This window comes from Lolium perenne, chromosome 4 (assembly GCF_019359855.2).
Source record: "Lolium perenne isolate Kyuss_39 chromosome 4, Kyuss_2.0, whole genome shotgun sequence".
Taxonomy (NCBI): domain Eukaryota; kingdom Viridiplantae; phylum Streptophyta; class Magnoliopsida; order Poales; family Poaceae; genus Lolium; species Lolium perenne.
Window position 1 is genome coordinate 182,406,395 of NC_067247.2, and position 72,089 is coordinate 182,478,483.

At 47.6% G+C, this 72,089-nt stretch overlaps 1 protein-coding gene across 3 annotated transcripts; it reads left to right on the plus strand.

Moving 5' to 3' along the window:
- The first annotated feature begins 40,272 nt into the window (after nucleotides 1-40,272).
- LOC127294500 (magnesium/proton exchanger 1) lies at nucleotides 40,273-44,518 on the plus strand. 3 transcript variants are annotated; one of them, XM_051324332.2, is made up of 9 exons: nucleotides 40,273-40,431; nucleotides 41,096-41,483; nucleotides 41,561-41,736; nucleotides 41,813-41,931; nucleotides 42,039-42,187; nucleotides 42,552-42,676; nucleotides 43,192-43,408; nucleotides 43,503-43,632; nucleotides 43,905-44,518. In XM_051324332.2, exons 2-9 carry the CDS (start codon nucleotides 41,138-41,140, stop codon nucleotides 44,200-44,202), a joined length of 1,560 nt encoding a protein of 519 aa, XP_051180292.1. In that variant the 5' UTR covers nucleotides 40,273-40,431; nucleotides 41,096-41,137; the 3' UTR covers nucleotides 44,203-44,518. The 3 variants fall into 3 exon arrangements, with proteins under 3 accessions (XP_051180292.1, XP_051180291.1, XP_051180293.1); XM_051324331.2 differs by having other exon boundaries at nucleotides 40,275-40,431; nucleotides 41,099-41,483; XM_051324333.2 differs by having other exon boundaries at nucleotides 40,275-40,431; nucleotides 41,099-41,483; nucleotides 42,552-42,670.
- The last annotated feature ends 27,571 nt before the right edge of the window (nucleotides 44,519-72,089 follow it).

Below are 72,089 nucleotides of genomic sequence, written 5' to 3' on the forward strand. Positions count from 1 at the left end.
GGGTAAGATGGGGCTACTAGGTTTTGTACTTAGGCATAGAGAGGAGATTTTTAACTAAGTCATAAGTAGAGTTAGATGGTTATTAGGACTTGGTGAAAATTCACAATTGGTTCTTCGAGATGGATTTTAGGATGGGATTAATTATTGCTGAAATAAACATGTCCAGAATTATTATAGAATTAAACTAGGATGGAAATACTCTAATCCTCAATTCTAAATTTGGATATTCACAAAATTGTTCAAATTAATTTGGTAGTGGCACTACTGGACATAGAACATCAATATGATCCATTTACAAAAGGAATCACTTGATTTGCATTTATAGAACTTGGATTAGGTAAAAAAAATACTCAAATTTATATATTCAGATTTGAATATTTTAAAATTATCTAAATTTCATATTTTATTGGTACAATGTGTTCTTCTCATTTTTATTAATTCAAGGGTATTTTCTTTGCTACGTTTGGACGTGTATATTTTTTCTATGATTATTAGATGATTAAGTATTTTTCGGGACGATAATAATGATGTCCAAAAAAATTGTCAGAAAAAGTTACTCGGATGGAGAAATTTTTCACACGTAAGTTGTAGAGAATTTAATTACGAAATGAATAATAAGAAGAATTATCTAAAACGGAGATATAAATTTATAGTTATGAAATTTCAAAGTTTTAGCATTAAGTAAAATAATCCAACGAACCGTACATATACGTTCCATGTTTGGACTGACTTGTACCAGTTCATAACTGTGAGTGCATAATCATGATTCGATAAAGGAAAAGAACAAGAGGAGATGCTCACGACGGATGGCTGTTTTGGTCGCGTGAAAACACGTGTGATCCGTGTCGTCGATGCGGAGGCCTCTGGGCTTGCGGAGGTCGTGCAGGGCAGAAGCTGAAGACCATGGCGGTGTTGGCCAGATTGATTCCGTCACCGCACGGCGTCGGGATATGGCTATAGCGGTCTTGATGTCGGTTCCTCATCGCAGGTTAGCAGGTGAACTCCCGCTTTGCCGAATCATCGGTTCAGAAATGGGCGGGTGTATAAGAGCATCTCCACTTGGCTTTCCCACACGGGCCATGGTCAAATTGATTCCGTCACCGCGCGACGTTGGGGGACGCCGACGGCAAAATGGAAAATGAAGATTTGCCGGCGTCAAGCCATGTACCCCATAGGTACCCCAATACAATTTCATATATAATTTAAATTTAAGTAACAAATAAATTGTGATAATTTATTATAACTTAAACAAATGTTGTACATAATTTAATAAGTTCAACATAGTACACAAATAATTTAGGTTCATCAAATCACACAAATTTAAACGTTTAAATCACAATGGCAAAGAAATTAACAAACTAGACATCGTCTTTGAGAATCTAGAAATGCTCCACCAGATTATCTTGCAGTTGGGGGATGAGTGTTGGAGTCTCGGACTTCTTGACGCTTGGCGAGAAAAACAGCAAATGCGGGAGGCATAGTGTGATCAACATCTGCAAGAGGATCCATCCGTTCATAAGCGAAGCAGGAAAATATTTGTGATTTTTTGGGTTTGGTCGCCGACAGGTCTGGCCTGCGGAGTTTTCTCGCCACACCGGCGCCCCCGCTAGCCCCGCTGTAGATTGGGTTCGGCCTGGGGACGCCGGATGGAGAGTTGGGCCGTGCTGGCGGAAAAACAAATTTAGGGGTCGTGGTTGGGCGTCCATTTTCGCGTCGGCGTCCCCCAATTGGCTATTAGGGGGCCTTTAGAGAGGACGAGTGGAGATGCTCTAAAGGGATAACTCAAAACGAGAAGAGCCGAGGTCTAGTTTACCACGATAGTCATTAGAATTTGCGGCATCTGGCGAATGGATGGAGTGGCAGAGGAGCGACAATTAGAGACGGTGTGACGCAGGAATATGTCCTAAAGGTAGACGATGATTAGGAAAGCACATTAGTATAAGAAATCGATCTAAATGGTATCATACACTACGTACCGTCGAGGTGAGCTCCGATGATGTCGTGGCCAAGAGCGACAATACAGAGCACCACCATGTCCTGGACGTAGGCCTTAACGAGTGGAGTCTTCTGGTAGAAGGAGTCATCGAGATGATCACCGAGGGTGACGGCATCTAGCGATTAACTTGAATTTTGTGGCTTATTTTGGCATGGTTTGTATGTTCTGTACAAAGAATATCGGTACGAGAATTGTGAGGCAAAATGGAAGAGAAGACGAAGGGGCACGCGGTGCTCTCATCGGTTTGTATTTGATCATATGCACTAAGGACAGGGATCGGAAAAGGAATGCCATCCGGCGGCATTTAGTTCACCGCGCCGGTTTAGGCGATTGACATATTCAATTTAAAAACAAATTCTCTGAATGGAACCTTGATTAAGTGGGGAATATATTTGTGTGGAAGCCGCGGGTAAATTCTCGCTAGATTTAGGGGAAAACTGGAAGAAAGGTTGACTGCCATGAGCGTGTTTATGCTCGAGCTCCTTCTTTTGTAGTAGTATATTTTTGTTTTTGAGAATGACCTCCTTCCAGCTAGCCCTGGATCTGGCGAGGCGATTGCTTGCCTCATAGCTGAGGAGGCTTCTACCGGCAAAATCAAAAAGGTGAAAAAGGCTCTTAGGCGCATAGGCAAGAAGGGTGGCGCCATTGGTAAGGCGCCTGCGACTGCTTAACACAGCTGCGTGGTCCTAGGGTAGTCGTCAGTCTGCGGTTGCTTAGCTAGAGTGGGGTTGTCGCTTCGTGAGTTGCTGGTCTTAGGTGTTGTCCTTTGTGGTTGTGTTGCCTCATGTTGTTGGTGTTTGTTGTATGGTTTTCGCCCGGTTTCTTCCATTAATAAACCGGGCACTTCCTTCTTAATAAATGGTTGGGGCAAAGCTTTTGCCCCATAGTTCAAAAAAAAAAAAGAATGACCTCCTTCTGTACGTGAACGAACCAGGAAGAAGACTGTTCATGTGGGCTTTGGTCGCCGGGAGTAGATGGGCAAAGGAAGAAATGCGGCCCACCGAAAATGGAAGGGGCAAAAAATAGGGAGAGATGTAGGCCACGGTGGGTTGATACGGGTGGACTGCTTAATGCCATGACTTCTTCGTTGGGTGAAGCTATATTTACTGCCAAGAGTTACAACACTGAGTTCATGAATTCATATTCATGTTATAAGATTGCTCTAAAAGCCCTGCGTCTCTCGGCTTTCTAGGCAGTGGTTAGTTCAAGTTCCATGTATTTTCATCGAATGAGTTCACCATCACTAACAAGGATTTCAAGGGTTGAAAGTATTTATAGTGATTTCTAATATGGACATCAATGGTGGTTTCAAAGAAGTGTTGAAGTGGTCCCTTATTTCTATTTGCGGTAAATGTCGCTTTCCGATAGGGGGAGCACTCTGGAAGACAAACCAGTAACCGCACACCGTCTAGCATCGTCCAAAAGACAAAGCCGGGTTGCTACACATACCAACGCAAAGTTCACATGATATGTACTTCTTGAGGGTAAGTACAATAAATTCTAGTTAGCTGGCTACAAGGATTAAAATAATATATTTGTGACTAGTTGGAGGAGAGAAAGTGTAAGTGGGCTCTATTGCAAGAGCTAGCTCTAGCACGTGCTCCTAGGCAAGTTGTGTCAACGAAAGGTGGGTCATCCATTAAGAAAGTAGTGCATTCTTATACCCAACTATTGTACTTGTTGGCTACAAGTTGGCTATAGATGACATGACATCTTGCTTATAGCCAACAACCGGCTACGCTATTGGAGTTGCTCTGATGAGGCAGTTGTATTTGTAAATTTCTTGGATCACAAGTTATCCTATTCTAGTAAAAATCTTCTTGGATGCTCCTTCTCTACTGTCCCCATACTGGTTTATAGGGGTATTACATATTTCGAAAAAAAAGCTACTATTAATTTGGTCAATTGGTTATTGGTCGGAGAGGAGTCTCGACCATGTCTACATAGTTCACGAACCGTAGGGTGACACACTTAAGGTTTGATGTCATTTTAAGTAGATATGGAACATGGAATGGAGTTTGAATATTTTTTCGGAGTCTCGGATGGGATCTAGGACATCACGAGGAGGTTCGGAATGGTCCGGAGAATAAGATTCATATATAGGAAGTCACTTTCCAAGTTTGGAAATGATCCGGTGCATTTATGGAAGGCGCTAGAATGTTCTAGAACTTAAGGTAAGAAATCACCCTGGAAGGTGGAGTCCACCAACCCTAACCAGCCAACCAAGTGGGAGGGTGGAGTCCATGGTGGACTCCACCACCCTTGGCCGGCCAACAAGGGGGGAAGGGGAGAGTCCCTGTCCCTCTAGGTTCGTACATAAGGCAGTTTTTGAATTGGGGTCTTATTCGAAGACTTTGGGCAAACCCTTGGGGTTCCACCTATATAATGAGGAGGAGAGGGAGGGGCAGCCCATGACTTGGCCGCACCACCTAAAGGGGACCCCTGGCCGGCGCCCCTACCCCCTCTCTCCAAACCCTAGCCTCTCCCACGGTGCTTACGGCGAAGCCCTGCCGGAGATCTCCACCACCACCGACACCATGCCGTCATGCTATCGGGATTCCGAGGAGGATCTACTACTTCCGCTGCCCGCTGGAACGGGGAGAAGGACGTCGTCATCAACACCGAACGTGTGACCGAGTACGGAGGTGCTGCCCGACTGTGGCACCGTCAAGATCTTCTACGCGCTTTTGAAAGCGGCAAGTGATCGACTACAGCAACAACCAGATCTAACCTCGTAGGCTTTGGAAATCTTCGAGGGTTAGTCTCATGATCTTCTCGTTGCTACCATCTTCTAGATTGCATCTTGGCTTGTTATTCGTTCTCGCGGTAGGATCTTTTTTGTTTTCTATGCTATGAATCCCAACAATGGTATCAGAGCCGTGTCTATGCATAGATTGGTTGCACGAGTAGAACACAATGGTTTTGTGGCCGTTGATACTTTTGTCATCTTTAGTTCGTGTACTTTGCATCTTGCGGGATGGCGGGATGAAGCGGCCCGGGCTAACTTTACATGACCGCGTTCATGAGACTTGCTCCACGCTCGACATGCAACTTGTATTGCATAAGTGGCTTTGCGGGTGTCCGTCTCTCTCACCATAGTTAAGATTCAATTTACTCTTTCTATTGACAACACTAGTATCACCGTTGTGGTTCATGTTCGTAGGTAGATTGGATCTTACTCGAAAACCCTAAACCACGTAAAATATGTAAACCAAATTAGTAGCGTCTAACTTGTTTTTGCAGGGTTTGGTGATGTGATATGGCCATTGTCAACACCCGGATTTTTAAGTCCGAATGCCTATTATGTCATACATCGCAATCCCAGGAATATTGTTGTTGCGAGGCATAATAGTTAAGTATCACAGTCATCATTCATTACAAACCATAAGTCTCACAAATTGGAATCACATGATCCATATTACACGAATAGTTGATCTATTGATCAACGAACAAACACAAGTTCATAGTTCAACATAGCGGAAGCGTAAGATACAAGGACTCTCTAGTCCACAGGCCAACGCTTGACGTCGGAAGGCGCTTAGTTGTCGTAGGCGTCCTGCTGATCATCTCCTTGGTCATCTTCATACTCTGGCCATTTGAATAGCCAGGGACAAAGCCGTGAGTACATTGAGTACTCGCAAACTAATACTAATGTAAGTGCTAGACATTCTAGTATGGTTTGCTAAGCTCTAGTTTTATTTGCATAAAGCTAGTTTTAGTTCACAAAGTTGAGAAAAGCTTATTCACGTGCTAACTAACTCAAGTGGGAACATTAGTGTCATTCCCACCATTCAAGTGGTGATTTCAATTCAATCCACCATAAGTCATTTCACCATCACCTTTCAACATCATTTTCAAAGATATGACATCGGAAACTGTATGGCCTTTCCAACCGTCCGTAACCGTGGACGCGGCTATTCGAATAGGTTTACACTCTGCAGAGGTTGCACACTTGTGCCACAACATTTGATTTCATCCGTCGGGATTTCCCCGAATCATCGTAACACGAAGACGCGGATCATCAACCATAACCTTTCACTTACAAATCCTAGTATGAGCACCTCTCCCCATGAGCTTGGCCTCCCGGTGAAGACAGACAGTCAGCACTGGAGCGCACAGGGCTTGGGCCGGACATTCACCTCATTTCGGATCATATCGTATCGTTTCTTTTGTGGTAGAGGCAGCTTTCGGCATAACCCCGATGACGCTTGTTTAGAGGGAACCCATACTAAGACGCATAAACTTCCAGTTAAGCCCTACCCATAATCAGGTATTGTGGGGGTACTTGATAATTGGAAAGGTATCGCATTCAAACCAACATCATGTTTTATCAAAAATCACCATCTTCTCTTGGTCATATTCACCTTCAAAAAATTCTTCAATGGAATGCATCTTCATTCCAAGGTTTTAAAAAAATCCTTTCAAAATTCACATTGTTCCCATCTAGAGTAGTCAAGTTTTAATTCATTAGCACTAGCTCTAATTCATGAGGGGTGCTAACTTGCTTTGCTTGGAGAAGGCTAACTCCCTACTCTAGTAATCAACTTGAACTTTGACCAAAGTTAACTATAAAAGTAACTCATTTAGAAAACAAGTAAAAACTTGTAAAGTAAAAACTTGGGATGGGTTCATATAAGAAAAGGTAAGAACATGGTGCCTTGCCCCAAGGGCTTTGCACTTTGCAAGAATAATAGCTTGCATTGGTAGTAGCTTGCCTTGGTAGTTCTCAAACTGTTCCTCCTCTTCCTCCTGGTAGCAACCTTCTTCTTCGGCGTACTCTCCGGTGCTACCGTCTAAATTTGAATACGAGTATTATGACTCACTAATTCAATGGCTATTCCACACATCACAAATAAACACACAAACTACTCTATGCACACAAAATAAATAAACTAGGGTGCATGGGTTGTGGGTTTTAAATAGAATTTGTAATCCATAAGTAAATGATAGTTTCCATAGGGTTCTTGAGAAATAATTTCCTCTCATTGAAATCTTCTTAAGATTTAATTTCTCCAACAATCATGGATGAACTCATATTGACCTAAGTCAAATGTTCATCATCATCATTTGGGAAAATGAGTTAAATGAGGTGGATCACCTCATACCATTTAAATAACACTACCTTTGATTTAAATCTCAAGTAATTCATATAAGAGAGTTTGGGACCAGGGGTCCAAACATCCCATGAATCCATGTGAGACAAATTTAAATGAAGTGTAAGACTTCACACAATTAACTTTAATAGTTTTGGACAATATCAACTAGTTAAACTAGTCAAAATATCCATTCATTAAACCATGGCATGATCATGCAAAGTGACCACACCATTTTATTGCCTAAACAATTAGTGTAAGTCAAAAGTGAGCTATTAGAGTTGGAACTAACTTAATATCTATTTTGGTTGATTTTTAAGAATTATTTGAATAGGGAATAGTCCCTGCCTTGTTATTTTTGTCACATTAATTCTACAAAGAAATTGACCATGAGGCCAGTGGCATGTTGTAGAGAATTTCAGTGGCTTTCTAACAATATAAAATTCACTAAATTTGGTTTAGCCAATTTGAAATGGTTGAATTTCAAAGTGGAGGCAGTATTCAAATTCATTTGAATTAATTAAACTAGGTTTGAAATAAAAGGGCCGGCGGGAAAAGCTATTGGGCCAAACGATTTGAAAACGGCCCGAGCCAGCCCACCACGGTCCACGGACGCGCGGGCTGCCTGACAGAGTGGGGTCCGCCTGTCAGCGGCTTATCTCACCCGAATCGGTACGTTTTAATGTGGGGCGTAGGATTAGAAGGGGATCGGACGGCGCTGGTGCGTCGTCTTCTCCGGCGAGAGGCAGGGAGGTTGGCGGCGAGGGTAGGGGGTCGGAGAGCTCACCGCGGCTCCAGCAAGGTATGGCAGTGTGCGCGAGGTAGATGTGGACGACGGCGAAGCAGCTGGTAGCAGTTGCGGAGCTCGAGGCGGCCTGGATCAATGGCGATTTCTCCAGGGCTTCCGCGGCTCCGATCTTGCAATTGGCCTTGCTCCGGCGACGATCGAGGTGGCTAACGGTGCTAGGCGAAGTGGTGAAGGGTGGGGAGTGAGGTGGTGTGCTCAGTTGCTTCCAGGGAACGCTCTATTTATAGGATTGAGCAAGGGGTGCGGGGCAGGGTGGTGGTCGACGTGCTCGCGGCGTCTCCGGCGAGCTAGCGAGCTAGGCGAGGTGGCGGCAGTGCTCTGTGTGTCCAGGCGAGTCTAACGGCAGCGACAGCTTGGTCGGGGGAGGCTCGGTTGGGTCGCGTTGCTTCCACGACGGTCGCGGCGTTCACGGGATATGGTCGTCGTCTCCGGCGCCGGCGGTCACGGGTCTGGGCTGGGTGCGTGTCTGGCGGCGTCGCGGTGTCACTGCGGTGCTCAACGCGTTGCAAGCGGGGCCAGGGCGTGCTCGAAGTAGTGGCGCGGCGCGTGTCCAGGGCGCGCGCTTGTGCGACGTCCACGGCATGGCGTCGCCGTGCCGGGCGCATGCGTTCCGGCCAGTGTCGAGCTTCTCCTCGACCGTGGCTTGCCCTAGCATGCTTGGTAGGATGCGGTGGCGTTGTTTGGCAAGGTGGGCAGGGGTGGCGATGAAGGAGAGAGGAGGTGGGGCGGCATGGTGGTGCCATGGCCGGCATGCCATGCACATGTGAGCTACCCTCCTCCTTAGCTCCACTATGTGTCCTTGATGGTTAGAGGGAACCAGGGGACCAAATGGGCTAGGTTTGATGTAGATTAGATGTGTAGATCACTATAGCAAATAGTGTCTAAATAGTGCCATAATTTGCAATTTGCAAAATTCTCCAAATTTGACTTAATTCAAAAAGTGAAAGTTTTTGAAATGTGAGTGTTGAGATAAGTTGTAAATGACCAGAGGTGATTGGAGGTGGTGGTGGAAAAATTTGAATTCAAGAATTGCAAAAATTGACAAGTGTGAGATTGTTCCACTTGTTAAAATGTTGCAACTTTGGATGAGCATAGCTATTGATCAAAGATGAATTTGGCAGGGTGATCTTCATCAAAGTTGTTCACCTTGATGTTGACTTTGAAATGGTGCAAAGAGTTAGCAAGAATTGGTTTGGGAAAATTGAATTGCAGGGGCTCAAAGTGGTGATCAGACTAAATTTGGCAGATTTGGCCATTATCCTATGTGAGTGGGAATTGTGTTTGAATTTCATTTGAAAAGTGAAACCTTGATTCCAAAAGTTGTAATAAGTGTTTAAAAACATTATCCAACTAATGGTGAAGACCAAATAGGTCTAGGGTCAAGATTTATAAAAATGCCATAGAGCATATGTGAGGGTTTTTAGGGTTTTGCAATTTATGGAATTTCTTCCTCTTTGATTTATTTGGTTGGTGATCTTCACATGATCACTCTAGGGTTTTTAGAGCATAGCAAATACAAGTAAAAGCAATCATCATGGCATATCACTCAAATGCACAAGTCCTATGCATGGTACTATATGCAAAAAGAAAAGTTTTTGTTGGTTTGAAATTTTGGTTTCTAACTTTCTTTTTATTGAAATTTGGGGTGTTACAAACCCTTCCCCCTTACAAAAGATCTCGTCCTGAGATCGAAAAGAAAGTTAGGTACTAAAGAGATCTGGGTACTCCTTCTTCATGAAGTCTTCACGTTCCCATGTGGCTTCATCCTCGGTATGATTGCTCCATTGGATCTTCAGAAACTTGATGCTTCGGGTGCGGGTGGTTCGGTAAGCTTCTTCCAATATGCGAATCGGCACTTCGCGGTAAGTCAGATCCTTGTTGATATCCACCGATCTGTGATCGATGTTCTTGAACACTTCGGTCTTCTCCGGGACTTCGAGGCATTTCCGGAGGAGTGAGATGTGAAACACGTCGTGCACAGCCGACATTTCTTCAGGCAACTCCAGTTGATAAGATACTTCACCTCGGCGGCTAAGGACTTGGAAAGGTCCAACATAGCGAGGTGCAAGCTTTCCTTTCAGCTGAAACCTTTGCATCCCTTTCAAGGGGGATACTTTGAGATAGACGAAGTCTCCGATCTCAAAGGTCATCTCCCGACGTCTCTTGTCGGCGTAGCTCTTCTGTCTGGATTGCGCAGTCTTGAGGTACTCGCGGATCTTGTGGACTTTCTCTTCGGCTTCACGAAGGACGTCTGGGCCGAAAACTTGGCTTTCTCCGACTTCTGACCAGTTCAGGGGGGTACGGCACTTCCTTCCGTACAAGGCTTCAAAGGGGGCCATCTGTAGGCTGGCTTGGTAACTATTGTTGTAAGAGAATTCTGCGTAAGGTAGGCAGTCTTCCCACTTGGATCCGTATTCCAGTACGCATGCTCTAAGCATGTCTTCTAGTATCTGGTTTACTCTCTCAGTCTGTCCGTCGGTCTGAGGGTGATAGGCGGTGCTGAAATTTAGGCGAGTGCCTAGTCCTTCATGCACTTTCTGCCAGAACCTTGAGGTGAACTGTGATCCTCTATCTGACACTATCGATTTGGGGGTTCCGTGTAGAGCGACTATTCTGGAGATGTAAAGTTCAGCTAACTTGGGGCCTTGATAGGTGGTTTTGACGGCGATGAAATGGGCGACTTTGGTCAATCTATCGACCACTACCCATATTGAATCATTGCCTTTGCGGGATTTGGGCAGTCCGGTGATAAAGTCCATTCCTACGGAGTCCCATTTCCATTCTGGAATCTGGAGGGGTTGCAACAGTCCGGCGGGTCGTTGATGTTCTGCCTTGACTCTCTGACAGATGTCACACTTAGCGATATAGCTACCGATCTCTCTCTTCATTCCGTGCCACCAAAATTGTTCTTTCAGGTCCTGGTACATCTTGGTACCTCCGGGGTGGATTGAATAAAGGGTGTCATGGGCTTCTTGCAAGATGACTTGTTTCAAGTCAGAGTCCGATGGTACGCAGAGACGTTCTTTGTACCAAAGCACTCCGGCTTCGTCTACGGTGAATCCGGGGGCTTTTCCTGCGGCTATCTGTTTCTTGATTCCGTCAATGCTAGCGTTGTCCTTCTGGGCTTCCTTGATCTGACCAACCAAGGTGGGTTGCAGTTCTATGCTGGCTAGGAATCCTTCACTCACAAGTTCAAGTCTAAACTGTTCAAACTCTTGGTGCAAACTGGGCTGTTCGGTTGCGAGCATGGAGTTCAACTGGCACGGCAGTCGACTCAAAGCATCCGCTACCACATTGGCCTTGCCGGGGTGGTAGTGAATCTCCATGTCGTAATCCTTGATCAATTCGATCCATCGGAGTTGTCTCATGTTCAACTCCTTCTGGGTGAAAATATATTTGAGGCTTTTGTGGTCGGAGTAGATCTCGCATCGATTACCCATGAGGTAATGACGCCAAACTTTCAGGGCTAAGACCACGGCTGCAAGTTCGAGGTCATGGGTTGGGTAATTCTGTTCATGTTGCTTGAGCTGTCTCGAAAGGTAGGATACAACCTTGCCTTCTTGCATAAGCACGCATCCAAGTCCAGTCTTGGAGGCGTCGCAATATACGTCAATGGGCTTTGCGATATCTGGCATGATCAGGATGGGGGCTGTTGTCAGTCTACTCTTGAGCTGTTGAAAGCTCTCTTCGCATTTGTCGGTCCACTCAAACTTTCTGTCCTTTTTCAGCAGTTGGGTCATTGGTCGAGCGATGCTCGAAAATCCTTCTACAAATCTGCGGTAATATCCGGCTAATCCAAGAAAAGCGCGGACCTCGGTTTGTGTGGTTGGGGCTTTCCATTCCATAACAGTTTTGATCTTGGCGGGATCTACGGCAATTCCTCCTGCAGACAAGATGTGTCCGAGGAATCCAACTTCTTCCAGCCAAAACTCGCACTTGCTAAACTTGGCATACAACTTGTGCTGTCTAAGGGTTTCTAGAACAATCTCCAAATGCTGTTCATGTTCCTCTTCGGACTTGGAGTAAACGAGGATGTCGTCGATGAACACAACGACAAACTTGTCCAAAAAGTTCATGAAGATCTTATTCATGAGGTTCATGAAATAGGCGGGAGCATTGGTCAGTCCAAACGACATGACGTTGTACTCATACAACCCATATCTGGTGGTAAAGGCAGTTTTTGGAATGTCGGTGGCTCGGATCTTCAGTTGGTGGTATCCAGTTCTAAGATCAATCTTGGAGAAAACTCGGGATCCGGTGAGTTGGTCGAACAAATCTTCTATCTTAGGTAAGGGGTATTTGTTTTTGATGGTGACATCGTTAAGCTTACGATAGTCCGTGCATAGACGATTTGCACCATCTTTCTTGTCGACAAACAAGACGGGGGATCTCCAGGGGGATGCACTTGGTCTAATCAAACCTTTGGCTAACATGTCATCTATTTGCTTCTTCAGCTCCACAAGCTCGGTTGCGTTCATGCTGTAGGCTCTCTGGGCGATGGGTCCAGTTCCGGGGATTAACTCGATGATAAACTCGATATCCCGATCCAGGGGCATACCGGGTAGATCATCCGGAAACACATCAGGGTAGCGACAAACGACCCTGATTTGATCCAGAGTTGGCTTGGATACACTTTGGTTGCAGGTAAATTTTCTGGGTAGTTTTTCAGAGACGTGCTCAACTATGATACCGGTGCTGCTAGTCATGGTTATGGCTTTCTTGGCGCAGTCTATCAATCCATTGTGCTTGGACATCCAGTCCATTCCTAGGACAACTTCCAAACCTTTGGTTCCAAGAATGATTAGATTTGCAAAGAAATCTATATCATGGATTTTGATAGGCACATTTTTGCAAAATTTTCTGGCTTTGGTGGTTGATCCGGGGATTTGAACTATCATAACATGCTTCAAACTGAGGGGTTGAATTTTACTTGTTGATGCAAAGTCTTCGGTGACAAAGGAATGAGATGCTCCAGAATCAAACAACACTCTAGCAGGGGTGTGGTTGACAGAAAACATACCCAGCACCACATCTGGTGCTTCCTGGGCTTCTTCGGCGTTCATGTGGTAGAGGCGGCCGTTGCGGTTGTTGGGGTTGTTGGGGGCGAACTTCTTGCCGGTGGAGACACGGCGTTGCTGCTGAGCAGGTGCAGCGGTGTTGCCGGCGAGCTTGGCAAGACGCTTGGGGCACTCATTGGAGTAGTGTCCCACTACACCACACTCATAACAAGTGATAGTGCTCTTGTCCTGCTTGTTCGCAACGGGAATGGCATTGCTTCCGGTTCTGGGGTTGGTGTTGGTGTTGGTGTTGTTAGGGGCTCGGGGTGGAGCGCGGTTGTAGTTGTTGTTGTTGTTGTTGTTGTGGTAGCCTCCCGGCTTGGAGTTTCCTCCACTCCGGTTCTGATAACCGGGGCGAGAGTTCTGCATCGGGGGTTTGTTGTTTCTCGGAGGGAAACCTCCGCTTGAGCTAGGGCGAAACTTCTGGGGGTGGCTTGATCCACTCTGACTTGCCATGCGGCGCTTGCGGTTCTCATTTGCTTGGTTTAACTTGCCCTCCATCTGGATGGCGGAGTCAACAAGGGCTTCGAGGTCGGCGAAGGGGATGTTGACGAGGACAGTCTGCATCTCATCATGCAGCCCGTTCAGGAATCTCTCCTTCCTCTTCTCAACGGTGTCAGTCTCATCAGGGGCATACCTTGACAAGCTGAGAAACTTATCGCGGTATTCAACCACCGTCATGCGACCTTGTTTCAGCTCACGGAATTCATCCCTCATCTTCTTGATAAGACCCGGGGGTACATGGTACTTGCTGAACTTGAGTTTGAAATCCTCCCAAGTCATGAATTGACCTCCGTTCATGGCACGGGTGCTTGTCCACCAAGCGCGAGCTGGTCCAGCGAGATAGTGAGTGGCGAACAACACCTTCTCGTTGGCTTCCACTCCAGCTACCTCCAGATTGTTCTCCATAGTCTGGAGCCAATCGTCGGCGTCGAGGGGCTCCTCGGTCTTGCTAAACACCAGAGGGTTGGTGTTTTGGAAGTTCTTGAGCTTGGATCCGGGGTGGTCATGATTTCCATGGCCTTGGTTGGCGATGTTCTGCAAGGCGATGAGGTTGGCTTGGCGCTCGGCTCTTTCGGTTTCCCGGTCTGCAAGCATGGTTTGCAGTAGTTGCAGCATTGCGTCGTTGGTGCGATTCGGAGGGGCCATCTGAAGAGGTAGAAGATTATGAGATAAGAGGGAACATTCTATGGTTCATTTTGGTTAAGTTTGAAAAGCATTTGAAAACTTGTAATCTTTTCATGACAAACATAACATTCATTCATTCATGCAACACATAGTACAAACTACACACATACTCCAATGGTTTTAAGAACCATTCTCATGCTACGATACAAAGGACGGGATACAACTCACACCTACTATAAGTGAAACTAGTGCAACTACTCCTCATCATTGATATCGATCGGGATGTAGTCGTCAGGTCCTGCCTCCAGGAACTCGTAGTCCTCCTCCTCGGTGTTCTCGTCCTCCTCAAAGTCGTCGTCATCGCTCAGAAAGGCGTCTCCTCCCTGAATATCGATGCCTCCATCGTCATCCTCCAGCTGACGAATCTGATCCTCCTGGGCCTTGACAGTGGCCTCAAGTGACGCGATCCGGGCGCGAAGGCGGCGAATCGTAGCGTCCTTCTTGGCACGCTGCTGGCGAAGGCTCCTGCGGTCGTTGTTGAGTAGCTTGATCGCCTCACCCTGCTCGGTGATGTGAGCATGGGTCTGGTTCGCGTAAGCGCGAGAGGCGTCGAGGTCCCTCTGAGTCTGGTAGAGCATGAAGTCCAAGTGATCCACATGGTGCCTCAACTGGGGGTGCAGTGGCACATCCATGGGTCTTCCGTCAGAGTTACGCCTCGCGAGATGCGCAAAGCGTTCCTCACGAAGTGCTTCCGCATTCTGTCCGCACAGACGAGCAAGTGCTTCCTGAAGAGCACGTGCAAGCCCGTCGAGCCAGTTGCTTTCCCTGAAAGAGAAAAGGATCCTCTCCGAGGTGGGAGGCTCCAGCTTGCCCCTCAAGTCAGCGGTGATAATCCACTGCAGTTCCCCTCCCGGCTGGTCGTCCACCTGAATCCCGTGAAACTCGGGGTGTGGGCGGCCAAGGTGATCCGACAGGGAGTCGAGGTCATGCTCGAAGATCAAGCTTCCGCCGTTCCCAAGTTGATAAAACTTGGTGTTGAGGGGTTCATTCGGCTCCATCTGAAAGAGAATTGGATGAGTAAGTTAGAGAGTGCAAAGTGTGGCAAAGTTTTAATTTGATTCAAATAAGATAGAGCATGATTCATCAAATTTTGGCAAAGTCTCAAAGACAAGAGTGTAGGAATTTTTCACAAATATTTCTTTCATTTGAGTTTTAAAGTTAAGTTTTTCAGAACGCCCATTCTAACTAAGGTCTTCTAAGGTCAAACAATGGCTCTGATACCAACTTGTCAACACCCGGATTTTTAAGTCCGAATGCCTATTATGTCATACATCGCAATCCCAGGAATATTGTTGTTGCGAGGCATAATAGTTAAGTATCACAGTCATCATTCATTACAAACCATAAGTCTTACAAATTGGAATCACATGATCCATATTACACGAATAGTTGATCTATTGATCAACGAACAAACACAAGTTCATAGTTCAACATAGCGGAAGCGTAAGATACAAGGACTCTCTAGTCCACAGGCCAACGCTTGACGTCGGAAGGCGCTTAGTTGTCGTAGGCGTCCTGCTGATCATCTCCTTGGTCATCTTCATACTCTGGCCATTTGAATAGCCAGGGACAAAGCCGTGAGTACATTGAGTACTCGCAAACTAATACTAATGTAAGTGCTAGACATTCTAGTATGGTTTGCTAAGCTCTAGTTTTATTTGCATAAAGCTAGTTTTAGTTCACAAAGTTGAGAAAAGCTTATTCACGTGCTAACTAACTCAAGTGGGAACATTAGTGTCATTCCCACCATTCAAGTGGTGATTTCAATTCAATCCACCATAAGTCATTTCACCATCACCTTTCAACATCATTTTCAAAGATATGACATCGGAAACTGTATGGCCTTTCCAACCGTCCGTAACCGTGGACGCGGCTATTCGAATAGGTTTACACTCTGCAGAGGTTGCACACTTGTGCCACAACATTTGATTTCATCCGTCGGGATTTCCCCGAATCATCGTAACACAGTACGCGGATCATCAACCATAACCTTTCACTTACAAATCCTAGTATGAGCACCTCTCCCCATGAGCTTGGCCTCCCAGTGAAGACAGACAGTCAGCCTGGGAACTGCACAGGGCTTGGGCCGGACATTCACCTCATTTCGGATCATATCGTATCGTTTCTTTTGTGGTAGAGGCAGCTTTCGGCATAACCCCGATGACGCTTGTTTAGAGGGAACCCATACTAAGACGCATAAACTTCCAGTTAAGCCCTACCCATAATCAGGTATTGTGGGGGTACTTGATAATTGGAAAGGTATCGCATTCAAACCAACATCATGTTTTATCAAAAATCACCATCTTCTCTTGGTCATATTCACCTTCAAAAAATCCTTCAATGGAATGCATCTTCATTCCAAGGTTTTAAAAAAATCCTTTCAAAATTCACATTGTTCCCATCTAGAGTAGTCAAGTTTTAATTCATTAGCACTAGCTCTAATTCATGAGGGGTGCTAACTTGCTTTGCTTGGAGAAGGCTAACTCCCTACTCTAGTAATCAACTTGAACTTTGACCAAAGTTAACTATAAAAGTAACTCATTTAGAAAACAAGTAAAAACTTGTAAAGTAAAAACTTGGGATGGGTTCATATAAGAAAAGGTAAGAACATGGTGCCTTGCCCCAAGGGCTTTGCACTTTGCAAGAATAATAGCTTGCATTGGTAGTAGCTTGCCTTGGTAGTTCTCAAACTGTTCCTCCTCTTCCTCCTGGTAGCAACCTTCTTCTTCGGCGTACTCTCCGGTGCTACCGTCTAAATTTGAATACGAGTATTATGACTCACTAATTCAATGGCTATTCCACACATCACAAATAAACACACAAACTACTCTATGCACACAAAATAAATAAACTAGGGTGCATGGGTTGTGGGTTTTAAATAGAATTTGTAATCCATAAGTAAATGATAGTTTCCATAGGGTTCTTGAGAAATAATTTCCTCTCATTGAAATCTTCTTAAGATTTAATTTCTCCAACAATCATGGATGAACTCATATTGACCTAAGTCAAATGTTCATCATCATCATTTGGGAAAATGAGTTAAATGAGGTGGATCACCTCATACCATTTAAATAACACTACCTTTGATTTAAATCTCAAGTAATTCATATAAGAGAGTTTGGGACCAGGGGTCCAAACATCCCATGAATCCATGTGAGACAAATTTAAATGAAGTGTAAGACTTCACACAATTAACTTTAATAGTTTTGGACAATATCAACTAGTTAAACTAGTCAAAATATCCATTCATTAAACCATGGCATGATCATGCAAAGTGACCACACCATTTTATTGCCTAAACAATTAGTGTAAGTCAAAAGTGAGCTATTAGAGTTGGAACTAACTTAATATCTATTTTGGTTGATTTTTAAGAATTATTTGAATAGGGAATAGTCCCTACCTTGTTATTTTTGTCACATTAATTCTACAAAGAAATTGACCATGAGGCCAGTGGCATGTTGTAGAGAATTTCAGTGGCTTTCTAACAATATAAAATTCACTAAATTTGGTTTAGCCAATTTGAAATGGTTGAATTTCAAAGTGGAGGCAGTATTCAAATTCATTTGAATTAATTAAACTAGGTTTGAAATAAAAGGGCCGGCGGGAAAAGCTATTGGGCCAAACGATTTGAAAACGGCCCGAGCCAGCCCACCACGGTCCACGGACGCACGGGCTGCCTGACAGGGTGGGGTCCGCCTGTCAGCGGCTTATCTCACCCGAATCGGTACGTTTTAATGTGGGGCGTAGGATTAGAAGGGGATCGGACGGCGCTGGTGCGTCGTCTTCTCCGGCGAGAGGCAGGGAGGTTGGCGGCGAGGGTAGGGGGTCGGAGAGCTCACCGCGGCTCCAGCAAGGTATGGCAGTGTGCGCGAGGTAGATGTGGACGACGGCGAAGCAGCTGGTAGCAGTTGCGGAGCTCGAGGCGGCCTGGATCAATGGCGATTTCTCCAGGGCTTCCGCGGCTCCGATCTTGCAATTGGCCTTGCTCCGGCGACGATCGAGGTGGCTAACGGTGCTAGGCAAAGTGGTGAAGGGTGGGGAGTGAGGTGGTGTGCTCAGTTGCTTCCAGGGAACGCTCTATTTATAGGATTGAGCAAGGGGTGCGGGGCAGGGTGGTGGTCGACGTGCTCGCGGCGTCTCCGGTGAGCTAGCGAGCTAGGCGAGGTGGCGGCAGTGCTCTGTGTGTCCAGGCGAGTCTAACGGCAGCGACAGCTTGGTCGGGGGAGGCTCGGTTGGGTCGCGTTGCTTCCACGACGGTCGCGGCGTTCACGGGATATGGTCGTCGTCTCCGGCGCCGGCGGTCACGGGTCTGGGCTGGGTGCGTGTCTGGCGGCGTCGCGGTGTCACTGCGGTGCTCAACGCGTTGCAAGCGGGGCCAGGGCGTGCTCGAGGTAGTGGCGCGGCGCGTGTCCAGGGCGCGCGCTTGTGCGACGTCCACGGCATGGCGTCGCCGTGCCGGGCGCGTGCGTTCCGGCCAGTGTCGAGCTTCTCCTCGACCGTGGCTTGCCCTAGCATGCTTGGTAGGATGCGGTGGCATTGTTTGGCAAGGTGGGCAGGGGTGGCGATGAAGGAGAGAGGAGGTGGGGCGGCATGGTGGTGCCATGGCCGGCATGCCATGCACATGTGAGCTACCCCCTCCTCCTTAGCTCCACTATGTGTCCTTGATGGTTAGAGGGAACCAGGGGACCAAATGGGCTAGGTTTGATGTAGATTAGATGTGTAGATCACTATAGCAAATAGTGTCTAAATAGTGCCATAATTTGCAATTTGCAAAATTCTCCAAATTTGACTTAATTCAAAAAGTGAAAGTTTTTGAAATGTGAGTGTTGAGATAAGTTGTAAATGACCAGAGGTGATTGGAGGTGGTGGTGGAAAAATTTGAATTCAAGAATTGCAAAAATTGACAAGTGTGAGATTGTTCCACTTGTTAAAATGTTGCAACTTTGGATGAGCATAGCTATTGATCAAAGATGAATTTGGCAGGGTGATCTTCATCAAAGTTGTTCACCTTGATGTTGACTTTGAAATGGTGCAAAGAGTTAGCAAGAATTGGTTTGGGAAAATTGAATTGCAGGGGCTCAAAGTGGTGATCAGACTAAATTTGGCAGATTTGGCCATTATCCTATGTGAGTGGGAATTGTGTTTGAATTTCATTTGAAAAGTGAAACCTTGATTCCAAAAGTTGTAATAAGTGTTTAAAAACATTATCCAACTAATGGTGAAGACCAAATAGGTCTAGGGTCAAGATTTATAAAAATGCCATAGAGCATATGTGAGGGTTTTTAGGGTTTTGCAATTTATGGAATTTCTTCCTCTTTGATTTATTTGGTTGGTGATCTTCACATGATCACTCTAGGGTTTTTAGAGCATAGCAAATACAAGTAAAAGCAATCATCATGGCATATCACTCAAATGCACAAGTCCTATGCATGGTACTATATGCAAAAAGAAAAGTTTTTGTTGGTTTGAAATTTTGGTTTCTAACTTTCTTTTTATTGAAATTTGGGGTGTTACAGCCATGATGTGATGATAAATATATATGAGATGATCATTATTGTATTATGGTAACCGGCAGGAGCCTTATGGTTGTCTATATATTTCATGTAGTAGTATTATTTCAAAGTAGTTGTAATAGTTGCTACATGTGGTGGACAAACCATGAAGACGGCGCCATGGACCTTGACGCTACGCCGACGATGATGGAGATCATGCCCGTTGATTGTGGAGATCATGTCCGTGCTTTGGAGATGAAGATCAAAGGCGCAAAGACTAAATGGCCATATCATATCACATATGAATTGCATGTGATGTTAATCCTTTATGTATCTTATCTTGTTTAGATCGCGATGGTAGCATTATAAGATGATCCCTCACATTAATATCAAGATAATAAAGTGTTCTCCCCTCGTATGCACCGTCGCTACAATTCGTCGTTTTGAAGCATCTCGTGATGATCGGATGTGATAGATTCTACGTTCACATACAACGGGTGTAAGCCATGTTGCACACGCGGAAATACTTTGGTTTGCTTGACGAGCCTAGCATGTACAGACATGGCCTCCGAACACAGGAAACCTAAAGGTTGAACACGAGTCATATGAATGATATGATCAACATGTTGATGCTCACCGTTGAAGCTACATCATCTCACGTGATGATCGGTTTTGGTGTAGTGGATATGGATCGTGTGCCACTTAACAACTATGAGGGATGTTGTATTAAGTGGGAGTTCATTAGTAATTAGATTAAAACATGAACTAATTATCATGAACATAGTTCGAATAGTATTTTGAATTAAATTTGTAGAATCGGCATCCCTTATCTACCATGCGCTAGTCTTGTAATTGAGATAGAAATACTGTTAAATCTGACAAGAAACTTTACGGATTGGTACCGTATTGTTAAAGAATCAAGAAATGATTAAGTCCTATTGCAAACTTTTAGTAAACCTCACATTGTTGATTCAAAGAGCAATGGTTTCGATTAGTACCTAAAGTCATCTTGTCTCCGTGAAACTTGAAGTTCAAATCCGTTTGAAAAGTAAGGAGGTAGAAATTTTGTTTTCAGAAATAAGCAAGGTATGAGATATATGTGATATCTAAGACCTTATTGGAAGATGATAGAATATAATCTAGTGAAGACTACATAAACTCATAAGTTTTATGAGAATGTACGAAGGTTGAAGACGTCATGCGTCCCAATCCTCCAACTAGTTGGACACTAACGATATTCGTATATCCATGAAGTGATCTTCCTTAATATGCACCGTTCTATGGGGATGGTGTACGTGTGCTGAAATCTGCATGAACACGCGCCATCAGGCATCACCAATCACACAATCTGTTCATCAGGTATCCTGCTTTTTCTCCTTGGACGCATGAGCACTGCACTATATTTAAGAGGACTGACGTCATCATGTACTGGTTATTTTGATGTTTGTTTGTACTGTACTATATTTAACACGACTGACGTCATTATGTACTGGTTATGTAGATATTTGTTTTTGTCTCAGTTGCAATTTGACTCATAACTTCAAAAAACTTAGTTACAACTAGACTCCACTTGCAGCTAGACAATATAATTGCAACTCCATTTGTAATCGAAAAATCACCTAGTTACAATTTAAAAAATGTTAGTTACAACCCAATTTGAAATTTTGAAAATCTCAGTTACAAGCCAATTTGCAACTATAAAAATCTAAGTTGCAACCTGACTTGTTATATCAAAATTTACAGTTACAATGAAAAAAAGAACACTTGCAGTCTGAGTTGCAACTGGGAAAAACTTATCGTACACCGACTTTCATCTGGAAAAATCTCAGTTGCAACTAGACTTGCAACTGGAGAAACATCTCAGTTACACTCTGATTCGCAATTGGAAAAACTCTCAGTTGAACATCGGAAAAAATCTCAGTTCCAACACAAAAAAACATAGTTACAACTCAAAAAAAAACTTAGTTACGGCCTGAGTTGCAATTGAAAAAAAAAACTTAGTTAAAACCCGACTTCCAACTAAAAATATCGCAGCTGCCGGGCAACCTAAGTTGGAACTAGAAAAAAAATCAATTACAAACTTGTAACATAAAAAATAATAGGCGCAACCAGGAAAACACAATTGCACTCTGAGTTGCAAGCGGGAAAAACTTAATTTTAATCCAACTTGTTACTAGAAAAATCCTAAAAAAACTATAAAAGCTTAGTTGCAAAACCATTTGCACTTCCATAGGGACAAAAATCACCATGCAGTCCAACATCTCAGAAATAGCTCATCCACGCGCCCAATAATCCAATACCGATAAAATATATGTAGCCTACTGAAACAAGCCCATAGTAGAGAGAAAGTAGCATGCCAATTATTTGAAACTTCCATCACAAGTAAATATATTTAAAAAACAAAAAATGAATAATTACAAATTCTGTTAATAAGCTCCCAGTGTTGGAGATATGCCCAAGAGGAAATAATAAAATGGTTATTATAATATATCTTTATGTTTATAATAATGTTTACATACCATGCTATAATTGTATTAACCGAAACATTGATACATGTGTGTTATGTAAACAACAAGGAGTCCCTAGTAAGCCTCTTGTATAACTATCTTGTTGATTAATAGATGATCATCGTTTCATGATCATGAACATTGGATGTTATTAATAACAAGGTTATGTCATTTATGAATGACGTAATGGACACACCCATTTAAGTGTAGCATAAGATCACGTCTTTAAGTTCACAATAAGCTTTCGATACATAGTTACCTAGTCCTTTCGACCATGAGATCATGTAAATCACTTATGCCAGAAGGGTACTTTGATTATATCAAACACCACTGCGTAAATGGGTGGTTATAAAGGTGGGATTATGTATCCGGAAAGTATGAGTTGAGGCATATGGATCAACAGTGAGATTTGTCCATCCCGATGACGGATAGATATACTCTGGGCCCTCTCGCTAGAATGTCGTCTAATTAGCTTGCAAGCATATGAATGGTTCATAAGAGACCACATACCACGGTACGAGTAAAGAGTACTTGTCATGAGACGAGGTTGAACAAGGTATAGAGATACCGATGATCAAACCTCAAACAAGTAAAATATCGCGTGACAAAGGGAATCGGTATCGTATGTGAATGGTTCATTCGATCACTAAGTCATCGTTGAATATGTGGGAGCCATTATGGATCTCTAGATCCCGCTATTGGTTATTGGTCGGAGAGAGGTCTCAACCATGTCTGCATAGTTCGCGAACCGTAGGGTGACACACTTAAGGTTTGATGTCGTATTAGTAGATATTGAATATGGAATGGAGTTGAAGTTTTGTTCGGAGTCTCGGATGGGATCCAGGACATCACGAGGAGTTCCGGAATGGTATGGAGAATAAGATTCATATATAGGAAGTCATTTTATAAGTTTGAAAATGATCTGGTGCATTTATGGAAGGTTCTAGAAGGTTCTAGAAAAGTCCGAAAGAAATCACTATGGAAGGCGGAGTCCCGGAGGGACTCCACCAAGGTGGCCGGCCACCCCCTCCCAAGGAAAGGTGGGAATCCCACCTAGAGTGGGAATCCCACCTTGGGTAGGTTTCATGTCATATGGAAGATTTTGGTTTGGGGTCTTATTCGAAGACTTGTAGACCAACTCTTGGGGGTTCCACCTATAAAAAGAGGGACAAGGGGAGGGGGCCGGCCACCACAAGCCCTAGCTTGGCCGCACCCCTCAAGTGGCCGGCCACCCCTCTCCCAAACCCTAGCCGCCCCTCCTCCACCTCTTCTCCCGCATACGCTTAGCGAAGCTCCGCCGGAGATCTCCATCGACACCGCCACCACGCCGTCGTGCTGCCGGGATTCCAAGGAGGATCTACTACTTCCGCTGCCCGCTGGAACAGGGAGAAGGACGTCGTCTTCATCAACACCGAACGTGTGACCGAGTACGGAGGTGCTGCCCGATTGTGGCACCGTCAAGATCTTCTACGAGCTTTTGAAAGCGGCAAGTGATCATCTTCTGCAACAACGAGATCTAATCTCGTAGGCTTTGGAAATCTTCAAGGGTTAGTCTCGTTCATCCCCTCGTTGCTACCGTCTTCTAGATTGCATCTTGGCTTGGATTGCGTTCTCGCGGTAGGAATTTTTTTTGTTTTCTATGCTACGAATCCCTACACCCAACCCACCATAAAAGGCCCAACAACTAGCACAATCATGCATCGATGGAAGAAGCCCACATATGGCTCTAGTTTAGGAAACAACGACAAAAGGACTCTGCGTCGCGTCCCTCAACTAATGACCTGAAACACAAGTCTTGACACTCCTAATTAAACGGTTTATGTATTAGTTGAGAATTAGCAATTCCCGCTAAATAAACACGGTAGGTACCATCAAATTCTTTTCTTGGGTTGTTTTTTTATATTCAAGACAGTAGTATGATGTTTGATATGTAGTAGTCATTCCATTTGGTAATGTAAAACTTTTAATTATTTTTTCATAAATGTACGTACAGATGCACTCTTAGCGTATAGATTCACTTATTTTGATCCATATTAAAATTATTTTAAAATATCTAGAAGATCTTAAATTAGTGAATATATCATGTATTTCATCCGATCCATAATAAAGTGTCAGGATTTTAGTTTAAATTTAGGCTTAAATAAAATAAATTCATGATTTCTTTATGGATCGAGTGAGTAGCAATTTATATTATCATACCTGATGCCTCTTTCTTCATTGAAACCTAAATTAATTGGTCACGCTTTCCACGTGAGAATGCAATACAACTGCCCAATTATTAATCAGGGATTAAAACAGGAGCAAATTCCTATAGTCCTGTGCTAGCCCGTGCCACTCTTTCATGTCCATCAGATGCCCAGTCAAATATACATCTTCTATACCTAATAATAAAGGGAGGATTGTTTCCGTGGTTCGGTCCGTCCTCTTATGTTTCGTCCGTCGACCGTCGCTGGTTACTTCGTCCAGCGAGAAAACGTGAGCGTTGCTTCCTCCCGCAAGGAAAAAAAAAGGAGATGGACTCCGCGTCCAAGTCAAGAACAAACTCCCGTGAGCCCAAACTTGCACGTATCAGTTTAGGTCTCCAGCGTCTGTATATTTACGACGCCAACGCAGGTATAAGTCGACGATCGGATCTAGAGATACGGAGGCATACCTGCTAGCCGACTTGACCTGCCGGAACCTCGAAGACGACAGTTACGGCGAGGGTTTAGAGGACGCGAGCGATGGAGATGACTTCTGGAGCGATCCCTTTGATGATGAAGGGGTGGAGCTCCTTTACGACCCTGACGGGATGAAACGAGGTCGGCGCGTTCGGCTTCGCTGAAACTTCGGCGGGACGATGCCGAGGAACCGCGCCGGCGTGACCATGCTGTACCGACGCCAGCCTCCATGCCCAGCTATGTGAGGGACACCAGCAGCTCCAGCGCCGTGCGCCCTCTTCGCGTGAGGCGGAGGGCGTGGGTCGCGCGCTGAAATCCACGTGTGCGAGGCCGGCGGCGGCCGCAGGCTAGCAGGAGTAAGGGAGGCGGGTCTGTCTCAGCTCGGCCGGGAACGCCCAACCTGCGCGGCGGCTCGGCCTCATGTACTGCTGGTGCCCCAGGCCCAGGGCGCGCGAGCAGGAAAATCTCCCTAGCTGACAGCAACACCCTCCATCACTGCCTTGTGCAGAAAAGGGCTCGGATCGAAGCAGCGAAGCTGTTTGTTTTTCTTTGATAGAACAGATAAATTGCTGGTGAAGGTTGCAGTACAATTACCTGTTCCTATGATGGCACACTCTTATGACAGCAAATTGAAGTACTTCTTGGCTTTGGTAGTAGAATCTATTCCACACCCTCGCTGCACTTGCGCCTAGCTCACTTGTTGACTTCGCCTATGCGCTCATAGATACGGTGGAGTTCCATCCATACGCTCCTGTGTGGTCTGCTGTATGGAAATCGCAGGCCGCGAGTGAAGCCATGCGCCCCATGGCCAGGGTGAGCAGGAATTTCTTCATCAGAGCACTTCAGTTTTACTTTCTTGATGTCAAACGCATGGGAGCCTGCTTGGCAAGTGTCCTGGCTTTCATCGTTATCCTTGCTGGTCCAGGACTTTCTTGTTGCGTAAATTGAGGATCACGTGTATAGGGGAAAAAACCCACTGCAATGCTCTCATATTTAACAGTAATTTGCTAACTGAATATGCCATGTTGATTAGTACTGAAATTGAGCAAGGACTGCTTGCTTATTTGAAAGATTTTTTACAAAGCATACATCAAATAGGTATATATATTATGGTTACTGACAGGTAAGTGATCACTGCATTTTACCCTGTGGACTGGTCGCCACCTCCTGATTAGCGTATAGCTATTTAACAATAAAAATATACACTTGCAGACAACCAAAATTAATACTATCAAGGAACAGCACTAAGTATGTTAGTTTCGAGGGCAGGAACAATTCATTGAGGTCACGACTCACGAGCAATCAGCACAACACATTATTATGCTCCTTCACATGACAATGAATGTTTCTTTTCAACCGATGCTGCTGCGGCCATGAACGCCTCTTGCTTGGCTAATCACGTTCTGTCTCTAGACTTCCACTGTGTTAGATAGTGATATCTTTAGATCTGACCACACAATTGCGCAGATCGACATATTTTCATTCTCTTCAACAGAGTACACCTGCCGGTTTACAGCTTGTGATCTTTAGATCGATCGAATGAAGATAAATATGAAAGTACCTCCTAGGTGATTTCATAGACAAGTTATATAGACTATGCACTGGCACCAGATTTCATGGGGATGGCATGCGAGAAGGAGGCCCATATAGAGTTTGAATTTCAAACATGATTGCCAAAGTCGGTCACCTCGGTTCAACTGATCAACTTCAATATCAATGGTCGATTTCAGTTTGTTTATAGAAGGAGAGTAGCAACTTTGCATGCGGAAATTTATTTTGGCTCTTAGGTGTATATGAACTGACTGCGGTGACACGTCTGAACGCTGAACGCGAAGTGGTCGCATTTCAGTCACCCGATGCAACGCACGGGCACTTTTGCTAGTATAATCTGATGGCATCATCAAACCAAAGCCACAGATAGAGACCTAACAAGGTTCCTTAGCTATAAACCGTCCATCCTATTCACAAATCTCTCTTCTTCTTTGACTTTTCATCAATGAAACCTAAAATAATCGGTCACACTTTCCACGTGAGAATGCGATACATCTAGGGATCGGAAAATATGAACTATCCAACCAGCAGATCTAATGGTACAGTTCAGTCAATACTAGTTGATTTTAAGAGTGGTATTTTTTCACCAAAGAGCAGATTTTTTTTTTGAACAAGTGCGGCCACGAAGGGCCTAGAAGCTGATTCATAAACGCTGGGTACAGAAATTACAGCAATGCCCTTTTGAATCTCTTGCCCTAGAAAACCTAGAATTTATAGAAAAGACATTGCAAGATGCAGAAAGGATCCTAGCAAAAACATAGAAAAAGCAATCCAGTGCTTGGGCTCCTTCACCATCACTCGCCGGTGATCTCGAATCTGACGAAGAACCACCAGCACCGGCTGCTTCGACGCCTCCAGGGACGAGCCACTTGGGGACGAAGTGGCAGCGAGCTCCGACACTTGGTAGTAGAGGTCCTCCGAAGGAGGTTGTACTCATGGTCCAGGGCCGCCATTTGGCCATGGATTGCAGGGGCGGGCCAGAGCGGCCGACAGTAGTCCCCCGCTGATGAACTCTCCAGGGAGCGTGGCGACGCGATGGCGCGCCGGGAACATCATCAGCTTCCTCATAGAACCGCATCGTCGGATTGGATACGCGGCTAGTATGCTATTTGGAGCGAAAAATATTCCGTAAAGAGATATTTTGGTACCCAACAAAATTGCCGAAATTTCATCAGTTTTCGGAAAACATTTGAGATTTCCGTATTTAAAATTTGAAGAAAATATATCCAAAACTCACACGAAATCTTGCGGACAAAAAAAAGTCATGTACTCAATCGATTCATATAGGTATGTTTGGTAAGTAGCATAGAAATATCAGGTTGTGATGTGGTACAATTGCGCTTAAACAGGTAACAAATCAGTCCAAATCTGCGTTATGATTTTGTCGCCTTGTGAATTGCATAGAATACCTCTCAAATACTAATACTCCAAAGGACTAGTAAATTGTATCCTAAAAAACCTCTAATTATTAATCGGGGATTAAAACGGGAGCGAACTCCCGTAGTCCTGTGGTAGCTAGTGCCACTCTTTCATGTACATCAGATGCCCAATCAAAAATACGTAATAATGTTATGGAATCATCGAATCAAAGCCATAGATAGAGAACTAAAAATGTTTTCTTAGCAATAAACTGTCCGTCCTATTCACAAATATGTCCTTATCTTAGACTTCGTATCAATAATGACTTGAAAACTAGATCTGAAGTGAATATGGTTACACTACAAGAGCAGCTTCACGAAAGTTGACAACTTATTAGTATATAAAAAGTTACCCAGTTTTTACTTTATTTTAACATGGTGATAATTTATAAATTTTGGCATTGCAACTTTGAAGGCAACTAATTTTTAGAACTATACCTGCATGAGGCATACTTTTGAAGATCTCAACTAAGAAAATGGCAATAGTTCATTAATCCATTCCACACTTTTAAAGTTAAAATAACTTGAAATTATGCCAATCGTTGCATCCTAGTTGCATTGCATGTCAGCGCTTCGGTGTTAACGTGTGTGCGGGATTCATATCCATATTATCCTTACTAGAGGTCCTCCCGGCCGACACTACCCTTCAAGGCTAGATCCACGAACATGAACCCCACATGTTGCGCAATCATCTCCATAAGCCAACATTGCCACCATTATACGCTAAATACAACACCATTGTGTGCAATTCTCTTTGTGTCCCCCTCCACCGACAACAAACACCACCTCAAGGGCCGTTTTAACAACTTCGTCTCTCTCCCAAGCCAACTTATGGGTGTCGAAATGGAGTGGAGAGGAAGGGGGGGGGGGGGGGGTGCAACTAGGATTTCCCCTAGTCGCGCAAGAAGTTTGAAAATCTGTGTTGACTCTCACCCGCCAAGGCACAACCAACAACCGTTCATCTCAACATGAGGGAATAGAGAGAATGGTTGGCCGAACCCTAACATTCTCTTTCATGATTCAGAGAAATGATATCATGTTTGTGTAAATCAACACCCTATTAATGCATCAACACACTTTCGCTTTGTTCTTGATTGTATCAGAAACCACACATGTGATCCGAGTTAATTAGGGTGTACCTTCCTGATCGAACATACGAGAGAGAAATTAACTCGATAAAAACCAAATTGAAAAATTATTTCATTTGCATATTCAGTTCATTAGTGATAACTAGTGACTAACTGAAGAAATAATAAAACAAACACTTAACTTTGAGCCAGTGGCGGAGCCATGCTTTGGCTGTGTAGTCATTTGACTACACAGTTTTTTGGCAATACATGCTTAAAGTATGTAAAAAATAATTAAAAATTTATATAAATACATGTATTTGACTACACAAGTTTATAATGACTACATAGGGTTGATGTTCTAGCTCCGCCACTGCTTTGAGCGATTTTTTTTAAGAATCTCCTTTGCAGCTTCTACAGTTCTACTTCAATGATTGAGGAGCCCTCTCATTCGAATGGAAATTTACTTATTTTTTCGAAATGCAAACCGTAGCATCGATCGATGCATGCATCTTTTATTGCTTTATTAAAAAATATGTCTTATAGAAGATTACATCAAGGGTCGTAAAGGGTTGATAACATGGAGCAACTCTGTACTAACATGTTACTCTAAGATCAAAACGTCAACTGAACTGGTTGTGCAAATCCTTGTCACCCTCTCGAGCCGGTTGCACCAATATTCAAATCATTGCATTTGTAAATTGGTTGTATAAAATGTGGAAAACTTTCACTTCTCAGTCTCTATAAATTTTAAGCACGATATAAATTTTAATCTTGATTAAAGCTCAAACCTAATTTCATAATAAATTGCATAAGTACCTTTCTCAAGTATAAATAAGGAAATCCCATTACTAATCATCGATGTCTCAGCTCTCACGGGTATTGGGAACCGGTTCCCAGATGGAAAATGCTTCCCATCAGCCCACCGACCCAGAGAAGAAAATCGGTTGTTCCTTTTCTGTGGAGAGGCGGGTTGCACGTGGATGGGTCCCACCATATCCTATCTTAATACTGTCCATCTCTATCTCCGACTCCCATCTCTTTCTCTACCGAGCGAGCGCCTCGTCTGCCCAGATGAGCGCCTCCTGCTCCTCTCCCGTCGAGCGTGCTGGCTGAGCTCTTCCGCGGCGAGCACCTCGTGCTCCTCCCCGGTGACTGCCTCGTGCTCCTTCCCTGCCAACGCACCGTCCCCGCTCCTCCCCGACCAGTGCCTCTTGCTCATCCCCCGGCCAGCGCCGGTCCTGCTCCTCCTCGGCGAGCGTCTCCTACTCCTCCCCCAGCGAGCGAGCCACCCCGCTCCTCCCGGCGAGCGCGCCACTCCTGCTATTCCCCCGGCGAGCACCTCCCGATCCTTCTGGCAAGTGTTCTCTTTGCTCCCATCGAGTTTCGCCCCTGTACCCGGTAGAGCGCGCTCCGCGCCTCCTACGCGCTACCACATGATCTTGACCCCCAGGTACGGTGCGCTGTCGACTCCGATGTTGGGAATTGTTGTAAAGATTTTTTTCGGAATCCAAGTGAACTATTTATTGTAAACATCCAAATATTTTTGTTTTGTTTTTTGTTACTAATTATTGATGTAAATATGTTACTGATTTGTTGTTCTTGCATAGAAACTGACTATTATTGTAAACAATCAAATAAAAAATGTTGGTTTATGTTGTAAATATTTTTTGGCACATGAAATTGCTAGTGCTAAAACTGCTTCATTTTTGTAAAATCTGTAATTAAGTATGAGGCCTCATTAAGTATTGTTGTAAACACCTTTTATTGTTGGATTTATTTGTTGTAAACACCTTTTATTGTTGGATTACTTTGTTGTAAACACCTCCACCCTTTGTGACCAAAGTACACTAGGACACCTCCACCCTGCTGGAAAGAAACTTGCATGCTGCGGAAAAGCGACGTGCAGACAACACAGCAGGAAAGCGACGTGAGCCACGGGATGTGAGTGAGGTTGATTGCAAATCATACGATCCTAATCCAACGGTAAAAAGAACAACCGATTTTTGGAGAACTATCCGGCGACCGACGGCAAGCGCAGCCCTTTTATCAGATACGAAAACTAGCAAAAAGGCTAAAAGGGAGGCCTTTTTCTGTTTCCATCAGGGCATCTCCAACGTGAGCACCCAAACCCAAAAACGGACGTTGGATGGGTTCGTTTGGGTAAAAAATGCACCCAGCGGGACAACCCATACTAAAAGCGGATGCTCCTTGCGTTCGGTTTAACCTAAAACTGACTTAAATTTGGGTGCGTTTTGGGGCGAGCCGGACACGGGCGTGCGTCCATCTGTGGCCATTCTGTCCGGGTGGACACTCGTTCTGGCCCATTTGACAGAGAGACAAAGACAACACAGACCCCGCACCATTCTCTCTCCTCTGTCCTCCTTTCTTCCATGGAAACCTTCGAGATATTCGCCGGAGTTTGGCTCGCCTCATGGACTGCCGCCGTCGCCTACGCATGGAGGCACCCGTCGCCGCAGCCTCTCTTTTTTCCACACATGCCGGAAGTCGCCGGAGGCGAAACGAGCTCTGGGCCGCCGGACTCGACACCAACGAGGAAGACGACGGCGGAGGCCTGGACGGAGCGGAAGAAGGCGAGGAGATCGGCGACCGCGGCTCAGAGCTTGGGGACGGACGCGTGTGCACCCTGCCAGCCGCCACGCGCGCGTGAAGAGGCGTCCCGCGCCGCTGCAGAGCCGGCCGCGCCCCGCCAAGACGCAAGCCGCCCCGCGCGCCCAGGCCAAGACGCGAGACGCCCCGCGCGCCATCTCGCGCCGCGGCAACCGCCGCGACCACTGTTGTGGATATACTTCATAGGTATACCATCGACATGGTCCGATTCCGGCAAGCCCGGGTGGCTCACAGATGGTGGTGATGGCTTATGACCCACCGGGCAGCCCAGTTGCTGTTGATCCTAAAGGATGAAGTCCAGCCCGGGATAGGGAAGCCGGATCCCAGCCGACCATCGGAGGAAGTCGGATCCGTGAAGGTCCATGTGGAACCCGGATCCATGGAGGCCCAGGAGTAACCCGGATCCATGGAGGCCCAGGAGTAACCCGGATCCATGGAGGCCCAGGAGTAACCCGGATCCATGGAGGCCCAGGAGTAACCCGGATCCATGGAGGCCCATGTGGAACCCGGATCCAGTACGACGTAGGGAGGAAGGCAGATCCTTGACGTACACGGCAAGACCTTGTACCGTAGTTAGGCTATCTGTAATCCGGCTAGGACTCTCCATGTAAACCCTAGATCCGTGCGCCTTTATAAGCCGGATCCCGGGAGCCCTAGAGGCACAACCACAACTCATTGTAACAACGCGAAAGCGCCCAGATAATTCCAGACAAGCGGCGGTGAGGCCCTGTCATCGTGCAGGTGTTCCGAAGCTGGGTAAATCGCGTACCACCGTCCCGTGTGCACTCCGCCCTATGGCCCCTACTTCTTCTCCCCCTCGTGAGGATCCCTCCTCCGAGGTACCGTCGATTAGGCAACGACAGTTGGCGCCCACCGTGGGGCCTGCGGCGTCTGGAGGCCGGAACCGGGCGGGTTCCACATCTTCATCTGCGAGACCGTTGATTTCGACAGAAACGCACTGTTAAGTAATGTAGCTACGACCGCCGCCGAGCAGGACGCAGCTGCAAAGATTCGATCTGAGTTGCTGGACCTTCCTAAGGAAGACTCCGCCTTAGATCTGAAAATTTCAAATTCTGGTTTCGGTTGCCGGATCCGCGCCTACGTTTTTGGTAGTCGGATCCGCACCTATGTTTTTGGTTGCCGGATCCGCGCCTACGTTTTTGGTAGTCGGATCCGCACCTATGTTTTTGGTTGCCGGATCCGCGCCTACGTTTTTGGTAGTCGGATCCGCACCTATGTTTTTGGTTGCCGGATCCGCGCCTACGTTTTTGGTACTCGGATCCGCACCTATATTTTTGGGTAACCGGATCCGCACCTCAATTTTTGGGTAGCCGGATCCGCACCTCAATTTTTGGTAGTCGGATCCATACCTATTTTGGTAGTCGGATCCGCACCTATATTTTCGTAGCCGGATCCATACCAAAATTTTGGTATGTGGATCCGCACCTAAATTTTTGGAAGTCGGATCCACACCTAAATTTTGGTAGGTGGATCTGCACCACTGCGACAATCAATCTCGCACCGGCTCGACGGAACGCTGAAGAAAAACCACCACGACCGACGTTGACTCCGCTCCAAACAGCTAAGTGCCTATTTATATTTAATATTTTAATATTTTATGATCATGAGATTAAGATTGGTTCACTCATATCCTGAGTCTTTTACCGCTTTCGCTGTTGGTCATATCTTTCCCACGATTTGCCTTGCGCTCGTGAAAAACTTTGTACTGTTTTTGCCGCTTAAGGCTCGATCTGTTGCAAAATTTCCGCCTTCGGGCGTTAAGCTTGAGTTTTACGGCCTACACGTTTTCTGTTGTTTAATTTGAGGATTCCTTAGAAGTGACATCTCGGTACTTAAAGCCGGCCTCTGTTTACGAGGGTCTTGATTGTTTCGCTATTAAGCGCTATCGCCTCAGCAGATGTTCTGTGTTTAAAGTTTGCCGTCTCGCGAAAAGTCAAGCATATAAACCAGAAGAACGGATAAACCAGCACTTGCTTAAAACATATAAATTACATTAACTGTTCAAGATAGTCGAGTTGTTTCCGCCTTGATAGTTTTATGTTGTTCAACTGCTGCATAGTTTCAGCTTTAAAACATTTGTTCAAAGGCCGTTTTTGTTCCGCCTTACATTTGTTCGTTGAACATGATCAAAGAAACAATTTAATACAAATATGTTTTTATGTTTAGGTATCAGGTACATGACACTTGGACGTACAACAATCTCCCGAGGTTAGGCGGATCCATGGCGTGCACAGCTTGAAAAGCAACTTGAGTCTTGATTCCGCTATGCTTAGCCGGAACCAACCCTCGGGGGCTGCGGTTTGATCTTAGGTGAAAAGTGTGTTTCCTTTCGGGTATCAGTGCTGGAAATTTCCGCCTAGATGCTTGGGATTTACGCTATTCCTAAGTCACATATAAAGATAAAGCTACTCTAAGAGCACCAAGCCGGATTTTCAAGTAAATTCACCTTGGCGCTCGGGGGCTACACCGGTGAAGTTCTCTTTGGAGCAACAGGCCGGAAATTTTCCACCTTGACGCTTGGGGGCTAAGTTTCTGAGCATCGAGTCTCCTTGGAGCAAGCCGACTCAACGCTCGGGGGCTACATACATATGGTTATGTCAAGAAATATTTCAAAGATGGCGAAAATCTGGCTAACTAGTCGGATCCGCACCTAATTTTTTGGTAGCCGGATCCGCACCTAATTTTTGGTAGTCGGATCCGCACCTTAATTTTTTGGTAGCCGGATCCGCACCTAGTTTTTTGGTAGCCGGATCCGCACCTAATTTTTTGTTAGTCGGATCCGCACCTAATTTTTTGGTAGCCGGATCCGCACCTAATTTTTGGTAGTCGGATCCGCACCTAGTTTTTTGGTAGTCGGATCCGCACCTAGTTTTTTGGTAGCCGGATCCGCACCTAATTTTTGTTAGTCGGATCCGCACCTATATTTTGGGTAGTCGGATCCACACCTATATTTTGGCTAGTCAGATCCGAACCTACATTTGGCTAGTCGGATCCATACCGAAGATTACGTTGGATGGTGTCTCCGAAGAATCTGACCATTGGATCATGAAGTTTCCGACCAATACTTGGTTGGAGATACGAAGTTTGGAGTCCTTCAAGATTCTCTATTATTCGTTCCAGCCAAAGGATGAAGATACATGCGCAAGCTGAGCTGGATGGAAGAACGGTGAATCTTGGAGAACTCCGGGGGCTACTGTTGTGGATATACTTCATAGGTATACCATCGACATGGTCCGATTCCGGCAAGCCCGGGTGGCTCACAGATGGTGGTGATGGCTTATGACCCACCGGGCAGCCCAGTTGCTGTTGATCCTAAAGGATGAAGTCCAGCCCGGGATAGGGAAGCCGGATCCCAGCCGACCATCGGAGGAAGTCGGATCCGTGGAGGCCCAGGAGTAACCCGGATCCATGGAGGCCCAGGAGTAACCCGGATCCATGGAGGCCCAGGAGTAACCCGGATCCATGGAGGCCCAGGAGTAACCCGGATCCATGGAGGCCCATGTGGAACCCGGATCCAGTACGACGCAGGGAGGAAGGCAGATCCTTGACGTACACGGCAAGACCTTGTACCGTAGTTAGGCTATCTGTAATCCGGCTAGGACTCTCCATGTAAACCCTAGATCCGTGCGCCTTTATAAGCCGGATCCCGGGAGCCCTAGAGGCACAACCACAACTCATTGTAACAACGCGAAAGCGCCCAGATAATTCCAGACAAGCAGCAGTAGGCCCTGTCATCGTGCAGGTGTTCCGAAGCTGGGTAAATCGCGTACCACCGTCCCGTGTGCACTCCGCCCTATGGCCCCTACTTCTTCTCCCCCTCGTGAGGATCCCTCCTCCGAGGTACCGTCGATTAGGCAACGACAACCACCGCCCGCGCCGCTGCAGAGCCGGCCGCGCCCCGCCCGCCCAGGCCAAGACGGAGCCGCCCCGCGCGCCATCTCGCGCCGTCCCGTGCGCCTAGGCCCGCGCCGCGTGCAGCTCCTCAAGATGGCGCGGCCAAGCGCTCCCGCGGCCCAGCTGCACGCCTCGCTCCCGCGCCTCGCCTCCCGGGCCTCGTGCGCCACCGGCGGCGCACGCCCTCGCTACGACGCCGGCCGCGAGGCCCTCCTCCTCTTCTCAGGCTCGCCGCACTCCGGCTCACCCGCACGTCGGCCTCCTTCCATGGCCCGCGCCCGCGGTGGCGAACGAGGGCGGCGCCGCGGCGGCGACGAACAGGCTTTGTGTTGAGCGCTGAAGCTGCCGTGCCGGGGGCGAGCCGTGGGGCGGCGGGGCGTAGCTCGCCGGGCCGTGGCGGGGTGGGGGCGCAGGTCGCCGGGGCGGGGACGGAGGACACCGAGCCGGGGCTCGATGGGGCGGCGCTGGAGCTCACCTGGTTCTTGGCGTAGGAGTAGTATGAATAGGGAAGAGGAATTGTGATTTGGATCTGACACTGCGTTGGGGAACAAAAAATACCACGGACATCCTCAACTATCGAGTTAAATCCATTAGCGGTAACTGAACTTATCACGCAAAGTCAATTTAGTCACTGTACTCAGGAAATACCTAAATACGGTAATTGAATACGTGAAGGAGAGTCACAGATGGTCACTAGCCCAGGCGAGCCTTTGTATGGGGATGTGCCAGACCTAATGTCAGTGTCGCATGAGCCCATGGACGATTAGTATTGAGCGATTGTTAGCGTTTAGACCCTCAAACATCCCAGCATTAAGTGCCCAGGTGTTTCACCGGTATAACCCAACCCTACCGATCGTTCCCAGGTGAAGGTGTCGGGAGGCGATAGCCGCGGCGCCATCACGATCATTGCTGCCCTCGCTAGCGGATTTCATCGACAGCAAGGTGGAGAGCGATTCAGCCGCACGTCCTATCTGCGTGGTCCAAGGCGGCGATGTCACCTCGTCGGCGTCCAGAAGGAGCTCCCGCTCCCGTGTATGGTAAGCTCACATTCGCTGTTAATCTCATCCATGGTTTTTTCTGTAGATCGATTTCGGATACTGTAGCGGGAGGTATTCAGTATGATTTGAGCAGGGGATTTGGGTAGGGTTTGGGAGCGGTTTATGGGTAAGGTTTAACTGAAACAGAGATCTTTTGAAGTGAAATTGTTCACAGAGATCAAATACTGATAATGTTTACAGTGATTTGCAATTGGCTATCATTTACTCAAGATTGCAGTAGGTAAAAGACAGTATTGACTGAACTGTACTTGTTCATGGATTCAGGATCCAGTACTTATATTATGAAATTTGAATTCGCAGGTTGATGTAGTTCATATTTCACAATTGAAATCAATCATGGTGGATTTTTTGAGGGCAATGGTTGCAAGAGGGCTTATGTTGATGGTCACATTATCTACTATGATCTAGGAATTATCAACACCAATTGCTATTGCTGCTGTAGAAGTAGAAGATACTAATTCTTGGAAATGGTTTCTAGAGACCTTAAAGGGAGATCTAGGAATTATCAACACCACCCCTTGGACTATTATGTCGGACAAGCGAAGGTATAAATGATAATATTTGCTTCATTGTCAATGATGAAAAATTGCTCATTTCTCAAGAACTAATGTATTTTTCTTATATTGCAGGGCCTCATTAATGCCGTCAAAGATGTATTTCCAGAGTCGAACACAGGATCTGTGTGAGACATATGTGGCAGAATTTCCAACAATTGTTCAAGGGAGATGTCTTGAAGAATCAACTATGGAAGATTGCTAGAAGCAACACAGTTGCACTTTTTGACACGCACATGGAGGAGATGAGAATACTAAATGTTGATGCTCATGCATGGCTGGACAATTTGGATCCCAAAACTTGGGTCAAAGCTTTTGAGTGACCTGCCAAAGTGTGACATCCTCCTCAACAACAATTGTGAGGTTTTTAACAAGTATGTCCTTAAATCTAGCACATTTTGTATTTTCTACAATTAGCATGGTGAAAATATTTTGATGTTAACTATGAACTCTGGTTTATGTTGGGCAGATACATCCTAGAAGCTAGAGAACTACCTTTGCTCTCCATGTTTGAAAGGGTTAAATCACAAATAATGACCAGAAACTACACCAAACTGAAAGATGCGAGAAAATTGGTGTGGTCCTATCTGTCCAAAGATAAGAAAAAAGGTGGAGAAGAACATTGAGCTATCAAATAATGTGTATGCTGATCCAGTGGAGATGGACTGTTTGCCGTCGGAGAACTGGTTTCATCTCATCCAGTGTAATATGTAGTTGATTTGGAGCAGAAAACATGTTCTTGCATGAGGTGGCAGAAGACAGGGATCCCTTGTGCACATGTCATATCATGCTTAAGGCATGATGACATTGATCCCATAACACTAGTTGACAACTGCTATTCAGTGGAGATGCACAAAAAGGCTTATGGAAACATAGTGTCCCCATGCTTAGATAGGATCATTCTTCCCATTTTTTACTTCTCTATGTTGGAACTACCGTACCTATCCATATTTATGAACTAAACCTGCAAATAACTCTAATATCACTTGTAGGACCAAACACCTATTTGTAACACTAGTACCGACACCCAACCAGACCTACTTGTCAACCAGTTGATTGACCAGGTTAGTAAAAGATCCTTTTTTATGTCAATCATAATCTATGCTAGTTCTAATTCAATGCATTATTCACTGCATTTGTTGTCAGTCATAATCTTTTAATTTGTACAATGCAATTGCAGAGGCCAGTGCATAGGAACATTGAAGTGAGGCCTACTCCTAATTCATCTTTCATATCAGCTGCACAAAACTTGCTCGACCAAAGAGCACCTACACAGTCTACTAGTACCACAATTAGGCAAGGAGAGCTGGCTCAGATGCTTCTACAAATGCAACAAGAAAAAGCCAAGGCAAATGAAGATAGAAAAATAGCTATACTTGAAGCAAAGTATGCAGCAGAGGTAAAGAAAGCAGAGGAGGCTGCTGAGAAGAAACTGGAGCAGGAAAAAAGAAAGGCAGAACAAGTTCATGCCAAAGCTAGAGAGGCTGCAGAGAAAAGGGAGAAGAGAAGGCAAGATGCTGAGCTGACCAAGAAGGCTAGAGAAGAGACTAGGAAGTTTACAGCAGAAGTAAGAAAAGAATTAGCTGAGAAAAAAAAAAAGCTGTGGAGAAAAAAATGGAAGCAAAGAAGCTTGCAGCTCAACAAAAGGAGGCCTAGAGACAAACACATAGAACTGCTGAAATATATTTCCATAGAGCACAGAGAGATATTCATGTTCCAGATGATCAGGTTACATTTGTCCCTCGGCAAGCCAAAAAGGTCAACATGTTTGATGAGTTCAGAGCTCCCACGAAAAATGTGTAGTGTTAAGCTTCATGGAAGACTATGTAATGCGGGGTCAAAAGAGTGGATTTTAGTTTGACATCATTTGTTCTTATTTATCACAGTGGAATTTAGATTGAGTTGTCTGTATTTTGCACTTGTAACATGTGCCAGCGGGGAAGCTCAATCTATTGTAAATGACTGCTTTGCCCTAAGTATTTTGCAATGATAACGCTTCTGAAGTCTCTGTAATTTCAAGCAATGCTCCAGTTTACTGTTTGACCTGATTGTGAGTTATTCATGTGATTGGCCTGACTTAGTTTTTTCATGTGATTGAACTGACTGTGAGTTGTTCATGTGATGCCAAACAAGCTCAGTTTTACATCTATTCCTAGCCAAACAAGCTTAATTTTTTCAAATTAAATACACACATCCATTTCACAAACAACACAGGTGTGATCAAATAGCGAAACAAGCTTAATCTTTACATCCATCCAACCACTACATTAGCTAACAGCACACTACTTTGATCAAAGAGTTAAATCCATCATCAACGTCAGTTCACTTCTTCACACACAGCACAACACTTGTAGCAGAACTATTACAGTCTTCAGTACAAGCAACACTTGTGTCGCATCCAACAGCAGCATCTGCTCATGCCCTTGGAATTTGTTGCCGCTTATGCCCACGCGCTGAACGCAATCTGGTACGCCGCCGGCCTGGGCGAGGACCTGCCGCTTCCGTTCAGTGGCGTGTCATGGGTGGATCAGTGCGACATTGCCGTCGAGATGAAGCCGACGTCGGAGAGGCTGCTGTCTCTGGAGTGGTGCGGCGACGCGAGCTGCACGACGCCGGAGACCTTCCTGGGAGGGCTCGGGCTGTGGAGTGGCATGATCAGCAGTGCGCCAGCGCCGCCCACCATCACCATGGGTCCTCGGCCGCCATCTGAACGGACCATCATGTTGAGTACACGCAATCGGGGCGGCGAATACGCCGAAACGGACGGGCCGCCGGTGGAGCTTGCTCTGGACATGGTGGTGAAACGGCGCCGCTCCTTTTGGCAGCTCGCGACCTGTGGTGGAGCTCGTGCAGTAAGGTCGTCGAACTAGGGTCGAGCAGGGGATTGGAGGAGGAGGAAATCTCGATCCAACGATCTGGTGGCTCGGCCCTGGTCAAGTAGCCGACGAATCTTTTGCACATAACCCCCTACCACATCCAGTTGTTTCTCCAACTTTGTTAAGTTACCTGACACTGGGACCCATATACGGCCATGTCAGCAAATACAATGCCCTATTTTGAGCGGTGACCTCCTGTGACACCCCAACACGTATTCGATGACCATAAACTGGTATTCTCTAAGTACGGTGACTGAATTGATTTTGCATGACAAGTTTAGTTACTAATGATGGATTTAACTCCTCAACTATCCGCGTGTCCGGTGGCTGACCCAAACGACCAAAAAACTAGACGTTCCAGCGCGTCCCGTTTGGGTAGTAGGGTTGGAGATGCCCTCACCACAACAAACCAAAAGAAGAGACGATTCCCAGATTCGGAAACAGAGAAGACGAACAATTAAATCAGACAGCAGTGGCACGCACAGACGTCACCGCCTCGGGGGAGCCCACATCGCCGGCTAGCCGCTGCTCCTCCGGCTACCTCTTCTTCCTCAACCCAGGTAACCCATCCACTCTAGTCCTTCTCTCCCTCTCGATGTATCTCTCCTCGATGCACCTTCGCTTCCAAGAAGTCGGGAAGAATCTCATCTCCGCCCTCGACCCGTGAAAACGATTTCTTTTCCTACTAGAACTCGTTAGTTTCATCCTACCCAGATCCCCGGAGGAGCTGCAAGCCTGCAGTAACCTCTAGGCAAAAACATGTGGATTAAAGAGTTTGTATATCTAGGGAGTCAGTGTACGAAAAAGGCTGTTCCATTTTCTATTTGGGTCTAGTCTTGTAAATTCGCTCAGTTCGCTTCAGTGATATTCTGGTTGGGACTTGCGAGCCAACACATTGATTGGATTAGTATATTCGACGAAGCTCCTTTCTGTCCTTGTTGTCATCTTCTCCCTTAACAACCTGTAAATACTAGTACCTGAAAGAAGACATTAGTTTTCCATGATGCTAGGAAGTGCCAATTTATCTTCAGAACCTGTAAATTCTATTTGCTAGTTTGCCAGATTCACTCCTGTGAGCATATTCTTTCTATCAAAGGACTCTTTTAATGTTTGTCAAGTTTATTGTCCACCTGCTTAGCTGGGTCCTTAAGTTCATTATGTATGTGGACGTATCATGTTGGTCATTTTTTTTCCGCTTCCTGATGATATATGTATTGGTTGTAGCAGGAATATGTCATAAATCATATAGTTGTCGCCAACATTACGATGGGAAGTACTGCTCCGTCATGCGATGCTTACCTGTTTTTCCATGGTGAAACTCTACTTCCAAATGGTCTCCGTGCTTTCCTTTGTACTGCTGCCCTCGCATACTGTTTTATTGGTTTATCTGCGATCACTGCCCGGTTCTTCAAGTCGATGGAGAGTATCACAAACCACTCTCGTGAGATTGTCACAGTTGATCCACAAACGAATACGCCTATAGTGAAGCAGGAGAAGGTTTGGAACTACACTATAGCAGACATTGCTCTGCTTGCTTTCGGTACCAGCTTTCCCCAGATCTCCCTTGCAACGATCGATGCAATCCGTAATCTAGGTCAACTAACAGCAGGAGGTAGAAACTAACCAATTGATGTAAAATTTTCTACCAAATCATATTTAACTGTATTTAATTTGGTATTGTTAGTGCAGGTTTAGGTCCGGGTACCCTTGTGGGTTCTGCTGCCTTCGATCTTTTCCCGATCCATGCTGTCTGTGTGATTATGCCAAGGGGGGGCTCTATGAAAAAGATTTCGGATTTGGGTGTTTGGTTAGTTGAGCTGTTTTGGTCATTCTGGGCGTACGTTTGGCTGTATATTATATTAGAGGTAAGTCACATTTTCTTGTTCTGCTATCTAACTGTAAGTGTAGTTGGTCATCATGTACCGTTTGTACCGCGTGCAGGTGTGGACACCTAACGTGATTACCCTCTGGGAGGCCTTGATAACAGTCTTGCAGTATGGATTGCTTTTGGTTCATGCATATGCACAGGATAAGCGGTGGCCATATGTCTCAATCCCTTTGTATGGTTCTAGTCCCTGAACATATATTTCTTTTCTATTTTTCCTGTGGTTCTAGTCCCATAACAATAAACTTTTCTGATGCTTGTAATTTAATTTGTTGCAATCAGGGTAAGAGGTGAGAGACCTGAAGATTGGGTTCCAGCAGAAGGTGCTTCAGTTGATTATGACAAAAACTGTGATGAGACAAGTGATATACTTCCTAGCCAGAATAATGATATTGCTGATATATTCTCCATACATTCTTACAATGATGCAGGTATACATATTTCTGAATTTTGGGTACTGTCCCCATGAATTTTTAGAATGTAACCATAAAAAGTGCGGTCTAAGTGTATTCGAGGACATTTTTTTATTTAAGTTCATATCAATTGATGGATTGTTTCAGTATTCATTTTAGATGCTTTTCCTGTTTCAAACTTCATGGGGTGAGTTACAACTTTAGGAGTTATGGCGATATTCCAGATCTCACTGTTTTTTTTATCAGGGGTATTTGGAAAGATAGTTGTGCTTTATGCAGAATTGCAGATTGACTGTCAATTTATATTTCGTCTTGCAGTTCACCGCTAAAACATATTTTTAACTTATTTGAAAGTAAATTTTTATATGCTTGAACATCCCAGGGTATCATCATGTTCCAGAAAAGGATATAGAGGAATCGTCAAAAAGGGAGCTTGTAGCAAAGAACACACATGACGATACCTGCTGGCTTTCCATTTGGCGGCAACAATTTCTTGAAGCTGTAATAGTAATTTAATTCATCCACATTCCTTACTCCATAGTTTGCCAATGCTGCTCCTCATTCCTTTCTTGCGAGAATACTGTTCCTTACTTACACTTAGCTCAAACTTCGAGAAGCATGTTAATTTTTTTTATACAGTTGAGGAATTTTATTGCCATGTACATATTTAGGGAAACTATATACTCCGTATTATGAATATAATGCTTGGAGAACTTACACTGTTGAGATGATTTTATCTGCTACTTATCATGCTGAAATTAATTGCATGGACCCCTTCTCCAGTATCCTCTGCTATTTCTTGTTTGCCACTTTTAATTATATTTTGATTTAACAGTTTTCCTTCATTTTTTTACATTATAAGCCTTTTTTAAGAGAAACTAGAGGGAAGTACATCTAGGCTCTAGAGTAAACATTATAGCCACGTTGAAAGTTTCATCTTGTCTGTGATAACTAACATGGAGTCGTAAACCATACTTATTTCTTCAGCCTGGCATATTAACTAATTATTTTAATATATGCAGTTGGAGAGTCCTGAGCAAAGGAAGATAAATTCTGTCTGCTTGAGATTCATCATAATATGTTGGACCTCGATCATTGCACCTTGGAAAATATTGTTTGCTTTTGTGCCACCATATCAAATTGCACATGGCTGGATCGCTTTTATTTTCTCCCTGATCTTCATAAGTGGTATTGCCTACGGGGTTACCAAGATTACAGATCAGATAAGCTGCGTCACAGGTTGGAACATTCTCTTGCATAAGTATGATTTTCATCTGCTCACTGAGATGTAACTCCCTGTATAGTGATTTGAAAAAATCTACTTTCTGTGTAGGAGTAAACCCATATGTTATAGCATTCACAGCACTGGCTGCTGGAACCTCGTGGCCAGATCTAGTTGCTAGCAAGATAGCTGCTGAGCGTCAAGTTACTGCAGACTCTGCAATAGCAAATATCACTTGCAGGTTCATGTCTACATGTCCTCTTGAACCAGTTCTTCGACTTAACATATTGCTGTTAATTTCTCAAACTAGAACTAGCATGGGTGTGAGTGTTTCCGTCACCGTCCATTTATTCCTCGAGATTCGTGCTCACCATGGTAGATGGATAGATTCTATTCTCTCTCCTCTTTTTATCCGAATCTCAAAGCAGAATGGACGGTGACGGAAAGATCCACACCTATGCGTGTAAGTACAAAGTTTCTCAAAGCACAATTGATATTTTTTCTTTGTTGCAGCAACTCGGTAAACATATATGTTGGCATTGGTTTCCCGTGGTTGATCGACACACTGTACAATTACTTTGTCTACCGGGAACCACTGTACATAGACAATGCTGCTGGTCTGAGCTTTTCCTTGCTGGTCTTCTTTGCAACATCGTTTGGGTGTATTGTGGTTTTGGTTCTGCGCCGCATTTTAATTGGTGCTGAGCTTGGGGGCCCTAGGCTGTGGGCGTGGGTCACATCGTCCTACTTCATGGTCCTTTGGGTTGTTTTTGTTGTACTTTCTTCTCTAAAGGTTTCTGGAGTAATATAACTTCGATAGGTATGCAAATGTTGGTTGTACCTAGTGAGAGAGAAATGCCGGTTCTTAAATTTTATATTCCCTTTATCTGCTTTGGGTATTTATGTGAGAAAAATGGCCAAAGTTAGAGTTGTTCTATTGGGTACTGTAGAATTGTAGATACATACATCCCTGCTGAACATCTCATGTGCTATATTCATATAAGATGGATGTCTGTATATAGGAGTACACAACACTTGTGCGAGAAATATACAGGGAACATTTTATTCTGGAAGTACCAGAGTTGTACAACAAATGCTAGCAGATGCAGCATGGTATTTTTTAGCGAGCTCAAGTAGAGATTGCCAGTGGCTGAAGTAATTCGTCACAGCTGGGCGACTGTTTTCCATCATCTAATCCTTGCCCATTTATGCCGAGTTCCATGCCATTTGTTGATGTACTTGTATTTATCTTTGTACTATTTTTAATTTTATATCCAGATGGTCATATGCGCATGGGAAAAAAGAAATTTGCTGCTAGACTTTTTTTGAGCGGGGCTACGGCGGGCTTACGCCAGCTGAACAACTTTATAGAAACCAAAGGAACTGGGAGCATTACAAATGTTTTGGAGGGAAGAGAGAAGAGAGGGGGTCTAAAGTTTTCAAGGCGGGTCAAACCCGTTGCACCAATTATTAAGAGAGAGGGAGGGGGGAGAGGAGTTACAACGATGGGCCCAAAGTCTGATGTCTTCAATGCATCTACGGGACACTAGAAGGAGGTCTTCGGCAGTGTCATTGAAAGTCCGGGCATTCCTCCGCTTCCAGATATTCCAGGCGATGGCGGTGGTGACAGTGGCTTCCTCGAAACTTCGGCACTTTGTCATCCATAAGTCGTTGAGATTGGCGGGTCCCCTGATGTCGAAATCTGGGAAGAAGAACCTCCAGACTTCCTTAGCTTTGGGGCACATCAGCAGGAGGTGGTCCACATCTTCATTGTGCGAACAGGAGAGACAAGCGGCAGTGTTGCAGAGTTGGTGCCGAAAACGCCGCTCATTGGTGGGGAGACGCTTCTTCCAGGCCAGCCAGCAGAAAACTTTGCACTTGAGAGGGGCAGCGCTCCTCCAAAACTTCTCCGCAGCCTCCTCGATTCTTAGATGCCTGAAAGAATTGGTGTAGACACATTTGTTCGAGAGTTTTTTGTTAGCAAGGCGGCCCCAACGGGTGTCCAGAGTATCCTGTCGCAGGGTCACGGAGCTAAGCTCGTTGGCGAGGGTACGAAGGTCGGTCTCCGCAGCGCCGGCGAGGCGCGGTCCAAGAGTGTTGCGGAAGTCGGGTGTCGAGCAAAGCAGCCACGTTAATGTTAGGACGGGTGGAGTGAGAGAAAAGGTTGGGGAAGCGGTCCTGAAGAGGGGAATCCCCGGTCCAAAGGTCAGCCCAGAAGGAAGTGGAGGTCCCATTGGCTATGGAGACTTTGGTGATGGCACGGAAGGTGCTGAGCCCAGTCGCAATGTCCTTCCAGACGGGGGTGTCGAGATGGTGGGAGTCTCCCAGATCTCTGGTATCGTTCCAGCCGTATCGGCGTCGGAACCAGGAGGCCCAGGGAGCGGTGGTGTCGGAGTGAATTTTTGTAAGAAATTTCGCCAGGAGGGCAGAGTTTTGGGCGCGGATGGAAAGAACGCCCAAACCCCCTCGATTTTTTGGGACACAAACGTCTTCCCAGGCGACTTTGCAGTTCCCACCATGGCAGGTCTCTTCGCCAGTCCAAAGGAAAGCGCGCCGACGTTTGTCAATAGCCTCAATGACCCCAGCAGGGAGGAGTCCAGCGGCCATGGCGTGGGCAAGCATGGCGGTGAGAACAGAGTTGACAAGGATCAGACGGCCTCCAATGGGCAGGCATCGGCCTCGCCACCCGGAGAGACGCATGTCACTTTTCTGAATGATGGGGGCGAAGTCGGAGGGCCTGAGCTTATAGGTAGAAAGGGGGAGCCCAAGGTAAGTCTGGGGGAAGGAGGAGACAACACAGCCGAAGGCACGGGCCATGGCGAGAGCCGTTTCCTGGTTGGTCTTGATGGGGACGAAGGTACTCTTATGGAAGTTGATGACGAGACCGGTGGCCGCCGAGAAGTTGTCGAGGACATTTTTGAGATTCGCGACATGCTCAGGAACGGCCCGGATAATAATGAGAGTGTCATCGGCGTACTGGAGGACAGGACAGGGAAGGTCATCGACGAGAGGGTGCAAGAGGAGACCTTCGCGCGAGGCATGGAGGATCATTTGCTGGAGGACATCAACAATGATGTTGAAAAGGAAGGGGGAGAGAGGGTCACCTTGCCGCAGACCGCGACGGCACTGGATCCATTTTCCGGGTACGCCGTTGAGGAGAACAGCGGTCTGACTTGTTTGGTTGAGCATTTTGATCCAGGCCCGCAGCAGCTCAGTGAACCCTTTGGCAAGGAGGATACGATCCAAGGCATCCCAACTGATGGAGTCAAAAGCTTTCCGGAAATCAAGTTTAAAAACGGCTGCGGGGGCGGCTCTTTTGTGGCAGCTTTGAACAATGTCAGCGGCATAGACGAAGTTTTCAGAAATGGAGCGCCCAGAAATAAAACCAGTTTGGTCGGGGTGGACAAGGTAAGGGATAAGGTCGCGGAGCCTCAAGGTAAGGCATTTGGTGTGGACTTTGAGGCAGCAGTTCTGGAGCGAGATGGGTCGAAAATTATCAGGCTTGTTTGCACCCTCTTTTTTGGGGAGAAGGACAATGTGTGATTTGTTTATAGGTCTCAGGTCAGAGGAAAGGGTGTGAAAACTGGAGAGGGAGTCAAGAAGAGATTTTTTAACAAGGTCCCAGTTCTTTTTGAAGAAAGCAGGCCCGAAGCCATCGGGTCCGGGGCTGGAGTTATCATTCATGGTGAAGAGGGCAGTCCTAATTTCGTCGAGGGAGAAAGGGCGGACAAGGGCGGAAGCCTGAGAAGGTGAGAGACAAGTGGAGGAAACAAGGCTAGCCAGGTCAAGGTGATCAGAAGCTCCGACAGGGGTGCCAAGAAGATTCTTGAAGAAACCATGGAGGATGGCAGACTTAGCTTGATGAGAGAAGATCACATTGCCATCCTGGTCCTCAAGATTTTTTATTTGATTTTTTCCGGAGCGCCCGAGGCGCAGAGGTGGAAGTACCGGGTGTTTTCATCGCCCAGGACGCAGTTTTTGATTTTCGCCCTTTGCCGCCAGTAGGTTGCTTTGCAAGAGACCTTTTGACTGAGGGAAGTTTTTGCAAGGGAGCGGAGACGTTTTTCTAGGGCAGAAAGGTGTCGATGCTCCTCCAGGCGATCAAAGAGGGAGATGACGGCACGGCAATTAAGAAGGTAGACAGGCGGGAGCTTACGGTCCTTAGCCCAAACTCGGGCAGCCGCCCGGATACGCTTGAGCCCGAGACAGAGGCCGCTAATAGGGAGAGGTGGGAGTGCCCGGCCCCAACACCGCACCGATTGGCGTTAGCCGAGGCGATGAAGGAGGGGTGGCTGAGCCAAGAGTTTTCCATCTGAAGACTTTGCTGCGCGGGGCCCTGGAGGAGGCGATGAGGTGGAGAGGGACGTGGTCGGAGGTGGGACGAGCCGAGGAAGTGAGGGTGGAATCGGCAAAGCAAAACTCCGATCCTGGTTGACCAGGGCTCTGTCAAGCGAGCCATAATGGGAGGGTCTTGTTGGTTGGACCAAGTGAATTGGCGGTCAAGGAGCGGAATCTCGATAAGGGCGAGATCATTAATAAACTCGTTGAATAAGCTAGATTCCACCGCATTGAAATTACCGGAGGACTTCTCGCGCGGAGTCCTGATAAGGTTGAAGTCGCCCAGAATTCCGGCAGGCCCGGAGAGCTGGGCGAAGTCGTGGTTGAGAGAGTCAAGGAAGTCCTTTTGGAGGTCGTGGTGGCACGGGCCGTAGACGTTGACAATAGAGAAGGTAAGGTCATCGGCACGCGAGGAGAAGGTGGTGGTTATAGAAAAGTCGCTGACAGAGTGTTGGAGGAGTTGGAGCTGCCCGTCATCCCAGGCAGTGAGGATACCCCCAGAAGCTCCAACAGAGGGTTTAAAAACAAAAGATCGAAGGGTCGCGGGAAGAAAGGAGGAAGCGAGGAAGGAGGAGACGTCGGTGAGTTTGGTTTCTTGCAGAAGCAGAATGGAGGGGGTGGCAAGCTCAATTGCCGCCCTAACGTCATCGCGCTTCTGACGCATCCCAAGGCCACGGACGTTCCAGCAATCGATGGAGAGCTTACGCGACATGGAGACTAGCGTAGCAACAAAAATAGCCAGAGACGGGGAGCACGCTATGGAGAAGGGAGAAAAAGACCATGGCATAGAGATCACAACAGGAATAAGGTCTACAGGTTAACAAGCAACAGCGAACAGGTTCAGTTACATAGAAAAAAAAGGAGCCAACATGCTGGCGAAGGCAAAGACGAGCAGGATCGGCGGCACTGGTCTCCAAAAGGGGACGCCCGGAGAAGGTAAACCTGCACCGTCCCAGGGGCGAAGCCGTTCTCATGTAGGGGTTGAGAAGAGGTTGGCGACGAGTCAGGTGTCCAAGGGAAGGGCCAATCATGGGGACGCAGGGAGCACCGTAGGCACGTCCTGGGCCACGCCAAGGCTGATGTCGCAAGCCCGAGCGAGAACCTCCACGTCCTCATCGGCCAGAGGCCCGCCATCCTCCATGGCGACAGCGAAGAGGTCGTCCGGCACCAGTTCTCCGCGGCGACGGGAGGAAGCAGCGGTGGAGCCGTCGAACAGCTCCTTCTTCCGAGCAATGGCCTTGTCGACGATGGAGACATAACAGTCGCGGGCGAGGCGCGAGCAGCGACGAGGCTGGCGCGCAGGAGACGCAGCCGGCCAGAGAGTGCCGGAGACGGGGGCGGCTTCCGCAGCAAGGGCACGGACCGGAGAAGGGAGAGCTGGCAGGGCAGTCATGCCGGCGACCTCGGCTCCAGCTTCCACCTCAGAGTCCCTGAGAAGCAGAGCAGGGCTTTTTGGGCTGGAAGGGGTGATCAGCCTGGGCTCCCCAAGCAGGCTAGGCTCCAGAGAGGGGTCGGAGCAGCCAGACACCAGAGCGGAAGCGGCCTCCAGGGAGACGCATTCCCCGCCGGGAGCAGCGGCGCTGCGCACCAGCACGTCGACGGAGAGGACAGGCCGGCGCAGCGGGCCGACCAGGGCGATAGAGTCCACCAGGCCAACCGAAGCAGTGACGAAGTTTGCCACCAGAAGGCCCTTGCAACCAGTGGAGGGGGCAGCTTTCCGCAGCGGCAGGCGGAAGAAAGCCTGCTCGCCGGCAGAGCCGGTCACCGTGACGTCGAAGAAGCCGAGGCGCAGCTTGACGTGGACACTTGTCGGTTTGGAGAGGATGGGTCCTCCCTCCACAGAAGGCAGGGGAGGAGCGCTAGCAAGGGCGCGAGCGACGATCGACGCCGCGGGAGCGGCGCTGTGGGGGGCTCCATGGGGCACCAGAGGAGGTGGCACCCCCAGCATCTCCATCATCTCCGGGTAGGCAGTGCCGCCCGGGAGGTCAACCAGCTCATCCTCCTCTTCAGCTGAGGAAGCAGCATCTGGAATGTCTTCCAAGTCCGGCCCGGACGAGTGATCGGACCCTTGGGAGAGGTCGTCAAAGTCAATAATGGTGACTTGGCTAAGGGTGCCGAGGCTGCAGTAGTTTTTGACGGCGAGGTTGAGCGGAATGTCTTTGATGGATTCAGCTTTGACGGTGACAAGAACAGCTTGGAAGTCAACCCCGGTGAGACAAATCGGGTCGATGTTGTGTGGGTTGGCGTAGGGACCGGAGGAGTGTGTAATGTGGTGTCTCTGCCAGTGCTCAAAGGGGAAGCGGCTGATGGAGAGGGCGGCCATGGCTTCGTGGTCGAAGAGGAACCGCTGGTCCGTTTCATCATGCCGGCGGAAGTAGACCGAGGCTTCGCGACCGAGGAACGGCCCATTTGCCACAGCCTGCTCACGGTCACCATCGGAGACGAACACAGCGACGCGTGAGCTGGCCGCCGAGGGGAACAGGGAGACCCGGTCCGGCCCGCAGGCAAGATCGGCAGCCTGGAGAATGAAGGAGTCAGGGTCGTGGACGGCGGGGACCGAGGACGGGTTGATGAAGGCGTAGGCGACGTGGTCGAAGTGGCGGAGGTCGACGAAGGGCATGTAGACGTCGACGTGGTCTGGCCTGACCGGTTCGGCCAAGTCCTCAGCATCTCCAGGCTCGTCCGAGGCGGAGGAGCCGTTGAGCTGGCCAGGAGCGGCCAGAAACTCATCAGCGTCAACGATGGGGAGGAACACCCCATCCGCCTCCCCATCCTCCTCCACATCCACCTCCGGCAGCGGGATGAAATCCTCCGCAGCAGCAACCAGAGGGGCGGGCTCGACGCCGTCGTCGTCCTCAAAAACCAATTCCTCAGGATCCTCTTCTTCGTCACTTTCTTCAGCCACCGGAGCCGCACCGGGAAAGGCAGCGTCAGGGGCGGCCGGAACCACGAGGCGGCAGGCGGACCGGCGATGGTCACGCCCGAAACAGAGGTTGCAGAAAAGGGGGGTCAGTGCCCCCAGGTCAGCACCATTGCCCGCAGCGTCCATGAGTGTCCTGGAACACAAAGGAGAAGGGGTTTGAGGAGTGGAGGGAGAAAGCGGGGAAGAAGGGGCGGAGAAGGAGAAGGGGGGTAACTTACAAGTGCCCTCGCGGTGGCCGGAGCGCCGGCAGCGGCGGCAGCGCACCGGATCTATGCACCTAGCGACGAAGTGGTCGGAGGAGAGGCACCGGTGGCAGCGCCGGGAGAGATGGCGAAGTGGAGGTGGTGTGAGAACGGGACGCGGAGGCGGGGGCTTACAAGGGGAGGCGGCCACCTGAGAATAGGAAGGGGGGAGGGCGCCATCCATGGCAGCGCGAGCTCCGAGACAGCTCGAAGGGGAAAGGTTGCCGGACCGAGGCTCCTCGTCCGAAAGGGGAAAAGGGGCAGGAGGCGGGCGGGAGCTTGGGGAAGGAGCCTGGCGAGGGGTGGAGGGAGAAGGAGGCGGATCACGGGAGCGGCCGCAGAGGAAGGGCACGGGCCACGGCATCGGGCCAGGCGGCGCAGGCAAGATGCCAGCGGAATCGAGGGAGAGGCAGAGAGGTGGGCGGCGCGATTTCGTGGGAGGAAGGAGAGAGCGGTTTGGCAGATTAGGGCACGGGCGCCTCTCTCGTTGACTAAGGAGGGTCAGGAGTAACAGGCCAGGCCTGGGCTGTGCCAGCAAATTAGCAGGCCCAGAGACAGACACAGAAGCGCCCAGAGCAGGGGTCACGGGATCAGGGACAGGCCCAACCAGTGGCCCAGGAGCGGCCAGAGCAGACGACGACCACGGCAACGAGAACAGGGCCACAAGTTGACCATGGCGGAGACCGTCGAGCGTAACCAGGAACGCGGCGAGCTTCGGCGATGCGACGATCAGGCGGAAAGCGTTGGGGCCAACCTCGAAAACAGCCAGACGCTCGAAACAATTGCCTAACCAAAACTTGAGCATGCCAAGAACAGAGGAGGAGGAGAAGGTTTGGCGGTGTTCATGGCGCACCGCAACATGCACCGGCGAGGGCGCAAACAGCGGCGAGCCAAGAGCCACCGGAGTGCATACCAGGGAGTGGAAGTTCTGGAGGACGAACTGGGCGAAGCAGTCTCCGGGGGAGGTGAACGGCGAAGGCAGGGCTTGTGGGTTGAGGGCAAGGGCGCGCGGCGTGCGTGCCGAGAGGAAGCCTTGAGCCCCGGCCGGCCTGGAGGGTGCGCCGGCGTCGAGCTCTAGCAGCGGTGGAGAGGGTGGTGGGTGGCTAGTCCTAAGGCTGCAGGGGTTGGAGGAGGTCGCCGGTGCAAGGTCGAGCACCGGGGCGCTCGGGCCGCCCGAGTCGCGGGAGCTCACCTCCACCTCCATCCGTTTCATTTTGCTGCTAGACTTACTGCACTAGTGATTTAACTGTCATTATTTTTAACGGTTTACCATGATTTATTTATCACATTGTATTAACCCATTCTGAAAAAATACATATTCTGCTGTAAATATTTTTTCCTCTAGAAGATGTACTTTGAGCTATTATATATGGCAATCCATGACATAGGTTACTAGTGAGAAAAAATTACTAGTACAGTCTTTCCTTCTAGAAGTATTATATATATAACTAAATAGTAGGTGAGTGTGGCATTTTTTAGCTCGGGCTACACTCTTGATTACGTATAACTAAATAATAGTAAATCAAATAGTACACATAATAAGATTATAAACCCTAAATATTCGTCATCTTAGGAGAGAACTAAAGAATGAGAATATTGATATAACCAACTCTTCACCATACCTGTTTACAATTTGCTAGTTCTGGAGTAATCAAGAATCAAGTTAATTCTAGGTCAATTCTAAAACCGTTAGATTTGTTTTGAGATTCGTGCACATCAGAATTACACATGGGTGTGTAATTACACGTGAGCATGCAATTGCACTTCTTTTTTCTAATTACTCATGGAATTGGGTGATTGAGGATTAAGTTTGTTTTAGGTTGACCGATAACTAGCCGTGTCCAGATTGTTTTTCTTTGCATTCGTAAGCGTGAGCAAAAATAGGGATAAACTAGCACAAAATGCCCGTGCATTGCACCGGGTCTATAATTAATTAAATATTTTTTTGTTGAAGTGGGCCCTAATTTTAGTTGTATCATTATTTTTTTAAGTATGTTTGATTTCACCCAAATTTCAGTTATCTTATATAACAATCCTCTCAAAAGTAATAAAAGCGTCACTTAATTATTTTTCTTTCTATACATCATGTGTATCAAAAACTATGAAATCATCATGCTCAAAATCACTTGTTAAATTACATGGATATACACTAAATTAATAAAATTTTGTCAAATCGCTAAAGAATTGGATTACATGGAAAATACCAGTTTAATTTTCAAAAGAATGATACCACATAAAAGGAGATCAATTATTTGCATCCGATAGGATGGTACCGTTCAAATAAAAAGCGATTAATGAAGCCTTATCCCGCCTTATCATGCTTGGTCGTCAATTTTTAAACTTTAGCAGATCTATGAAATGGTCTGATTTTTAAGTGAAAAAATTCTTATGTAGCACAAGGTAATTATAAAATTTCTTAATGAAAAATAATATAAGATTATTATTATTATATGTAGAGAGGTATAGATTTTAGTGGCAAAAACTTATTTAACTCACCTCAAATCATCCAGCCTTTAACCAATAGAAAGAAAAGTAAATTTTGCAATCGAAGAAGGAAAAAAAAAGTTATATGACCGCACGAAAAAAACTAATTAATTTTCATCATCCTGAATTACTACTTCAAAACAAGAATTAACAACATCAAGTTAGGACTTTTAATCAGTTTCTTTTACCGGTTACTCTCGTTAATGTTCAATTGTGCAGATCCTGTAGCACTCTGCTTCTATCAAAGACCCATGTCTATTTCGGAAATCTTGTCATCCTACTTCTCGCATGCTTTCTTTGGTGGACTGGAGATGCCCAAACTGTAGTGTCGCATTAACCATCCAACAAACTAAAACTATAAAGAAGACTAACAATCACATCCTGGTGCCTGCAGGCAGCTCCCTGTCAGCCACAGCTGGATGCGGCACCCAGAGGCAACGCTCGCCGCGTCGTCCCCGCCATTCCAGGGCTGTCGCTGGCACTACGTACCTGCGGCGGCAGCATCCCCACCTCTCCCGTTCCTTCCTTACCAGCAATGTGGACTTGCAAGAGCTGGCTCGGCATAGAACGCTCGTGAATAGTTCACAATTGACTGGTGCTTTTGACCAAAGCAAACGTGAGCGTAGCAGCAAGCTAAGCTAGCTAGATGATCCAATTAATTTGGTGTGTAAGATTACCCAAAGCAACATCGATGAGCTGAACCTGTTGGATTAAACAAAATGCGCACCAAAGCACAAGCTGGCCTTATTGATCATCAAATCCGTACAAAGCTAGGAAGATGCGCTAATTTATCTGTGGTGCAATAGCAAAATCGATCAGCTGAACCTTTTCGGGGGTGTGGCCAGCCAGCCAGGAAACGCCGCTGCAGCGCGTGGCTTGGAGGCAGGCCACGGCCCGTGCATGTCATTGCTGGCGACATCGCGGCGGTGCAGGAGAACATCCGGTCGAACACCATTGGTGCACCGTCGAGCAAATCGGCCGCCGTTGGCGGACCTGGCGCTGGCCGCCTTGGGGCTGCGACTTTCAGCTGATCTGCAATACCGAACACCCTTGCTGTGCCATGTTAGCTGTTTTAATCTAGACGTTGGGTTCAGTTAGCATGTTAGCTGTAGTTTCAGTTTAAATTCAGTTTCGTCAGTTAAGGTTAAACATAAACCACGATCTCGCGTGTGTTAGAGCGGGTCGTGTGCAGACTTTGTGGCCGTTTTGATCTGAGCTCGTGGGATGGCACGAGCAGATAGTGCGGATCATGGCGGAAAGGTAGGATCTCTACCAGCCACCTCTTTCCCGTTTTCGAATAAAAGGAAGAGAAAGCACGACAGAAAAGTTGCGACGTTTTCCGCAACGCAAACCTCTGAGTCTTCCTTGTCTCTGTGTTCTTCGTGAGAGAGAGAGAGAGATCGACGTTCCTGGCCATCGCTGTCAAGTGGTATCAGAGCCTCGTTCGCGAGGTTCCTCGATCGCCATGGCCGGGAGCAAGGACAGAGACGACGCTGGGAAGAAGGGAACGAGCAGGTCGCCCGTACGAGCGGCCTCACGCCCGCCCGCGGACACATCGGCGTCGCGCGAGCGGGGACGGACCATCGCCAGGCGTGGCGGCAACGACATCGTCGTCCACGAGCGGGTGGTCCAGCCCGTTGGCGGCGGCGGCAACATCGTCTACCCCACGCTGACGGCGACGAACTACATCGAGTGGGCCCTGGTGATGAAGATCAACCTGCGGGCCCAAGGTCTCTGGGAGGCCGTGTCCGGCATGGGCGAGCCGGGTGAGCGCGAGGACATGGCGGCGCTGGCCGCACTCATCCGAGCGGCGCCTCCGGAGATGGTGCCGGTCCTCGCCGTCAAGGAATCGGCGAACGAGGCGTGGGAGGCGATCAAGATGATGCGCATGGGCGTCGATCGCGTGCGCGAGGCAACGGCGCAGCGCCTGCGGAAGGAGTTCGAGCAGATCTCTTTCAGGAACGGTGAGTCCCTCGACACGTTCGGCATGCGCATCACGGGGATCGTCAACAACCTGCGCACCCTGGGTGACACCGTGGAAGAGGTACGTGTTGTGCAGAAAATCCTACGGGAGGTGCCGGGCGACTACAAGCAGATCGCCTGCTCGATCGAGACGATGCTCGACATCACCAAGATGCCTATCGAGGAGCTCATCGGCAGACTGCGGTCTGCCACGGAGCGATGCGGCATCGACACGACGAACACCTCTGGAGGTCAAGTGCTTCTCACGGAGGAGGAGTGGATCGCACGATCCAAACGGCGCGAACAGGGGCAAGGCTCGGGATCTGGCGGCGCAAAGGGCAAGCCAAAGGGCAGGGCTACAGCGACAAACCGCGACGGCGGAAAGCCTAACGGTGAGCGCGACATGAGCAAGGTGAAGTGTTACAATTGTAACAAATATGCAAATCACTTCTCCAAGAACTGCCCCGAGCCTCGCCGCGAGCGCAAGGAACGGCTGAACCTGACGCAGGAGGAGGAGTCCAGTGAGGCCACATTGCTTCTCGCCAGCGTGTGTGCACTCACCACCACGACGGAGCAAGACGTGCACCGCGTCCTGCTCAATGAGGAGCGCTCCCAGGCGCGCTCCGCACCGACGGACGTTGAGTGCGACACCTCCTGGTTCCTGGACACAGGAGCCAGCAACCACATGTCAGGGCGCAGGGACATCTTCTCCGAGCTCGACACCGGAGTCAGAGGCGCAGTCAAGCTCGGCGACGGCTCTGCGGTGCAAATCGAGGGGCGCGGAACGATCCTCTTCGCATGTCGCACCGGTGAGCACCTGGTGCTCTCTGACGTCTATTACATCCCACGACTGCAGAGCAACATCGTGAGCATCGGACAGCTCGACGAAATCGGGTACGACACGAGGATCAGGCACGGCGCGCTCCACCTCCGCGACCCAGCGGGACGGCTGCTAGCGCGGGTGCCACGAACGCAAGGGCGGCTGTACGTCCTGCGCCTGAACCTCTCGCGACCAGTGTGCCTTGCCATGCACGACGGCAGCGATTGCTGGCGCTGGCACGCGCGCTACGGGCACATTGGGTTCCAGGCTCTACGACAGCTTGCCAGGGACCAGATGGTGCATGGACTGCCGCTCGTCGACGAGGCGGACCGTGTGTGCGAGGCGTGCCTCGCAGGCAAGCACCGGCGCGCGCCGTTCCCACGACAAGCGATTCGCCGCGCCAGCAACGTCCTCGAGCTCGTCCACGCTGATCTATGTGGGCCGATCTCACCGCCCACGCCGGGAGGAAAGCGCTACTTCCTCCTACTCGTCGACGACAAGAGCCGCTTCATGTGGCTGCGCCTGATCACCTCCAAGGACGAGGCGCAAGACGAGCTGATGAAGTTTCAGGCCGCGGCAGAGCTGGAGTCTGGCCAGCGGCTCAAAACCCTGCGCACGGATCGCGGCGGGGAGTTCAACTCCGCAAGCCTCGGCGAGCATTACGCAAGCCAGGGGGTGCAACGACAAACCACGGCACCATACTCGCCACAGCAGAACGGGGTCATCGAGCGCCGGAACCAGACCATCCTCGGGATGGCACGAAGCTTGATGAAGGCGAAAGGTGTGCCTGCTCGGTTCTGGGGAGAAGCCGTCACCACGGCTGTGTACCTCCTGAACCGATCGACGACCAAGAGCGTGGTGAAGATGACCCCGCACGAGGCCTGGTCCGGCAAGCGCCCGAGCATCAGTCACCTGCGCACCTTCGGGTGCGTTGCCCATGTCAAAGTGACGCGCCCGGACGTCAAGAAGCTGGATGATAGGAGCACTCCGATGGTGCTCCTGGGGTACGAGCCAGGGTCCGCGGCGTATCGCGTGTACCATCCTCCCACCGGGCGCATCCACGTCTCCAGGGACGTCGTGTTCGACGAAGGAGCGGCATGGGACTGGAGCACTGACGGCGCGCCAGGCAAGGAGCCCCTCGCCTACGAGTACTTCACGGTGGAGCAGGGGTTCTGGCCAAGCTTCGACAGCTCCAACAAGGACGACGCGACGGCGTCAGCATCAAGCCCCGCGCCAACAGGCTCGCCGTACGCGACGGTGACCACGCCTGCACCAACGACACCAAGTTCACGCGTGCAGGTGGAGCACGTCTCTCCACCAACGGGCGCCTCACTTCCGTCTCCTGGAGAGGAGGTGCCGCGTCGATACCGGCTCCTGGAGGATCTCCTGGACACTACGGTGGAGGTGCACGCGAGCCACGACGACCTCTGCCTCTTCTCCGGAGAGGAACCGGCCTCCTTCACTGAAGCTGAAGGGGAGCGAGGGTGGTGCAGGGAAATGGACGAGGAGATGAAGAGCATCATCGACAACGATACCTGGGAGCTGTGTCAGCTCCCACCTGGGCACCGCGCGATCGGGCTCAAATGGGTCTACAAGTTGAAGAAAGATGCACAAGGCGCAGTGGTGAAACGCAAGGCGAGACTGGTGGCGAAGGGCTACGTCCAACGGCAGGGCGTGGACTTCGACGACGTGTTCGCTCCAGTCGCCCGGATGGACTCGGTGCGCCTTCTCCTCGCTCTGGCTGCTCACCATGATTGGCAGGTCCATCACATGGACGTAAAATCCGCGTTTCTCAACGGAGACCTGCGCGAGGAGGTGTAAGTGCAGCAGCCGCCGGGGTACGTCAAGGAAGGCGAGGAGAACAAAGTCTTTCGTCTCCGCAAAGCTCTCTACGGACTACGCCAGGCACCCAGGGCTTGGAACGCCAAGCTCGGCGAGAGCCTGACCTCACTTGGCTTCGCCAGATGCCCATCGGAGCATGCTGTTTATCGTCGTGGTGCCGGTGATAAGCTGCTGCTCGTGGGCGTGTACGTGGACGACCTCATCATCACCGGCACGGACCTGAAGGAAATTGCTCACTTCAAGCTGCAGATGACGAAGCTCTTCAGCATGAGCGACCTTGGGAAGCTGAGCTTCTACCTCGGCATCGAAGTCTCACAGGGGCGTGATCGGACCACACTCCGTCAGACAGCCTACGCAAGGAAGCTGCTGGAGCGCATGGGTCTGGATGACTGCAACTCCTGCAGTACCCCGATGGAGGCACGTCTCAAGCTGAGCAAGCAAGGTGGAGGAGATGCAGTCGACAAGACGCTTTACCGGAGCGTAATCGGCGGGCTACGGCACCTGACACACACAAGGCCGGACATTGCCTTTGCTGTTGGGTACCTGAGCAGGTTCATGGAGAATCCATCTTCAGATCATTACGCCGCCGTGAAGCATCTGCTGAGGTACATCGCAGGAACCTTGGAGCATGGCTGCGCACTCACGCGCGGCAACGGAGCTCTGGATCTGATCGGGTTCAGCGACTCGGATCACGCCGGAGACATTGACGATCGGAAGAGCACCACCGGGGTCATTTTCTTCCTCGGAACGAGTCCAGTGAGCTGGCTGTCACAGAAACAGCGGGTGGTGGCGATCTCCTCATGTGAAGCGGAGTACATGGCGTCCACCGCTGTAGCTTGCCAAGGCGTCTGGCTTGCACGTCTCCTCGGCGAGATGCTGGACAAGGAACCGGTGAAGCCGAAGCTGTTCATCGACAACAAATCAGCAATCTCTCTGGCAAAGAACCCTGTGTTCCACGATCGGAGCAAACACATTGATATCAGGTATCATTTCATCCGAGAATGTGTGGAACAGGGACGCATCGACATCAACTATATCAGGACCAACGATCAGCTTGCTGATGTTCTGACAAAGGCACTTGGGCGTCTCGCGTTCCAGGAGCTGAGAAGGAGGATCGGTATGACTGAATTAACCTGCCAACGTCAAGATTAAGGGGGTGAATTGTTAGCTGTTTTAATCTAGACGTTGGGTTCAGTTAGCATGTTAGCTGTAGTTTCAGTTTAAATTCAGTTTCGTCAGTTAAGGTTAAACATAAACCACGATCTCGCGTGTGTTAGAGCGGGTCGTGTGCAGACTTTGTGGCCGTTTTGATCTGAGCTCGTGGGATGGCACGAGCAGATAGTGTGGATCATGGCGGAAAGGTAGGATCTCTACCAGCCACCTCTTTCCCGTTTTCGAATAAAAGGAAGAGAAAGCACGACAGAAAAGTTGCGACGTTTTCCGCAACGCAAACCTCTGAGTCTTCCTTGTCTCTGTGTTCTTCGTGAGAGAGAGAGAGAGATCGACGTTCCTGGCCATCGCTGACATGCCAATCCATCTCGCTGACGCCACCAATTCGACTTGGAAGCCACGCTGAGCATCTCCGTGGGGCCTATGCTTACCAGATTCCTGGTCGGCCTATTCCATTCTCTCGTCTTCGGCCTTGAACAGGTCGAAGCTGCCCCGTGAGCATGAGCGACAGAGAACTCCGCAGAACACGGGAAACTAAGCTCTACGCCGCCGGCGTGGCTCTTCTCCCCCTCGCGCGAGTGCGACAACGCTCAAGGAATCGCAGTGGTGGCCACCTTCGCGGAGCCAAGCCTGCTCAGCATCCTCGCTGACGCTAGGGAGGGGGACAGCGGTCGCATCGGACGATGCGCCTTCCACGCTCGCGCGGCCTTCTGCAACCCGTCGCTGCGCGCCCTCTCGAACCGATCTGCTGATTCCTCCTGCCATCGCTGGGGTACGACCATGCCTTCGACTCGCCGAGCTATTCTCTTCGCCGGTGTATCGGATGAGTGGGCGTTGGGTGTTGGGGGGGGGGGGGGGGGGCGATTTGCACAAAAATAACCCAAAAGTGAAAGAAAAGCACACACTGACCTTCCGGCGAAACTATTTCACTCATCTAATCCTTTTGTGTGGCGCCCCTCTCATAGGCGCCACACATGCCCATGTGGCGCCCGTCCTGCCGGCGCCACAAACCCATCCGACGTGGCCTGTCGATGTTGAGCTGGTGAGCCGATCCGACGTGGCAGGCCGTGTGGCGCCCGTGGCGAGGGCGCCACACATCCACTTAAGTTTGGCCGCGCCAGCCCGTCCAGCCCGACCCATCTTCTTTCTCCTCCCTCTGTTCTTCTTCTCTCACAGGAGGCGACCGGCTCTCTCTCTCTCCCCCCTCTCCCCCACCAAATCCACCACCAAATCATCAGATCTGTCCGTGGAGATCGTTCCCAACTCGTTCCTTGAGGTAATCCCCTTCGAATCTTTTCCATTCATCCACTAATTTCATAGATCTTGCTAGATTTGAACATGAACCCTAGACATGGAATTTTTTTGTGCACTCTATATTGTAGTGTATGTGTTGAAATTCGTAGCCTCATGTATGCATGTGTTTGAACCATAGATTTGTTGAAACCTAGATATGAAATTTCACATGTATGTGTTGAAACCCTATGTATGTATGTGTTGAAATGTGTAATATTTACCTAGGAAATGCATGCAAATGTGTTACATATGCCTAGTATTTGTGATGTAATAACTCATATTTGTTAGTGGAATGGGTCATAATATGGTGTTTGATGTAAACATGTAGGATGGCCGGTCCTGGTGGCCGGCGAGGCGGTCGAGGCCGCGGCCCTGGGCGCCCCCGGGGCCGGGGAAGGGGCCGCCGTGGTGGAGCAGCAACGGCCCCACGCTCACCGTCACCTGCACCCTCCTCGTCTTCGCATGACGAACGCTGCTTCGAGTTCCTCCTCCGCATCGACGACGACCCACTCGGCATCAAGCGGCTACCGGACAAGTTCGCCGAGTTCGTCGATGGCATCGAGCCGGCGCAGTTTCAGCTACTGGAGGCCAGCTGCAACATCTGCCGCTGGCCCGTGGAGGTCATGTTCGACGGGCAGGGCAAGATGTACCTGCACACGGGGTGGGACAAGTTCGCTCGTGACCTCGCGCTGAGCCCGGCTGCCAGCTCACCTTCCTCTACGAGGGGGACGGCGAGATGATCGTCAAGGTGTTCGACGACACAGCCTGCCGCGTGCACTACCACACCGGCGAATCCGGCTCGGACACCGATAGTTAGAACTTAGAGTGTTGTGAACTCTATCTTCATTGCTACGTGTTGTTTGAATTCTATCTTAAATTGTATGAAACTATGTGCTACGATGTTAGGTATGATGATGTTATGTCTATGATGTGTGTACGAAATTGCTGTTGATATGATGTGTGTATGAAATAGCTATTGACATGATGGCAGTTTTGTTGGAATATGGTAGGATTTTTCATGGTTTAACACAAGTCAATGTGTGGCGCCCTTCCCACTGGCGCCACACTGCACTGTGTGGCACCCCTCCCATCGGCGCCACACATCCATTTGTAATTTCCCAAAATATACTGTAAGACAAATCGTCTGGGACTTAGCCGTTTTGGCGAGGCTCTATGTGTGGCGCCGATGCCACGGGCACCACACCTCACAGTGTGGCGCCGACGCCACGGGCGCCACACAAAGAGCCTCGCCAAAACGGCTAAGGACTAATTGTCCGAAGCCCCTGGATGTTTTCGACCCAAAAGTTGATATATGTTGGCATGTGTGGCGCCGATTCCACGGGCGCCACACAGTGCAGTGTGGCGCCAGTGTGAAGGGCGCCAGACATTGACTTGTGTTAAAACCATGAAAAATCCTACCATATTCAAACAGTTTTGAGTACAACATTGCACTGAATATGTACGACAGCATAATGGTTTAAACGACAAATAAGGTTCGACGACATCTAGGTTTCAATTACAATAAGGTTCAACGACATGAAGGTTCGAGAAGATCAAGGTTCACAACATCATGGTTCGACAACATAAAGGTTCGACAACAAGAACATAGCCAAAGGGACATCACTGCGTGGCAAAGGCTCCCTCCCCCCTCGCCTTCTTCTTCTTACATTCTTCAACCAATTCTTCCTTCTCCCTTATGTCACGAGCCAACTGAACGACCGAATCGAAGAAGTGGTGGCGCTCCTCCGTCTTTGCAGCTTCCGCTTGAGCTCTCTCCTCCTTGATGCGTTCAGCCTCCCTAGCCACCTCCTCTAGGTGCATCCTATTGGCCCTCTCCCTCCTAATCTGCTCAAGTTGGCAGCTCCTCAGGAATTTTATCCGTGCCTCGCGGTCCCGTTCGGCCTTCAGCTTCTCATTCCTCCTCTTGTTGCGCAATAGGTATTCCTCATACCCCCTTTGCATACGGTCATCTTCCTCCTTCTTCTTAGCTATCTCCTCCCGCCTCTTCCTCTCAAGTTCTTCCTGAAAGGATCATATGCCGCACCTAGAGGGGGGGGGGGGGGCGGTGAATAGGTGCTAACCAATTTTTTGTTCTTTTTCAATTTAGGTTTGACACAAAGGTAAATTCTCTAGATATGCAACTAAGTGAATTTACCTATATGACAAGACTAACAACTAAGCACGATATAGCTACGCAATATATAGAAGACAGAATAGGATAGATGTAACCGAGAGTAGAGCACGCGATGACACGGAGATGATTCACGTAGTTCCCTTCCTTTGCAAGAAGGTACGTCTACGTTTGGAGGAGTGTGGTTGCTACGAAAGCCAAACCAACAGCCACGAAGGCTTCACTCAGATCTCCTGTGAGCAACGCCACGAAGGCCTAGCCCACTTCCACTAAGGGATTTCCTCGAGGCGGAAACCAGGCCTTTACAAGGTTCTTGGGGCACACATAACAACACATCAATCAACAACAATACATCAACACAAATCAACTAGGGATCCAAAGAGGAACACTAGCAAGGGGGCCCTCAACAAAATGAGGGGGGAAATGCAAATTGCTTCGGTGAAGATGTAGATCGGGGTCTTCTCCTTCGATTCTCCAAAGCACAAGGGATTTGGGTGGTTGAGGGAGGAGATCCGATGAATTTGGTGTTCTTGGTGGCTCAACAATGGTGTTTTGCTTTTTGGGGAAGAAGTGAGCAGCCAAACCACTTGGAGAAGAAGGGTATTTATATCCTGGAGAAAAACAGCCGTTGGAGGGCTGAGCGGTAGTACCGGCCAGGTTGGGCCGGTACTACCGGCCGTAGACATGCAGCGCGGGCGAAGGGGAGATGGCCACGTGGCCAAGAGGAAGCCGGGCCAAAGGGGGAGGCCGGAGCCTCCGGCCGGGGTACCGGCCAAGGTACCACCGGGGCTCCAACTCCCCTGGCAAATGTGCTAAGGCTCCCCGCGCCAACCGGTACCTTGGGCGGTACCAAGGCCGGAGCCTCCGGCCGTGGCCAGGCCGGCGGTACCGCCCAAGCCTCCGGCCCCTCCTCTTCTTTCTCCTTTCTTTCTTTTTCTCTTCTTCTTCTCATTTCTTCCTTTCTTCTTTTCTTTCTTTTCTCTTCCAATATCTTGCACACTCTTCATGCTTTGGGCATCTAGAGAATGTAATAACCTACAAATCTTATATACCGAAATGTTCATATATCATCATTGTCATCAACACCAAAACTACATATAAAATGAGATATGTTCTTTCAATCTCCCCCTTTTTGGTTTCTTGATGACAACATAAGATTTGCATAAGATGAGAGTATTTGAGCAAAGAAAATATACGACAATATAAGAAGCTCCCCCTAGACATGTGCATCCAATAGAATTAACAATTGAATAAGAGGCACATAATCTAGGATCAAAATACTCAAGTAAATACGATTCACCAACAAGTGCAAAGATATATAGTAAGCAAATAAATTCATCACTTGCAATTGAGAAGAGACAAGCATATGTGAGTAAAGACAAGTGTTGAGTTTAGAGATCATACCACATGTAGTTCACTTAGTATTTACCATAGATAGGTAGATAGATAATGTCTCATACATAAATAGATATCCCCTATGTCTCACACACATAGATAAGGTTCATAAAGCATAATAAGTAGTTATCAACAATAGATAACCATAAGTCACAAGCATAAAGAGTCAAAGAAAACGCAAGCTTGTGACTTCCCATGCAAATCCCGAACCTAATAGAACTCTTCTCCCCCTTTGACATCAAGATGCCAAAAAGGTCGAAGAGCAATGCTATCGTCCCTAGGCATCAAGGAAGTCCCCGGCAACATCGGAGTCGACATCATAGGAGGGTCCATCCTCGCCATCAGACCACTGGCTATGAGCAGAAATCCACTGAGGCTTCGGAAGGATATTCTCTTTAGATCCTGGAGGAGACGCTTCCACACCAAGCTTTCTCATGATGCTCTTCTGACGGCGTTGAGCTTTCTTCTCTACCACATAGGAGTCATACATACGCTCCTGAATATCCAGCTGGAGGCAGAAGGTCTTCTTTACCTTGATCTTGAGCTTGGTGTACCAAGAGGGCTCGAGCATGGGATCATATGCGGAGTGAGCCGGAAGCCCCCCAAGGGCCATATGAGCAATAAAGCCATCAAACCGGCGAGCAGGAGCAGTGGAAGGATCTGCAGGACCTGCTGTAGGAGCTGCTGAGGCAGAAGGAGCTGCAGAGGCTGAGGTAGAGCTAGGAGCCCATGATCTTTGATAAGAATGTTCTTGCGACGATGCTCAGTGAGGGGTGAGAATGGTTCCAGAATAGCTCCCTCAAATTTCTGACGCCACACCTCAGAAATAAGCTTCATCATGAAGGGAGCAAAGGAAGGAGACCTCTTCTCCACCATACGCCCGAAAATCTAGTTCCACAGGCAATCCATGACATCCATCTTCTTACCTTTGCCCTTCCGGAGATGAGTTTGAAGCATCAAGTCAATGACAAAAGAATGGATCTCATCAACATTACCTACTCTGACGGCAACGGTCTCACGGTAGATGCGAAGCATAATATCATATATGGGTTGGAGACCGGAAGTGAATCCAAGCTTGCATCGACCGGGCATATAGAGCGGCTCAAGAAAATCTTTGGTGCTTGCATTAGACTGCTCGTGAAACCTCCAACCACTAGAACGGTCGTCTTCACAATTTTCCGGAATAGGATAGCCAAGAATCTGTCCAAAGGTGGTCCAAGTGGTAGTGAGTACCCCATCACGAGTATCCAAGTAATGGAGCGAGCTTTATCCTCATGAAAAAAGACTGTGGCAAAGAACCGAGTCACAAGGTACGGATCATAGTTGCATTGGAAAGTCATAATGGGAAGCAAACCAAACTCCTCGCAAATCCCAAGAGCTGCATGAAAGTAGGCATCCTTCTTCAAATGGTCAATGTTGATATACCGTTGATCAACCACCTTCACCTTGGGAGGATAGACTTCATTGAATATGCGCTCTTGAACCTCGGTGTAGAAGTGGCGGTTGCGGGTGCGAGAAGACCGAGGCCCCAAATATGGGTTAGCGGTGCGAATAGCCATGTATGCATGAAGACGGACGCTGCCATAGGACTCAATAGCCTGTTTCCCTTTCTTTTTATTTGCCAAAGAAGCACCACGAGCAGTAGTGGCACGGGGTAACACTTCATCTTGTTCAACAATCTCATCCTCAAGGGTCGGAACCCCTCGCCTCTTCCGACTAGCACCTGTGAAATAGACGAACAGAGCCGAGGGATATATGGGATAAGGGCACAAGCTCATCTCTATTGAACAAAATTTTGACCCAAAATACACATGCATGATGAAAAGAAAAAATGGCCACACACTATAGGTAAAAAAAAATGCTACATAGTAGAGGTTAACGGTGCTACATACTAGAGGACATAGATCAGCAATAGATACAACCTCTTAGTGTAAGATTTAGCCAAAAATCTAAGCATGTAGATTCGACAACCAACAAATATGTGAGCCAAAATACGACCAAAATACGCGGAGAGAGAGGCTAATACCGGGAGCCATGGAGGAGGAGAGGTGGGGAAAGGCTCCCACGGAGCCGATCTGGCCGAAGGTGGCCGGAGGATGGCCGGGGGACCGGGGGAGGCGCGCGGGCAGAGCGGCGGCTGGGCGGCTGGTCGGTCTGGAGAGGATGCGGGAAAGAGAAAGAGTGAGGGGAGCCTGGGGCTCGACCCATCTTGAGGGGAGGTACCGGCCCGAGGCCGGCGGTAGTATCGGCCAGGCCCCAGGCGGTACTACCGGCCTGGTCAGGCCCGGGTCGGCCAGCCTCCCTCCCTTTTTTTTATAAAAAGACACCCCTTTTTTTATAAACACAATTTGGTCAAGGATAAACATGAGTTTTGGTATGCAATTTTTGAAACGAGCTTGTGCAAGAGATAGAATGTTTTTAGATATGAGAGAATGGCTTAGGATGGACACAAGGAGAGGTATGGTACTATGAACTAAAGTTTGAAAGGATCAAATCAAGAGAAAGCCAAACATTGAGCCAATTCGCATAAAAACAAGGAGATGTCAATAAAATCCAATGAAGATTCAAATTACTCCAACTCTTCACAAAGAAGAGTGTGGTGGCCTAGGCCACCATATATGAGTGTTGTGGCATGGCACCGTGAAGATATATCTTGGGTCCAAACCACTACTCATCATTGAAGCTCACATATCAACCTATGATATAACGAGAATGATATCTTAATGTTGGCATTATGGGGGGAGGGATAGCTCAATAATTTAAACCGCACTCCCCCTATTTCCATGCCCACACCTAAACCAAATAAAGTTTTGAGACAAAGGTGTGTTTGCAAGATGGTCAAGCTATACTCCTTGAATCAATGGTATTTAGCTCATTCCTCAAATAAGAGAACCTTGCTTCATCAAGAGGCTTCGTGAAAATATCGGCAAGTTGATCTTTGGTAGGAACATAGATAAGCTCAATATCACCACGGGCAACATGATCCCTAATAAAATGATTCCGGATCTCAATATGCTTCGTTCTTGAATGTTGCACCGGATTATAGGCAATCTTGATGGCACTTTCTGACATAGGCATCCCAAATGGGCCTGCCGAAGATAGTACCCGGGGTTTACTGAAGGCCCACTACCCGAAGATTAAGAAGATTCGGAAGCCCAAGATAGTATTAAGGAAAGTTAGAGTTGTAATAGAAAGTCTTATTTGTAATCTTGCGGGATGAGTTAGAAACCTTCCCGGACTTTGTAACTTGTACAGCACGAATCCCTCGGCTCCGCCTCCTATATAAGGTGGAGTCGAGGGACGCAGAAATCATCGAATCATTGTCTACAAACCCTAATTTTCATAATCGTCGAGTACTTTTCGGCTGAAACCTTCGAGATCTACTTGCCCTCTACTTCCAACTAAACCCTAGCCTACAATCCATAGGCATTGACAAGTTGATACCTTGTCACTTTCATTGTCACATAATAGAGGCACTTTGTCACAAATGACACCGTATTCCTTTAAAGTTTGCCTCATCCATAACAATTGAGTGCATCCACTTGCGGCGGCAACATATTCGGCTTCGGCGGTGGAGAGAGATATACAATTTTGCTTCTTAGAAAACCAACACACCAAGGACCTGCCAAGGAATTGGCAAGCCCCGGAAGTTGATTTCCTATCCTTGTCTCCCGCCCAATCCGCATCGGTGTATCCATTGAGTATAAAACTTGAGCCTTTGGGGTACCAAATACCATATCTTGGGGTATCAACCAAATACCGAAAAATTCTTTTGAGAGCCATCATGTGGCTCTCCTTAGGAGAAGCTTGATACCTTGCACACACACCAACACTCAACACTATGCCCGGTCTAGATGCATGATAACCCACAAGTATAGGGGATCGCAGCAGTCTTCGAGGGTAGTATAACCCAATTTATTGATTCGACACAAGGGGAGACAAAGAACACTTGGAAGCCTTAACAGCGGAGTTGTCAATTCAGCTGCACCTGGAAACAGACTTGCTCGCAAGAGTTTATCAGTAGTAACAGTTTTATAGCAGTAGCAGTAGTGAAATAACAGCAGCAGAGTAACAAAGACAGCAGTAGTGATTTCAGTAAACAGCAGGATTAAAATACTATAGGCACGGGGACGGATGACGGGCGTTGCATAGATGAGAGAAACTCATGTAACAATCATAGCAGGGCATTTGCAGATAATAATAAAACGGTGTCCAAGTACAGAGCAATCAATAGGCATGTGTTCCAATTATAGTCGTACGTGCTCGCAATGAGAAACTTGCACAACATCTTTTGTCCTACCAGCCGGTGGCAGCCGGGCCTCAAGGGAAACTACTGGATATTAAGGTACTCCTTTTAATAGAGTACCGGAGCAAAGCATTAACACTCCGTGAACACATGTGATCCTCACATCACTACCATTCCCTCTGGTTGTCCCGATTTCTGTCACTTCGGGGCCATCGGTTCCGGCCAGCGACATGTGTATACAACTTGCAGGTAAGATCAATAAACAATGAATATCATGATGAAACAATAACATGTTCAGATCTGAGATCATGGCACTCGGGCCCTAGTGACAAGCATTAAGCATAACAAGTTGCAACAATATCATCAAAGTACCAATTACGGACACTAGGCACTATGCCCTAACAATCTTATGCTATTACATGACCAATCTCATCCAATCCCTACCATTCCCTTCGGCCTACAGCGGGGGAATTACTCACACATGGATGGGGGAAGCATGGCTGGTTGATGGAGAGGCGTTGGCGGTGATGATGGCGATGATCTCCTCCAATTCCCCGTCCCGGCGGAGTGCCAGAACGGAGACTTCTGGCTCCCGCGACGGAGTTTCGCGATGTGGCGGCGTTCTGGAGGCTTTCTGGCGACTTAGACTTCTCTCCGTGCGTTTTTAGGTCGAAGGCATTATATAGTCCGAAGGAGGGCGTCGGAGGCCGGCCGAGGGGGCCACACCATAGGGCCGCGCGGGCCCCCCCTAGGCCGCGCCGCCTTATGGTGTGGGGCCCTCGGGCCTCCACCTTACTTGTCCTTCTGGCTCCGTCAGTATTCTGGGAAAATAGGGCCTTCTGCATAAATTCCGAGGATTTTCCCGAAAGTTGGATTTCTGCACAAAAACGAGACACCAGAACAGTTCTGCTGAAAACAGCGTTAGTCCGTGTTAGTTGTATCCAAAATACACAAATTAGAGGCAAAACAATAGCAAAAGTGTTCGGGAAAGTAGATACGTTTTGGACGTATCAACTCCCCCAAGCTTAGCTTATTGCTTATCCTCAAGCAATTCAGTTAACAACTGAGCGATAAAAGAACTTTCACGAACACATTTGCTCATATTATGTATATATTCTCATGCTATGGCTAATACTTAAACCGTTCATAATGAGATACATGCAAATAAAATCATCTAACAGCTATGTCAATCATGGAGAGGTACCAACAATTAATAATAAGCATCATGAATCATGTATATAAGCAGGATTGCAATGTTCATAAGATAGTATGATAAAGTGGTATCTCGCTTGCCCGTATTTGATCGGCAAAACATAAATGCCCAGGCACCTCTGGAGTTCATAGAAAGACTAGAAGTAGTGATTGTCAAAGATAAAAGCATCAAAGTTATACCACAATCAATCATATTTTGAGACAAGCATATTATACTAAGAATGACAGTTGTGCTCTCAAGATAGTGCTCAAAGAAATAATGGAGACACAACATAAAAGTAAAAGATTGACCCTTCGCAGAGGGAAGCAGGGATTAACATGCGCTAGAGCTTTTCATTTTTGAAATCAGGAGTAAAATTATTTTGAGAGGTGTTTGTCGTTGTCAACGAATGGTAATGGGTACACTAACTACCTCGCCAACCGGACTCCCAAGAGCGGCTCCCATGAATTATTTGCATGTTTATGTGGCACTCCTTCCAACCTTTCTTACACAAACCATGGCTAACCGAATCCTCGGGTGCCTGCCAACAATCTCATACCATGAAGGAGTGCCTTTTTATTTTAGTTTTATTATGATGATGACACTCCCCCAACCTTTGCTTACACAAGCCATGGCTAACCGAATCCTTCGGGTGCCGTCCAACAATCACAAACCATGGAGGAGTGTCTATTTAGGTTAATTAATTTGGGACTGGGAATCCCGTTGCCAGCTCTTTTTGCAAAATTATTGGATAAGCGGATGTGCCACTAGTCCATATGAGAGTCCGTCAAAAGTAAATGACAAGGTTGAAAGCTAAACACCACATACTTCCTCATGAGCTATGAAACATAAACACAAATTGAGAAGCATTTTGAAGGTTTTAAAGGTAGCGCATGAGAATTTACTTGGAATGGTTTGAAATGCCATGCATAGGTATTTATAGTGGACACTTTGGAACAACTTGGTTTTCAGGTGTTTGGAAGCACGAGCAGCGTTCCCGCTCAGTACAAGTGAAGGCTAGCAAAAGACTAGGGAGCGACAAATCAAGAGAGCAGTAACTGTCATAATCATGCTTGCGGCAAAATAAATTAACGGAGGCATAAAAGTGATACAAGAACTCTGAAGCAATATAAATCATCGAGGCTTAATTGACTTTGGTTCAGTCATATGCATGCGTGAGCATGTGCCAAGTCGATATAAATGAATTATTCAGAGGAGGATACCACAATGCCATACTTACTTATGAATAAAACAATGCAAGCAAACATCCATGACATGCTACTCATATTAATAAATTGGAGCTAAACATGAGAGATCATAAACTACTAGACTTTCTCAAATAACATATACCTCACATGAACCAACTAAGCATGCTCACATGGATGAGTATATGTACAAAAATGAAAACAAATAGAGTTCATACCAGCCTCTCACCACAATCCAATTGTCGTAGATCGTCATTATTGCCTTTCACTTGTGTAGCTTGGATAATATGAAATGAAAACCACGCTCCAGCCACCGAAGACCATTGAACTCATAATGAACTTTACAAACCAAAGAAGAACAGCAAATATTTTTGGTGTTTTCGAATTAGAAACAAGAACAAAAGGAAACAAGCAAACAAAGCAAAATCTTTTTGGGTTTTCTTATAGCAAACTAGCAATAGCAAATAAAGCGAAACAAATGCAAGAAACCAAAGCAAACAAATGATGAAGAGAAACAACAGAAATATTTTTGGTCTTTTTGTGTTTTGGGAAGGAAACAAAGCAAAAACAAGAAATGGCAAACTAGAAGACTCACATAAACACAAAGCAGCAGAAATTCGTCAAACTTGACAGCAGTACAGTACTCGATTTTTAGTAAATTCTTCCACTGCTCAAATCGAAAAGTGTTCAACTAATGAAAGTTAGATAACAACCTGGGGAACATGCACAAAAATTGGCTTTGCAAAATACTGTACTGGCTATTTTTGAGAATTTTTACGGTAACAGTCCAGAATCTGTTTTCAGGCAGCACTTCCCCAAATATCATTTCCCTCTCATTAGAAAACCACTCAAACAAACAAAACAAGTATATACAAGTATCCAGCAATCATAATATGCAAAGAATGAGTGATGCCGGTATACCTCCCCCCAAGCTTAGGCTTTTGGCCTAAGTGGAGTTCAACCCCAACGAGGGTCGCTGTTCCTCGCCGGTGGATAATTCACGGCGTAGTCATAGTAAAGTTCATGTGCAGAAGAAAAGCGTGGAGGCTCCACATGCCCAACATGTTGATGCGAGGAACTTGCTGCATCGGATGATGAGTCGAGGTGTTCCTCGGCCTCCTCCGCGTTGTCTCTTGCATGATGGCCTCCTCCCTCTATGTATGCATTCAGTGCACCTTCTGTGACCGACCAATCCTCCCTGGAATCAAGGTTAAATAGAACAGGCGCATGCAATCTTACTAGTTTCTCAGTTTTCTTAGTTATTCTCCAGACTTTCTTATAAAATGTCATCTTGTAAAACAGGTTACCCAAGTTAGACGAATCAGAAACAAATTCATGTCTAATCATAGAGACTATGTCAAGTTTTTCTATGGAAAGTGGAATGTCAAGATGATGAGGTTCTACATTATGCAAAGCTAATAAACGAGAGGCGATGAGACCTCCACAAATTCCACC

Bases quoted from the DNA above. Each gene is read 5' to 3' on its own strand.
- LOC127294500 (XM_051324332.2), top strand. From the start codon at position 41,138: ATGGGAAGTACTGCTCCGTCATGCGATGCTTACCTGTTTTTCCATGGT. The intron at 41,737-41,812 runs GTAAGTCACATT...TACCGCGTGCAG, and splicing joins GGCTGTATATTATATTAGAG to GTGTGGACACCTAACGTGAT. The intron at 43,633-43,904 runs GTTCATGTCTAC...TCTTTGTTGCAG, and splicing joins ATAGCAAATATCACTTGCAG to CAACTCGGTAAACATATATG.